Genomic DNA, 72,089 nt, shown 5'->3' on the forward strand with positions numbered 1-72,089 from the left:
CAGTGACTCACTGACGCCTGTTTGTCTATCAGTGATTCACTAACGCCTGTTTGTCTCTGGTAGTGATTCACTGTCATTTTTCTATCAGATAGTTATTCACTAACGCCTGTTTGTCTATCAGTGATTCATTAACGCCTGTTTGTCTATCAGTGATTCACTAACGCCTGTTTGTCTGTCAGTGATTCACTGACGCCTGTTTGTCTGTCAGTGATTTCACTGATGCCTGTTTGTCTATCAGTGATTCACTGACGCCTGTTTGTCTATCAGTGATTCACTAACGCCTGTTTGTCTATCAGTGATTCACTAACACCTGTTTGTCTGTCAGTGATTCACTAACGCCTGTGTGTCTGTCAGTGATTCACTAACGCCTGTTTGTCTATCAGTGATTCACTAACGCATGTTTGTCTCTGGCAGTGATTCACTGTCATTTTTCTATCAGATAGTTATTCACTAACGCCTGTTTTTCTCCGGTAGTGATTCACTGTCATTTTTCTATGAGTTATTCACTAACGGCTGTTTGTCTATCAGTGATTCACTGACGCCTGTTTGTATGTCAGTGATTCGCTGACGCCTGTTTGTCTATCAGTGATTCATTAACGCCTGTTTGTCTATCAGTGATTCACTAACGCCTGTTTGTCTGTCAGTGATTCACTGACGCCTGTTTGTCTACCACATAGTGATTCACTGACGCCTGTTTGGCTACCACATAGTGATTCACTGACGCATGTTTGTCTATCAGTGATTCACTAACGCCTGTTTGTCTACCACATAGCGATTCACTAACGCCTGTTTGTCTACCACATAGTGATTCACTAACTCCTGCTATCTATTACTTAGTTAGTTACCAACGCCTCTTTGTCTATCACTTAGTGATCCATTAATATCTGTGCTGATCCATAATAACTGAAATGGTATATCCCTTGGTGCTAATCAGAAGAAATATCTTATGTGACAGCAGTGTATTTATCCATCATTTTCTAGGAATAACAGCCACATAGGTTACATGTGTTGTTTATCTTTAGAGCACATTGATGTATTAATTGTTGAAAAATTACCAACTGTTTAACATCTAACAGCCGATGATAAAAATCAATGTGCTCTAGTGGTGTCATTAAACAAGCCAAACAAACGTTTTTCACTAAGTATAGTTGTATGTAGGCGGTATTTTGTGTGTGCGTGCGTATATGTGCGTGTGTGCGTGCGTATGTGTGCGTGTGTGCATGCGTACGTTTGTGTGTGTGTGTGTGTGTGGTCATTTTGTAATTGTTTATATGTGTATGTATTTGGGGGGTTTTGTTTGTGTATGTTTCAGTCCCTAACAGATCATCTTCACTCACTGGGCTATTTCTCGCTCCGGCCATTGCACCACGACTGGTACATCAAAGGCCGTGGTATGTGCTATCCTGTCAATAGGGTAGTGCATATAAAAGATCCCTTGCTGCCAATCGAAAAGAGCAGCCCATGAAGTGGCGTCAGCGGGTTTTCTCCCTCTATAGCTGTGTGGTCCATAACCATATGTCCGACGCCAAATTACCGTAAATAAAATGTGTTGAGTGCGTCGTTAAATAAAACATTTCCTTCCTTCCAGTTCATCTTCAGGGACTGGAACATCCACCCGTACCGACCCAAACCCATACTCACCTCACCCTTAAAACTATATGTTTGTTTACCGCTGCTGGTGTTCACTTTGGAGTTTGGGCACCGTTCCTCAATTTCTCTCAACTTACACCGGAGCTGAGCAAAACCTGTAAATAATATAATATCCTGTAAATTAATACTTTCATCGATTAATAATGTTGTAGATTAACACCCCAGTAGTTAAGTTAGTAGTAAAGTTACTTAAATGTGTCTTGTTTAACAACACCACCAGAGCACATTGATTTAGTAATCATCGGCTATAGGATTTCAAACATTTGATAATTTTGACAAATAGTCTTAGAGAGGAAACCCGATTAATGTTTCCATTAATAGCAAGGGATGCACCATCAGACAGACAAGACAACGCATACTATGGTATTTGATATACCAGTCGTGGTGCACAGGCTGAAACGAGAAACGGACGCATGGGTTCACCGACGGGGATCGATCTCAGACCGACCGTGCATCAGGCTAGCGCTTTATCACTGAACAACCCCTGTTAAAGTTACATTCATTTACTTATGCAAAATATAAACACATCTACAGCTTTTATAAACGTCTTTAATTTTATTATTTTTATTGCCTTTTTTTAATACATTTGTAATGATAGAATTAGGGATTCTTAATTCATTACCTCACAAAATAGCTGTTCATACTCTATAATAATTGGTGTCTTATAATTTTCTTCGCTATATAGAGGATATTAAATGAGTGGCCGTTCGATACCACGATTTAGCTTACAATGACTTGTTCTGAAACGTATCTAATGAGTTGTAACGTAAATGGCATTAAACGGCCACGATTGTAGCAGTTTATTTATAAATCACCAACATACAATTACCATGGCATGTCTTAGAATATAGTGAAAATGTAAATTGTCTATACAATATTTTCATAATGTATTTTCATTATTCTACCCACAATATTAGTTGTAATCCATGTGTTGAAGTCCAAAATGTCCCAACTGCACAAGATGTCCCAATTCTCAAATTATGTACCAAAGCTGCCCAAATGCCCCAACTGCTAACTAGTGAGTTGACGTTTGTTTTGTTTAACGATACCACTAGGGCACATTGATTTATTAATCATCGGCTATTGGATGTCAAACATTTGGTAATTTCTACATGTGTATGGTATGGTATAGAGATTAATGTGCACATTCAGAGCAAGCTGTTTCAGTGCACGCGTGTTATGGGTACAGGTGCCGACCTCGGCCGCCTCCTCCGTCCAGGGCAGGAAAGGGTTGGGGTGGGTGGGAGAAGGAACCTCCTGCACTAGCAGATGCAAGAGAGCACAAGCAGCCCGACCGGAGTCGGTAACAGACGGAGGGTTGGTTCGGGTGCTATGGAATATGGAAAGTCCTGTAGGATTAATGCCAAAGGGAAACAAGATGCGCTGTTTGAATGAAGGTATTTTGGCGCATTTTGTATTGATCCACCGAATGGAAAAGAGGAGCTATATATGTTTTGGAACTTAGTTTTCCGATAATAGCTCGTTACTAGGACCGACATTAATAGAAAGGGACTTTTATATGCACCAACCCATAGCCATGTTAGCACATACCAAGGCATTTGATATACCAGTCGTGATGTGTGTGTGTGTGTGTGTGTGTGTGTGTGTGCGTGTGCGTGTGTGTGTGTGTGTGTGTGTGTGTGTGTGTCTGCTTTCGCTCGTTCGATACGTTTTTAAACAACTCGTTGTAAGATAAACGGTATCTAACGGCCACTCATGTAGTATTCTCTATATAGTTTGTCTCGAGTTTTAAAAATAAAACACATCCAACTCGCGTTTGTTCGTTAAGTAAGTTTTCTTTTCTTTTCTTTTTTAAACCCATTCGTTGTAACTGCCCACTGATGTGGTATTGTCTATATCGGTTTGGTTCCTCAGACTATATATAGTCAGGGTTTCTGGCAGAGAGGAAAACGGGTATGGCGCCATAACCAAATTGTTTTGCAGATTTCATCTTTCGACAGAATTAATTACTCTTATTATTAAAGTATGATTTTCTTAACCCTAGCCATAAACTAAACCCATTATCTTTCTGTTGACTGTGGTTGCATTCAATTTCATAGTGCTATACCCAAAAATGTCTTGCTTCTACATTGCAAAGCACTAAGAGAACATTTCGTATTCGTAAAATAACCCACCATAAAATGTCTTGTTTTGTTATATACATCGTTCTGACTGAACCTTTGTATAACATTTACTTGAGTATGGATTTAAAAAAAAAGAAGAACAAAAGAAAAAATCATAATTAGCCTTTATTTAATTATTAAATTAATAATTATTGCAAAATACTGATGTCACAAAATATACCCGACAAAGCGATCGTCCAAAAATTAAAAGAAACAAAAAACAAACAACAAAACAGAACTTCTCCCAAACCCTCCAACCCCCCCCCCCCCAACAAAACAAGAACAAATTTTTTTTTTTTTTAAATGGAACAACAAAAAACCTCCAACAAAAACAACATAAAACACAACAATAACAAACAACAAACAAAACATGAATAGAACTGGAAGTTAAAATTTAGCTTACCATCAACGACGATATATTAATTATGTCAACTTTATCTGTCTTCGTACTCAATCAGTTTTAGATATTTTTCCGCCTATGCACTTCATGTCCATTTTTATATGTATAATTGTAAAATTACATTTTGTTTTTCAAATATTATCAGATGCATTGGTAATCATCAAAGTTTAAAACGATGAAGTGACACTGAACTCAGTGATTGGATCGTAATAAATTACAAGGGAGATAATTGTAGCATGAAACTGTTCACAAGAATATGAATATGACTTCAGTATTTTCACCGTAACTTAAATACAGTGAAAATATGACTTTTCACAAAATATCACTTTTATTTATTCTGTGATATATCTCATATTCTATATATCTCATGGCAATGTATATAATAAGATACTAGTAGTCAATTACTAACGACATTATTCTCAAGACTGCGGGATATTAAAACTATTAAACATATAGTTGTGTTTGTATTTTGCATTGTTAAATGATGTTATAATATGATGATGCGAGAATATTAGTTTATTAAAACTGTGTTCATGTTTGTATTTTATATTTATATTATTAGTTACGCGGTTTTTGCCAGGGCGTACGGGATTGTACGCCCCTTCAAATTCTGTATTTCCTGAGGCGAATTTGAAGGGGCGTACAATCCCGTACGCCCTGGCAAAAACCGCGTAACGAATTTATTACCTTTTAGATCTTTTTCAAACAATTTGAACACATCACACAAAGATTTTTAAGGTTTAAAATATTTTTATAAGATAAAATTTCAAATAAAACACAAAAATATTATGTTTTAAAGGAATGCAGCTTTATATGGATTCTGTATGGTTTCCGAATCGTTTAGCCATTGTAGCGAGCTGTCAAACGCAGACGATTTGTAAACAAAGGGGGGCAACTCTTATCACCTTAATGACACGGATCTTGTCAATTTATAAATAAAAATTATTACACGGAAAACTACCAAACAACTGATTACACTCGGGCACATAGATATTTATCAAACTATACTTACCCGTATAACATTCCAAAGAATGCATGTCATGCGTTTTTCAAAGAAATAGTTTTGTTATAGTTCGGTCGCCTACACAGTGATAGATCCCGCCATTAAATTTACAATGCAGTAGCATGAGTATGCGACAATCAACGATTTTCTATATTTTTTGGTTATAACATGTTCAAGAAAGTATGTATTTAAAAATAATAAAGTAATAAAAAAACACTTACCATAAATCGCAATCTCTTTCAAACAGAACTCAATACGTATTTCCTAGTTTAAGAGCTGAGGCGCGAGAGTGAAAAAACAAAACGATAACAATTCTGCCGAACTTACAAAGCTGAAGTCACGTGACAGTTTCGTACACCCTGACAAATTTTGTATTGGTGCCCAAATTCTGTATTGACCCGGAAAATTACACGGTGTACCTGTGGTATGGATTAGCTATTGACCAATCAAAACGCATGAAATTTATCTAAAAGGTAATAAATGGTGTTATAATTTGGTGAAGCGAAATCGTCAGTATATTAAAACTGTATTTATGTTTGTATTTCCCCTCAGCAAATGATGTTATAATATGTTGATGCAACAATATTAGTTTATTAAAATTGTAGGTGTGTTTGTGTTTTGCATTAGTAAATGATGTTATGGTATCGTGAGGCGCGTTTATTTAAACTGTAGTTATGTTTGTGTTTTGCATTAGTAAATAATGTTATGGTATCGTGAGGCGAGTTTATTTAAACTGTAGTTATGTTTGTGTTTTGCATTAGTAAATGATGTTATGGTATCGTGAGGCGAGTTTATTTAAACTGTAGTTATGTTTGTGTTTTGCATTAGTAAATGATGTTATGGTATCGTGAGGCGAGTTTATTTAAACTGTAGTTATGTTTGTGTTTTGCATTAGTAAATGATCTTATGGTATGGTGAGGCGAGTTTATTTAAACTGTAGTTATGTTTGTGTTTTGCATTAGTAAATGATGTTATGGTATCGTGAGGCGAATTTATTTAAACTGTAGTTATGTTTGTGTTTTGCATTAGTACACGATGTTATAGGTAGTACTAAACCAAATAACTTCCGGCTGGGTCAACGTTCGAGCTGCACCGAAGTTTTGATAGAGAAGTGTATAGGGCCAGCCTCCCCTCCCTCCCGACCCTCACCTGGTCACACCAATGTTTAAAATATGATTGGCAGCCCCTTTCCTCATAACCTCCCATGGGCTTAATGAATATTGTTTAAGAATTATTATTAATATTAGACCAGCCCATCTAAATTTGCGCCGAAATTATATTATTTTAATAATTTATATACGTTAGGAATGTTAATATTTTTCTTTAAGGGCGCAGCCAAAACTTATTAACCCCAATTTACCCCTTTTCTATACTTTTGGCGTTAATATTCAAAATGTCAAAATTGACCCTATTTGTTAGGTTATCCTATGGGAGGCCGGACTCGGGATAGGCGTGTTCGAAACCCTAGTGGTATATGGACACGTTAAACCAGTTACTAAGCTAAGATTGAGAAGTGAACACAACAAGTCCTTTGATTGGTGATAAATGTGTGTTGGTTGTAAAAAAAAAATAGTTTCATCTGGGTAAAAAAAATTTATGCAATTTTATTTCATCTAGTACCACTGTGTCAAGTAGCCTTGTGCTTGAAACATGTTTGGGGTACCTGTTAATAAGTACTCGAATTTTGTGCGGAACTAGGGTTAGTCATAGACGCTACCCGTTATCTCAGAAATGAGCAGTTTGACCCCCATTTGTTTTTACTGTAAGGCAGAGGGGGTGGTAGTATTTATATCCGTGGCGTTTATGTCGCTGCAGATAGGAGTTTTAATCACATACATGTATGTTACTATTGTCGTCTATGGGATTTCATTTGGTAGTATACACCCTATAATATCCTTAGGCTAGATTGTGAGTTTATTAAAACTGCAACTAATGTTTTTATTTCCCATTAGTAAATGATGTTAAATACGGTGAAGCGAGAGGTGAGTTAACATAATCTTACTCATCGTTTGGTCAAGGTACATATGTAGGGATCCTCTACATTTATCGGATAGTCGCAGAGGCGGATTCAGAGGGGTGCGGGGTGGGGGGTTGGGGGTGGGGGGGGTTGGGGGGGGGACAGGGGGACGCGTCCCCCCAAAACATTTGTTTTTAAGTGCCCTCAAATTGTTCAAGTGCCCTTTTTGTGTCTATAAAAATTGTTTTGCACGTAAGTATTTTCAGCTGCATGTAGTTAAGTTGTGCGTGTATGCGCAAGCTTGCAGATGTGTGTCTGTGTTATTGAGTCTCAATGGGTTCACCACATTGTCTAACGCGAGTAATGAGCTCCTTAAAGTTGCGTGATCAAAGTTGCATAATGATAGCCTAATAGTTTTTGTTTTGAAATTGTATAGATTTTCAAAATTACTAAAGAACAATAGGCTCAGTCATGTTTATGTTTATCTGCCCTGCGCACACAGCTGTCTCTAGAATAGTGCCCTTTACAGCTATAATTTACAAATGTCCCTTTGTATCGTTTTCACGTATAATTGCCCTACCTAGACAGAGCCACCCCTAGACAGGCCCGTAGCCAGCATTTCGAATGGGGTGGGGGGAGGGGGGGGGGGAGAGTGGGGGTCGAGTATGTATTTGCTGGGGCATTTTGGATATGAAGTTGCCTGAGGGCGCGAAGCGCTGGAGCTTTCTACGTGGATCCAGGGGCATGTCAAAATCTCAAAAGCCTAAAATGTGTTTTCCTAGCATCTGTAACTTATGTGTCAGAACGACCATATGTTTGACGTCCAATAGCCGATGATAAGATACAAAAATCAATGTGCTCTAGTGGCGTCGTTAAATAAAACAAACTTCTTTCTTTTTTCTGTAACTTATAAATTTATATTTTAAAGCAATGATTTTCGAATATTTTGTAGATTGTATTTTTGCTATTAAGTTTTTTTTTTAACATAATGAAATTCTAGCACACAACATGAGTTAAGGGTATTGACCCGAGCATAAGCGTATAGGTTCCCATTTTTGTAGGGCGGGGGAGTGGGGACAGGCTGATGTTTGTCTGAATTATACAAAAGTCACCCGAATCTGGATTACAACGTTTATTCATATCAAACAGCTATATAGTGTTGCAATCGAATCGCCACGCATTTTTACATGCATTATAACTAATATTTTGGGTAGAATAATACAAATACATTGTGAAAAGTGTTCATGCCAGCTCATTTTACTCGAAGTTTTCTATTGTTTTTGCACGATTTTGAGGATTTTCTCCAGGAATTGGGGAAGGGGCGGTTGCACCCCCCCCCCCCCCCGCCTCCTGTCTCGTACGCTTATAGGTTAAATATGTTCGGCAATTGTTATTATAACCTTAGTGACAGAAAAGGTACGTGTACATCAGAACTATGATCAGTTACTTTAATAATACTCGAAACACATTACTTTCTTTAAAAATTGGGGACTGGATGTAGCTCATTGGTACAGCGCTTGCCCGATGCACAATCGATCTATATCATCGATCCCCGTCGGTGGGCCCATTGATCTATTTCTCGTTCCAGCCAGTGCTCCACAACTGGTGTAACAAAGACCGTGATATGTACAATCCTGTCTGTGGGGTCTTGCATATAAAAGATCCCTTGCTGCTAATCGAAAAGAGTAGCCCATGAAGTGGCTACAGCGGGTTTCCTATCTCAATATCTGTGTGGTTCTTAACCATTTGTTTGACGCCATTTAACCATAAATAAAATGTGTTGAGTGCATTGTTAAATAACACATTTCCTTTCTTCTTAAACACTGTATCATCACGAATCACCGCCAACGCATGCAGCCCCTGTTAAGAGTACATGATTGTGTAGTCCTCAAACGTTTTCAGCAAACGGTGTTGCATCCCATTTCATTTTTGTCACTGATGCGTCATATCATCAACATGGCATCTACATATTGGCCGTAAAACGTATTCAAATGCTTGGAAATAACCGGCATGATAAAGAAACTTGTGTGTCAAAATGACAGAAGAACATTGCTTGACAAATAATTATGGAATCCAGTGTCGATTTGTATTTGTATATAAAGATCAAGGCAAGAACAGGATTACTTTCTGTTGTTATATCAGTGTAAGGCAAAATGCTGTCATTGTCATGTAACGTCATGTCAGGAAACCCACAAACAGGATAGCACATACCACGGCCTTTGAATAAACCAGTCGTGGCCCACCGACGGGGATCGATCCTAAACCGACCAAACATCAAGCGAACGCTTTACCACCGGGATACGTTCCGCCCCCGTATACACACGTTATGCAAATACACACATATATAGATACATATACATGAATACACAAACATACGCATAGTCTTATTTTTGTCTCTTTTTATCTGTTCGGGATTATCTAAGGACCAGGGACGGCTGAAGCAAGTAGACATTGGCGGGTGGAGTTGGAGTGGTGTGTGTGTATGCGGGGAAGTGGGCTGTTATCTGTGTAGTCCTTGATGCATATAACGACAGCGGGTTTCCTCTCTCGTTATCTGTGTAGTCCTTGATGCATATAACGACAGCGGGTTTCCTCTCTCGTTATCTGTGTAGTCCTTGATGCATATAACGACAGCGGGTTTCCTCTCTCGTTATCTGTGTAGTCCTTGATGCATATAACGACAGCGGGTTTCCTCTCTCATTATCTGTGTAGTCCTTGATGCATATAACGACAGCGGGTTTCCTCTCTCATTATCTGTGTAGTCCTTGATGCATATAACCATAAATAAAATTGTGTTGCGTGTGACAGGCCTCGGTGGAGTCGTCGTTAAACCAACGGACATAAGGCTGGTAGGTACTGAGTTCGCGTCCCGGTACCGACTCTCGTCCAGTGCGGGTTTTAACGACTCAACGGGTAGATATAAGGTCACTACACCTTCTTCTCTCTTACTAACCAGTCCTGGACAGACAACCCAGATAGCCGAGTTGTGTGCCCAGGACAGCGTACTTGAACGTTGATTCAATGTAAGCACGAAGATAAACATAAATAAATGAATGAATAAAACAATGGTGCCGATGATTGATAAATCAATGTGCTCTAGTGGCGTCGTTAAACAAAACAAACAAAACAAATCAATCTTGACCCGCATGCAGGAGGACTGCCATCTAAGTCTGTCTCGAACTTATTTTAATTTTACACAATAAATGAATGAATAAAACAATGGTGCCGATGATTGATAAATCAATGTGCTCTAGTGGCGTCGTTAAACAAAACAAACAAAACAAATCAATCTTGACCCGCATGCAGGAGGACTGCCATCTAAGTCTGTCTCGAACTTATTTTAATTTTACACAATACCCGGTTTTGTGTGCGCGCGCATGTGTGCGTGCGTGCGCGCCCGTGTGTGGGTTTGTGTGTGGTAAATGCAAACAAAGTGATGAATCCTGGGCACGAGTTCTGACACCTGCCAGCTCCCCTGGTCCCGTAATATACTGGTCACAAGACGTTAAGGGCCACATGAACAGTCGTGGATTCGCCTCCAGCCATGACAGTGTCTGCTAGCTACTTCGTCCAACACAAGCAGCTCTCCTGGTCCCGTAATATACTGGTCACAAGAAGTTAAGGGCCACATGAACACTCGTGGATTCGCCTCCAGCCATGACAGTGTCTGCTAGCTACTTCGTCCAACACAAGCAGATCCCCTGGTCCCGTAATATACTGGTCACAAGACGTTAAGGGCCACATGAACACTCGTGGATTCGCCTCCAGCCATGGCAGTGTCTGCTAGCTACTTCGTCCAACACAAGCAGCTCCCCTGGTCCCGTAATATACTGGTCACAAGACGTTAAGGGCCACATGAACACTCGTGGATTCGCCTCCAGCCATAACAGTGCTCGGCCACGGTCCAAAATGCCCAGTTTATGTGTTGGTGGTGGTTTGGTTATCCAAAACCAAATTGCAAAGACATTTATAAAAGGACGGAAGTGCTTCATTTAACGACGCACTCAACACATTTTATTTACGGTTATATGGCGTCGGACACATGGTTAAGGACAACACAAATATCGAGAGAGGAAACCCGCTGTCGCCACTTCATGGGCTACTCTTTTCGATTAACAGCAAAGGATCTTTTACATGCACCGTCCCATAGACAGGATAGAAAATACCACGGCCTTTGATGTACCAGTCGTAGTGCGCTGGCTGGAACGTTTTAATAAAGGGGAAATAAACCTATACTTGACATCACTTTAGTACACTTTTAAACTACGCCTGTTTGAGAGAGAGAGAGAGAGAGAGAGAGAGAGAGAGAGAGAGAGAGAGAGAGAGAGAGAGAGAGAGAGAGAGAGAGAGAGAGAGAGTAGATAATACATGTATTATATGAACAATGTGTATTTAACATTGGCTTAGTCGTTTGAGTTTGTGCGCTTTTGGGACATTTTTGTTCTATACCCTGTTTATCCTCCACTATCACCATCATCATCACCACCATCATCATCTTCACCATCCACCTCATCATCACCACTATCATCATGAACATCATCATCACCACTATCATCATCATCACCACTATTATCATCATCACCACCATCGTCATCATCACCACTATCATCATCATGATCTTCACCATCATCATCACCACCACCATCATCATGAACATCATCATCACCACCACCATCATCATCAACACTACCATCATCATCATGATCATCACCACCATCGTCATCATCACCACTATCTTCATCACCATCATCATCATCTTCACCACCACCATCATCATGAACATCATTATCACCACTATCACCATCATCATCATCACTACCATCATCATCACCACCATCGTCGTCATCACCACCATCATCATCTTTATCATCATCACCACTACCATCATCATCTTCACCATCATAATCATCATCACCACCACCACCATCATCATCTTCTTCTTCACCATAACTATCATCATCATCACTACTACCATCAATATGAACATCATCATCACAACTACCATCATCATCATCACTACCTTCATCATCACCACCATCGTCATCATCACCACTATCATCACCATCCTCACCACCATCATCATCATCTTCTTCACCATCATCATCATCACCACCACCATCATCATGAACATCATCATCACCACCACCATCATCATCATCACCACTATCATCATCACCACCACCATCATCATGAATATCATCATCATCACTACTATCATGATCACCACTATCATCATCATCATCATCATCATCACACTCGTCATCATCACCACTATCATCATCATCACCACTATCATCATCATGAACATCATCATCACCACTATCATCACCATGAACATCGTCATCACCACTATCATCATCATCATCATCATCACACTCGTCATCATCACCACTATCATCATCATCACCACTATCATCATCATGAACATCATCATCACCACTATCATCACCATGAACATCGTCATCACCACTATCATCATCATGAACATCATCATCACCACTATCATCACCATGAACATCGTCATCACCACTATCATCATCATGAACATCATCGTCACCCCCATCATCATGACCACCACCATCATCATGAACATCATCATGACCACCATCTTCACCATGAACATCATCATCACACTCGTTATCATCACCACTATCATCATCATCATCACCACTATCATCATCATGAACATCATCGTCACCACTATCATCACCATGAACATCATCACTATCATTATCATGAACATCATCATCACACTCGTCATCATCACCACTATCATCATCATCATCATCACCACTATCATCACCATGAACATCATCGTCACCACTATCATCACCATGAACATCATCACTATCATCATCATGACCATCATCATCACCCCATCATCATAATCACCACCATCATCAACTTTACCATCATCGCTATCATCATCATGACCACCACCATCATCATGAACATCATCATGACCACTATCATAATCATCATGACCACTACCATCATCATCATCACTACCATCATCATGACCACCACCATCATCATGAACATCATCATGACCACCATCATGACCACCACCATCATCATGAACATCATCATGACCACCATCATGACCACCACCATCATCATGAACATCATCATGACCACCATCATGACCATGAACATCATCATGACCACCATCATCATGAACATCATCATGACCACCATCTTCACCATGAACATCATCATGACCACCATCATGACCACCACCATCATCATGAACATCATCATGACCACCATCTTCACCATGAACATCATCATGACCACCATCTTCACCATGAACATCATCATGACCACCATCTTCACCATGAACATCATCATGACCACCATCATGACCACCACCATCATCATGAACATCATCATGACTACCATCTTCACCATGATCATCATCATGACCACCATCTTCATCATGAACATCATCATGACCACCATCTTCACCATGAACATCATCATGACCACCATCATGACCACCACCATCATCATGAACATCATCATGACCACCATCTTCACCATGAACATCATCATCATCATGAACATCATCAACTTCACCTCCATCATCATCAACAACATCATTATCATCATATGTTCTGGTACCCACTTCTAAATAGGGTACACTTACAAATTAGCAGTTATCTTTTTACACAGTTTTGTCACAACAAAACATTGTATTTGTAAATAAAATACACAGCAACACAAAGTGCTAAAACAAAATCAATTTTATTTTACCTGTTTACAACATGAAAATATATTAATACTTCTTTGTCTTAAAGGCGCAGACCCTAGTTTTAGCCTGTTAAAATGGACAGTAAGCTTAGATAATCTACACACCTGCAAAATACTTGGATACGGTTATAACAGAGAGAAGCTGAAGGTTGTGATGTTTAAACATGAAAATATCGTCTAAAATAAACTAGAGCCTGTCTCGATAACCATTACTTCTCAGACGAACGTGCGTTTTTAGAATTATGAAAAATGCATGTTGGGTTATTACAAAAACCTGGATGACCAGAACCACTTTATGTGTACGAAAATGAATATTCTAAATAATAAAATGCAAGTACTATTAATTTTAATTATTAAAAATGGCTTTAATAGTGAAAAATACGTCGTAGCATTTAAAAACTAGGGTATGTCCCTTTAATTGACACTATGCATGTTTTGAATGACTTAAATACCTTTATAAAATAACACCTACAATATTTAACCGAGTTCGAAAGCGAATACGTGTTCATTATTTAAAGTTGTATTATGCATATAAATGTTACAGATACCTAGGAATTTTGTTTTAATTGGAATAAGTCGTCAACAGAATATTAAACAAACAGACATTTTCGTTTACTAAATTCAAAACATTTTTAAATTAGTCTTGATGGATCTGACGGTCCTTTTTCTTGAATTGTGATGTTTGTTAATAATGCATTTAAACAATGTATCTTCTTCTTTTGTATTCAGTTTCTTTATGCTCGTCAGGTTTTGAACAACCGGACCAAGATCGGGTGTTTTACTGCCTATCTGAACTCCGCAGTGAGCAGCAGGTTTTGTCTTGAACTTCAACGTTTTTGTCACATTGTTCTGAGTTATGGCAAGATGTTCTGTCTTATATCTGAATCTAATATATGTTTAGGTTTATACTTAATATTATTTAACAAAATTGAAATGTTTTAATTGTTTTTAACACGATAATATTTTGTTAATTAAATATCTACTAGCTACTGTACATGCAGAGATTAATACAGGCATAACCTTGACGAAAAAAAAACAAAAATGCACAACCCTCCCCCCAAAAAACCCCACAAAAATAAACAACAAAAAAAACAACAACCCCCCCACCAAAAAAAAAACCCACCCCAAAAAAACAACAAAAACCCAACAACAAAACCCTACCTACACAACGATTAGTTCGTAATTAAAAAGAAAGAAAAAAAGATTTAGATTATGATTATAAATGTATTCGTACAGAACAAGATTATTTAGTTAATATATACCAATTGGAATGAAATAAATGGCTTAGATTATATAAATGTTATATAAAGTGAAAAACGATAAGGCAGTATGTGATGACATTGTCACAAACCAGTATTTACCATTATGTAATGGCCGCCATGTAAACGACCACATATTTTTTTTTTGTAACGGAAACAGGTCTCAAACGTCAATACATAACATAAGCTAATGCGTAACACACAGAAGTCAAGTAACATACATATTATGACACAAAGCTGCTATTATTAAAATTAGCACAGGGTTACACTTTAAAGCAATGTTCTCTTCGTGATCTTCTAACAGTACTGTGTATAGTAGATAACGTTTCAGGCAATCTTCATTAACTGCGTTTGCGCTGTTTTTTACACGAGTAAAATAACCAAAAGTAAGTCAAAATATCCCAAAATCGCAGTGAATTTCTCGGGAATGTCGCTCTAGTATGTTTAATCTTTCGACCTGAAAAAAAGAAAAGAAAGCAAAGGGAATTAGCACAGCCGAAGATGATGAGCTGCCTGAGAATGAGAACGAAGATGATGAGCTGCCTGAGAATGAGAACGATGTTTAACGTTTTATCTTTGTTTAACTCGACTGACGCGCGGTCGGTCTAGATTCATTGATCACCGACGGTGGGCCCATTGGGCTATTTCTCGTTCGAGCCAGTGCACCACGACTGGTATACCGATGGCCGTGATATCAACTTTGTTCAGTTTAACCACTAGATCACATTGATTAATAAATCATCGGCTACTGGATGTCAAACATTTGGTATTTCTGACTCGTAGTCATCAGAGGAACCTCGCTATATATTTCTTAATGCAGCAAAGGATCTTTGATATGCACTTTTCCATATAAAAGATCCCTTGCTAGTAATGGAAAAGCGTAGCGGGTTTTCTCTCTTAGGCTATATGTTACAATTTTTTTTTTTTTTTTTGTCGTGAAAATTATTTTGTCTTAATGTCAAGTGTCGAATGTTATATATTAATAATATAGAAAAAAGCCTTTAAAAGCCAGTATTACCGTGCTATATATATATGTATATCCCAATTATTTGAGATTTGGTTCTCGTTTGTTGTTTTGTCGTTAACAATCACTTACATTGTTTCCCGTCTACGTCGTGAAATGTAATCCAGCTATAACGGACACAAAAAGGCACACAAGACTGAGCATCACTTGTTGAGGCGCTGAAATAGAAATAGTAACCAATACAAGAGCTATAAATAACTGAGGGTAAACCAAGTTCTGTGGTTTACATTTCGACCGTAGGCCTTTATGAAAATAACAAACATCTTGCAACTAAATACTGATTGATTTGTGTTCAAAGCCTAACATTCGAAATTATTGTAGGAATTTCTATCCCTGTAGATGCATTTTACAGTGTCAAAACCTGAAACAAAATGCTCCTCCCCATCTCCTCTCTCTCTCTCTCTCTCTCTCTCTCTCTCTCTCTCTCTCTCTCTCTCTCTCTCTCTCTCTCTCTCTCTCTCTCTCTCTCTCACACACACACACACTGATGTCTGTTTATTTGCATTTGCATGCACATGTCCCAGTCTTTACATTTGTGTATGTATACGCGTGTCTGTATACGTGTGTGTGTGTGTATGTGTCTGTGCGTGTGTCTCTGTGTATATACGCGCGTGTGTGTGTGTGTGTGTGTGTCTGTGAACACGTGTGTGTGTATATGTGAGTGTACGCGTGTGTGTATGTTTGCGTGTGCATATGTCTGTGTATGGGCGTGTTTGTTAGCGTGTTTCTTGTACAGAACTTGTAATGATTTTGTTTATAGTGAATTAGGACGATTGGCAATGCAAATTATAAGAAAATTACGGACTTTTAAATACAATGTATTGGATAAAGCTGCGTAACACAAATAACAGTATATTAAGAGCTATATATGAGAAAATGGTTTAGTATGAAAGAAAGACATGTTTTATTTAACGACGCACTCAACACATTTTATTTACGGTTATATGGCGTCAGACATATGGTAAAAGACCACACAGATTTTGAGAGGAAACCCGCTGTCGCCACTACATGGGCTACTCTCTCCGATTAGCAGCAAGGGATCTTTTATTTGCGCTTCCCAAAGGCAGGATAGCACAAACCATGGCCTTTGTTGAACCAGTTATGGATCACTGGTCGGTGCAAGTGGTTTACACCTACCCATTGAGCCTTGCGGAGCACTCACTCAGTGTTTGGAGTCGGTATCTGGATTAAAAATCCATGCCTCGACTGGGATCCGAACCCAGTACCTATCAGCCTCTAGACCGGTGGTCTAACCACGACGCCACCGATGCCCATGGTTCAGTATGAAGATGACTGGTTAATGAAATGGAACTTAGCACATGTTGATAACAATGTTTACAATTTAATTAGAGAAAGGATAAATAGTATATTCAAGCAACAATGTTACAGTAGAATAATAACAACTTCAAAGGGAGGTTTATACAAACACTTGTTAAATAATTTCAAATTACAAGATCATATCAGAAAACCATTGGACGTTCGTCATTTAAAAGAAATAACTAAAATCTGAATATGTGCACATAAATTAAATATAGAATTTGGCTTAATGATCTCGGAACATATTTATATAGAGCAAATGCCGTTAGAGATCAACTACTGGAGCAAATTGGTTAATATTAACATTACCTTTAGTTATTCAGTATAGCACTATTCGTTTTCAGGTATATTAAACCAACAATGCATGTATATCTCAGTATACTTAATAATGTCTTGTGTGTATTAAATAATATAAGTCAATAGAACCTTAATTTATTTATTAATTATTATTATTATTATTATTATTATTAGTAGTAGTAGTAGTAGTAGTAGTTACTAAGTGACTTTCTACCATAATCCTATATATATCTTGTATATATTTAATATTTTCTTGTACATTGTATTATGCTGATAAGTAAAACTTAAAATAATATGGAACTTGAACGTTACCGCCGCCGGTGTTCACTTTGGCATTTGGGCACCGTTTCTCAATTCCACTCAACGTACACTTGAGATGAGCTGCAGCTGTAAATAATATAAAAAACTGTAGATTAATACTTTCATAGACTAAACATATAGTATAATCTGTTGCCGTAATTTCACTTATCGAAAATATAAACACATAGACACAGGTTTAATAAATAAATATATACACATAGATAGATAGACAGACAGACACACACACACACACACACACACACACACACACACACACACACACACACACACACACACATATATATATATATATCCCAGTTGATTCCCGTTGGCTTGAATCCCGTCGTTGGTCGAGAATGTGTCCGACCCATCTGATAGTTCGACCCAACCATTCAGTCAACATCGTGTAAGTGTAACTTGGGACTTTGTTTTGGTTCGAGCGATGCGGTGTATTCGACCTTCCGATTTCGACCCAACGAAATTCTAATAGATATATATATATATGTATATATATATATATATATATATATATATATATATATATATATATATAGAGAGAGAGAGAGAGAGAGAGAGAGAGAGAGAGAGAGAGAGAGAGAGAGAGAGAGAGAGAGAGAGAGAGAGAGAGAGAGAGAGAGGTTTTTTTTATTATAGAGAATATTAACCGAGTCTATATTAATTGGTATTTGTATACATACTGACCATGTATTATTATATATAAAATGTATGATTTATATTTTATATTTTGTTTCCTACTCTTAAAGGCATATACCCCCCGGGGGTTGTCACGTAACTATAGAAATAACACACCTTTTCTTCCATCTCAATAGTAATCAATGTTACTTTTATTTATAATCCTTGGTTGACCTTGGTTTGTGAACATATTTGTAAACTTGTCCGTGGGAATATGCCTTTAAGATTTGAAATCATGGAATTTACCATTGGTCTCTCATCTTGTGTAAACCTGAATTACATTTTCAAATTGTAGGAAGAGGCCTAGATATAGGCATTTTGCTTGTTGGCCGATCCCCAACCAGCATTATAATTGGGAATAAATATTGTTTAAGCCACATATATATTGATACTTTACATATATACTGATTTAAGAACTTAATTTAAAATTGTTTGACGTTCACCCACCGTATAAACGGCGTAGCGCGTTTTCACGCAACCGTTCATACCATAGTGTGGAAAGCGGTTTTGCGGGTTCATACTTCCATGAACGTTTCCTGTCACGAGAAATGTTTTTCTCTTACCCTGTTGCTGGTCAATGCAACTTGTAGAAAATGTACAAGGATGTATGGATTCTTGAAAACTAATTTACAGTTAGAAAAATAGCGTGACATCACATGCAGGAATTAGGTAATGTGCTCTCACGAGAAACGTCTTAATCTTACCCAGTTGTTGGTCAATGTAACTAGCGGAGAATGTACGAGAAAGTGTGGAATCTTTAACAATAATCTACGCCTACAACCTTATAGTGACGTCACAGGTAGGGACTAAATAATCTCAGGAGAAATGCTTTCAACTTACCAAGGTTGTTGTCAATGAAAGTAGGAAGGCTCGTTCTACATTTGTTTGCAAGTGAGGCATCGTTCACACATTTGGCTGATTTTGAAGCGACCCTGAAATAGGGAAGAAAAGGGATATGACTCAGCACATTTCACATTTCGACTATTAATGTCCAACATATAATTATTTAAAAAAAAAGAGTTAAAGTTTGTTTTGTTTAACGACACCACTGGAGTACATTCATTGATTAGTCAATCATCGGCTATTGGATGTCAAACATTTAGTAATTCTGACTTGTAGTCATCAGAGGAAACCCGCTACATTTTTCCCAATGCAGCAAGGGATCTTTTATATGCACTTTCCCACAGACAGGAAAGCACATACCACGACCTTTGTCCAGTTGTGGTGCACTGGTTGGAACGAGAAAAAAAACCCTACCAGCTGAATGGATGCGCCGATATAGTTCGATCCTGCGACGCAAGCACCTCAAGTGAGCACTCAACCGACTGAGCTAAATCTCGCTCCCTCATCGGCATTTGAAAGTCAAACATTTGGTAAATCTGGCATATAAAGGAAACCCGCTACATGTTCCATTAGTAGCAAAGGAATCACTTATATGCACCATCCCATAGACAGGATAGCACAAACCACGGCATTTCATATACCAGTCGTGGTAAACTGACTAGGTCAAATAACAGCCCAATGGGCCCACCGACGGGGATCGATCCTAGACCGACCGCGCATCAGGCAAGCGTTTTACCACTGGGCTACTTCCCGCCCCATATAATTATTTTGTCACTTTGTTTCATAAAAAGAGAGAGGAAACCGGACGTTAACGTCGCCGCATCGTCTGCTCCTACCAATAAAAAGTTTGTTTTTGTTTAACGACACCACTAGGGCGCATTGATTTATTAACCATAGGCTATTGGATGTCAAATATTTGGTAATTTTGACATATAGTCTCAGAGAGGAAATCCGCTACATTTTTCCATTAGTAGCACAGACAGGATATCCGCTACATTTTTCCATTAGTAGCACATGCCACAGCCTTTGATATACCAGTCTTGATGCACAGATTGGAAAGAGAAAAAACCAAATGGGCCCATCGACGGGGATCGATCTCAGACCAAGCGCGCATCAAGCGGGCGCTTTACCACTGGGCTACCCCCCCCCCCCCCCCCAATAAAGTAGCAAGGGATCTTTTATATGTATTTCCCAATAAAAAGGACAACACATACCATTGTTTAGGACGCAAAAAATCCCGACAACAACGCTGAACTCGAGTCAAACTTTGGGCTTGGTATGTTTTTTTTTTGATGTTGTTGTTGTTTTAATATTAAACAAATAATAATGAAAATGTGTAACAAATGTATAACATTTTCTTCTTCTTTTTTTCTTGATAAAAATAATATTTTGTGTATGTATGTATTGATGTATGAATATCTATATATTGTATGTATGTCGAGGTTGACTGTTACATACATATATATTAACGCACTGGCGCAGGGGATAATTAAATCCTTTCTGATCTCACAAACTGTCCAATGCCGTTGCTGGGACTCGAACCTGTGGCACCGAATCGCCCGCAAATTGCAGACTAACCACGATGTGCTCTGACCTATTGAGTCATGTATGTATGTATTTATGTATGAATATCTATATAGTGTATGTATGTCGAGGCCGACTGTTACATACATAGATATTAACGCACTGGCGCAGGGGATAATTAACTCGTTTCTGGCCTCACAAATTGTGCCATGCAGTTCCTGGGACTCGAACCTGTGGCACTGAATCGCCCGCAAATTGCAGACTAACCACGATGTGCTCTGAGCTATTGAGGCATCCAGAAAAAGAATGCTCTTTAACTCAACCACATGCATGGGGCCTACAATCTACGCGGTCGATCCCGCTCACGTGCATGAAACAGTGGGCAGACCTGGCACTGGCTAGTATGTATTTATATATAAATATCTATATATTGTATGTATGTCGAGGTTGACTGTTACATACATAGATATTAACGCACTGGCGCAGGGGATAATTAAATCCTTTCTGGCCTCACAAATTGTGCCATGCAGTTGCTGGGACTCGAACCTGTGGCACCGAATCGCCCGCAAATTGCAGACTAACCACGATGCGCTCTGAACTATTGAGGCATGTATGTATGTATGTATGTATGTATGTATGTATGTATGTGTTTATGCCTGTGTATGTATTGGCTGTGTATGTATTGATGATTGTATGAATGGGTGTATGGGTGAATGGGTAGATGTGCGTTTCACTGAGGCACTCACGTACAAACACGCACACGCACACAATCTGAGAAACGTAGGAACACTTACTCGCACATACTATCTGTCAGGATACACGATTTGTTCACCAAGCTGGCCGCGGCTGGTACAAATGGTTGTAGACAATCTCCGATTGTCTTTCTTTCTTTGTCGTTACATTCATTTTCTGTGTAAATAAAGCATAATAATACTTTAAAGGTACATTATTACATTTCCAAGTGACATATTTAGTTATTTTTACATTTAATTGTGATACATACTACAAATTGATCGATCCCACAAATATTCTTCGAAAAATTAACTCGGGAGTGTCGAAATTGTGATCTTCTTCTGAGGTCGAAACTGGCTGAAATGCATGCTGGTAATTTAAACTGGTAATCTACAAATTATGTCGGCCCGAATCAGTGCATATTGGACCATATTATGAAGTGATACCGAAAGTAACTTATTTATAACACGGTAAGTATAACCTCTTATAACTGTCTTAACATTAGGGACTAATCGTAGCTTTGTTATGTAATTTTTGTTTCAGGTGTTTATCAGTATACATTTTAAATTATGGTATTCGAGGCTAGTGATGGAATTAAATGTATTTAACACAAAACGTGGCAATATAGCATGTACACGTGACCAGTCACGCGACGGGGAGATCAAAGGCACCGACATCAAAGCATTTTCAGTGTTACTCTAGCCTGTGAAGTTGTTGAAAAATAATCAGAGTCGTATTTGAGTATTTGGCGCCACTAAGATACTAATAGTTTTGCCTCCCCACCCCCACCCCCGGCCATCAAAACCATAAGCGAAATACCATTGTAAACGTTAAAACTATCGCAGATTACAATAATAGAACCTAATCAGTTTTAGAGATAATCATATGAACACAGTGGGGAGGAGAGAGGAACCATAGCAAATAAAGAGTAGATTCTACCACGCAATGAGAAAGTTCAGATAGGTGGAACAACATGAGCCGGGGACGGGGTTGGGGGTGGATCTATCATAAAGAGTAGATTCTAGAAAGTAGTGGGAAAGTTGAGATAGTTAAGATGAGGTGGAAGGACATGAGTGGGGGACGGGGTGTGGGGGGGGGTATCTGTCATAAAGAGTAGATTCTACAACGCAATGGGCAAGTTCAGATAGGCGGAATAACATGAGCGGGGGACGGGGTTTGGGGGGGGGATCTGTGATAAACAGTAGATTCTACAACGTAGTGGGCTAGTTGAGATAGGCGGAATAACATGAGCGGGGGACGGGGGGGGGGGGGGCGATCTGTCGTAAAGAGTAGATTCTACAACGTAGTGAGCAATTTGAGATAGGCGGAATAACATGAGCGGGGACGGGTGGGAAGGGGGGGGGATATGTCATAAAGAGTAGATTCTACAAAGTAGTGGGAAAGTTGAGATAGGTGGAATAACATGAGCGGGGACGGGTGGGGGGGGGGGGGATCTGTCATAAAGAGTAGATTCTACAACGTAGTGGGCTAGTTGAGATAGGCGGAATAACATGAGCGGGGACGGGGGGGGGGGGGGCGATCTGTCGTAAAGAGTAGATTCTACAACGTAGTGAGCAATTTGAGATAGGCGGAATAACATGAGCGGGGACGGGTGGGAAGGGGGGAGATATGTCATAAAGAGTAGATTCTACAACGTAGTGGGAAAGTTGAGATAGGTGGAATAACATGAGCGGGGACGGGTGGGGGTGGGGGGGATCTGTCATAAAGAGTAGATTCTACAACGTAGTGGACAAGTTGAGATATGCGGAATAACATGAGCGGGGACGGGTGGGGTGGGGGGAGGGGGATCTTTGTTATAAAGAGTAGATTCATCTACGTAGTGGGAAAGTTTAGAGATAGGCGGAAGAACATGAGCGGGGGTAGGGGTGGATCTGTCATAAAGAGTAGATTCTACTACTTAGTGGGTAAGTTTAAGGGTAGGCAGATGAACATGAGGGCGTCGGGACGGATCGATCTGTCATAGACAGTAGATTCTACTACATAAGGGTAGGCAGATGAACACGAGGGGGAGGGGACGGATCGATCTGTCATAGACAGTAGATTATAGTACTTAAGGGTAGGCAGATGAACATGAGGGGGCGGGGACGGATCGATCTGTCATAGACAGTAGGTTATACTACTTAAGGGTAGGCAGATGAACACGAGGGGGCGGAGACGGATCGATCTGTCATAGACAGTTTAACACGAGGGGGCGGGGACGGATCGATCTGTCATAGACAGTAGATTCTACTACTTAAGGGTAGGCAGATGAACACCAGGGGGCGGGGACGGATCGATCTGTCATAGACAGTAGATTCTACAACTTAAGGTAGGCAGATGAACACGAGGGGGAGGGGACGGATCGATCTGTCATAGACGGTAGATTGTACAAGTTAGTGGAAAAGTTGGCAGCTACAAAAGGCCGTCTGACAGATGAGATGCAAAATGACACTGAACTTAACGACAATCTGCCAGGAGCAACGTTACGGACCTTTCGTTTCAACCGAATAATTCCATTAATTATCCTTTAAGGAATATCTAATAAAAACGAAATCAAGTAATATATTTAATTATTTGCTTGTAATTTCTATGGGCATACAGCTGAAGTAATAATGTCTGCATTCCAATGGCAAAAGCCAACATAGGCTTACGGGTAAAAAAAAAAAATGTAGGGGGTGGGGTGGATGGGGCAGGCTGATTATTTGTCCGAATTAAATGAAAATGCTAGAATCTGGATAACAAAATTCATATATATTAGCATTCCTGTCAAACTGTTGAATAATACGAATCACTACGCATTTTTACATGGGTTACAACTAATATTGTGCGTAGATGATGAAAATACATGGTGAAATGTTTTCAGGCCAGCTTATTTTGCCCGAATATCTCTGTATGCCATACGTTTTTCAGATGATTGTCAAAACAGCGCCTAAAATGTTTTGTTTTATTTTTTATCTAGCGTACATACCCCTTTTCACTTTGGCTTTTGGACACTGTTGCTCCGTTTTGCTTACTGTACACTGGAGTTGAGCTTGTGCTGCAAGGAAAATTGTAAATCATAAACTAATACGTCACAGATATACGGATCTCTATCAGAGAAATGCATGGTATTTGTGTGAAAAACATGGACCGAATTGTTGAAGCCTGTTTTCTTAAATGCAGGTGTTTAAAGGGACAGATCCTGGTTTTTAAACACTAAGGCATCTTTTTTACCTAGACCCTAGTTTCAACCCTTAAAAATGGACACTAAGTTTGGTTAATTTACAAACTGTCACGGGGATCCTATAATACCCGTAACTGAATGAAACACGATTATCCAAATATCTCTCCTAACTGTATATCTATTAGATCTCTCTGTAACAGGCGGTAGATACCCGCTTTGGCTCGTCTAGGTATGATCAGAGATAAGTTCTTATATAAAGTATATATTATTATAGCACGTTTAGTTCACTAGAAAACACAACAAAAACACAATACACTTTGGAATCTGTATTAACCTACGCTGACAAATGTACTGCCGCAGTAGTTAATTAACAACAACAAATAATAACAACCCAGAACTGATCACTTAATTAGTTAATCTCTAGGTATGTAGGTTACACAATATTGTAATCACTTCACCGTGACACAACACCCACACGTGTGATAATTGAGAAACGCTTCTAGGGGAACTTAATTAATAAAGGAATTACAACACTATTCGTAACTGGTTAATTTTTAATTAACCCTACTACTCGTTCAGTAACCTTGTAACACAGAATTAATACTGGTATCTATCACAATAAAGACAATAACCTACAGTTTACCTAGGTCTTCTAGGATGACTGGCTAAGCTTTATATTACCAAATACTCGTATACATATAGAACTGTAAGACTACGATTTACTTCGTCAGATGACCGAAGACACTGTCTAAAGAATATTGGTATAATACAGTATTAAAATATTTAAAGTCACATCAATCACACCAAGGTTATACAACAGAGCAGAAATAATATATTTACCAAAGTCCAAACGGACAACGTTCCCTCGAGATACCTTTCTATGGTTCTCCTCGATATCTCTAAACCCTAGCTATTTATTATAAAATCGAATATCGCCTGGGGGTACATCGTGGCACCGAATCTTATCATGTGAGTTCCCACCACGACCACGCCGGCATATTTTTCTCTGATCGTCAGACTGGCTGTCGCCATCCGCGAGCAATCCCCTGTCCATAACCAGCACTACCGGAGATATTACGTAATTACTAGCCACATGGCCTCCACACCTGCGATGGGTGTGTATTAGAAGTACAGCTCGATGACCGTCGCGCAGAAGTATTACGTAACAAGTTGCCCACCTGGCTAAGTGCATTTGGAACTGCACACGGCCTTCTAAAACAATTAATATCGCCACAGGCAAAAAGACACTAAGAGCATGTACCGTCACACAAACCTATAACAAACTTGGATACAACAGAGTGAAACAAGAGTCTGTGATGTTGAAATACCCTTAGACTAAATAGACTAAAACACGACTCCATAACAGTTACTTCTCAGACGCACGTGCGTTTTATAAAAAAATATGAAAAATGCATTTTCGAATGTACGGAAATGGATAATCTAAACAATAAAATATATAGGGCCTAATAAATAATGTTTGATTTCAGTGATCATTAACGGCTCTTAATAGTTTATGCCTCATTGACTGCCAGATGCGTGTAAAGACTGCATTAGGGATACGGCGCCATTGTTCCACTAATGAGGCACCAAGTTCCTGCAAAGTCTGTGGAGGGTTCCTGGGTTCCTGAGAGGGCGCAGGCGTCTTCCAAGCACATCCCAGACGTGATCGATGGGATTCAGTTTGGGCGATCCTGCATGCCAATTCATGACATTGATGCCTGCGTTCCTCAGGTAATCCCTTGTCAAGACGGCCGTGTGGGGTCTGGCGTTGTCATGCTGAAAGACCAGGCCTAGACCATGAGCTGCCATGATGGTCACAGGTTCCTGGGCCAGCACCTGGTCGCCGTATGCAGCAGGGTTGAGGTTGCCATGGATGCCAAGAAGTCGACAACGGCCATTTCCATAGAAAGCACCCCAAACCATTACACCTCCGCCTCCGAATCAGTCAACGCCACTGACACACCACTGAGTCTCCAAACCCTCTGCCTGCCATAGGCAAATCGCAGTGTGAATCTTGATTCATCGCTAAATACGACTCTATTCCATTCCCTCCGATTCATCGCAAGTGGCGTTGTGCCCACATTTGACGTTGACATAGATGAAACTGGGTCAAAATGGTTCCAACATATAGACGCCGTGCGTGGAGGTGAGCGGTTCGCAACCGATTTCGGATCGTTTGCGCGGCCACCCGACGTCTGGAAAGTTCATTACTGGTTGCTGTAGCTGTCATAAAACGGTTGCGGAGGTGACGTAATACAATATAACGGCCATCTGCCTGAGCCGTCACACGTGTCCTACCCGGTCGGGGGCAACCAGCTGTGGTGCCCGTTTGTTGTACTCGTGTCCGCAGATCATAAACTGCCCGTCGACTACAACCCAACACCCTTGCAATGTCAGCTACTGACGTTCTCGCTTGCAACATGCCGACAGCACGTTCACGCTGCACATTTGTGAGGCGTGGCATCGAAACAGATCGTAACAAATGTCTTTTTTCGTTATATCAGACTACTGTGAGCAAGTAACGATAAAAACACGTGTGCTGTTGTAGTCACGTGACCAGTGGCACGTGCAAAACCAGTTTTGCCTCAATGGTGCTGTGCAGTGCTATGGATCGGGTCACGTGTGCTGTGATGGACTTCAAATGGAGTGTCGACATTGCCATTACAATATTTATTCCTGAAAAATACCTGCTTTCAACACTCATTGACTTTATTCAAGTTTTATATCGTGAAGTTTTTAATTTGACTCTAAAACAGGGTTTGGAAATTCGGCCCATAATGTGTTAGTAGTAAATAAATAGAGATTATTACATGAGTTAAGGGCCTCTGAGAATTGAATATTTGCATAAATCATTAATCTGTTAAGCAAACAAATAAATTCAGGTAATCCATTTTCTTTTTACGTAACCGGTTATGTCCATGTAAATAATGTCCTAAATTTAAAGCACGAACGGAAAATAGGTTACGCTAAATTAGATTTGCGTGAACGACGTACGAACGAAATAATCGTTGTTGCAATGTTCACATGTCTGTGGGTCCACTGAGGTGCCTGGTGATTCGATCCTAGACTCTATCACCTCAAGTGATCGCTCTACGGAATGCTCCACATATGTTACTATTGTCATCTACGGGATTTGAGTTGGTGGTATACACCCTATTATTCGGGAAGGCACATTTGCTCTCTTATTGATCTTACCCAGTTGTCCGTTAATGTAGGTTGTAAGGTATCCTCTGCATTTATCTGGCACATATTTCTTATTCAGACAATCAGCAAATGTCACGGCTGCTCTGAAAGACCAGAAGACAAATTTGATTTATTAAATGTACACTGATATTCCTCAACAACCAACAACGATCCCTGACATCCCCCAATAAAAACAAATAAACAATCAAATAAACACAAAAAACCCACTCAAAAAAACATTGAATGCAGTGAGAAAATTCGTATATATGTGCGTGTGTGCGTATTGTATTTATATATGGAAACATGTATATACATACATAATATATACATGTATATGTATAAATGTTTAATGTACAGACGAACATAATGAAATACATACATACATACATATATACATACATACATACAATATATAGATATTCATACATCAATAGATACATACATGCATACACACATGTATTTATACATAATATATATATATATATATTGTATGTATGTCGAGGTTGACTGTTACATACATAGATATTAACGCACTGGCGCAGGGGATAATTAAATCCTTTCTGGCCTCACGAATTGTGCCATGCAGTTGCTGGGACTCGAACCTGTGGCACCGAATCGCCCGCAAATTGCAGACTAACCACGATGCGCTCTGAACTATTGAGGCATGTATGTATGTATGTATGTATGTATGTGTTTATGCCTGTGTATGTATTGGCTGTGTTTGTATTGATGATTGTATGAATGGGTGTATGGGTGAATGGGTAGATGTGCGTTTCACTGAGGCACTCACGTACAAACACGCACACGCACACAATCTGAGAAACGTAGGTACACTTACTCGCACATACTATCTGTCAGGATACACGATTTGTTCACCAAGCTGTCCGCAGCTGATACAAATGGTTGTAGACAATCTCCGGTTGTCTTTCTTTCTTTGTCGTTACATTCATTTTCTGTGTAAATAAAGCATAATAATACTTTAAAGGTACATTATTACATTTCCAAGTGACCTATTTAGTTATTTTTACATTTAATTGTGATACATACTACAAATTGATCGATCCCACAAATATTCTTCGAAAAATTAACTCGGGAGTGTCGAAATTGTGATCTTCTTCTCAGGTCGAAACTGGCTGAAATGCATGCTGGTAATTTAAACTGGTAATCTACAAATTATGTCGGCCCGAATCAGTGCATATTGGACCATATTATGAAGTGATACCGAAAGTAACTTATTTATAACACGGTAAGTATAACCTCTTATAACTGTCTTAACATTAGGGACTAATCGTAGCTTTGTTATGTAATTTTTGTTTCAGGTGTTTATCAGTATACATTTTAAATTATGGTATTCGAGGCTAGTGATGGAATTAAATTGTTTTTAACACAACACGTGGTAATATAGCATGTACACGTGACCAGTCACGCGACGGGAAGATCAAATGCACCGACATCAAAGCATTTTCAGTGTTACTCTAGCCTGTGAAGTTGTTGAAAAATAATCAGAGACCTGTTGGAGTATTTGACGCCACTAAGATACTAATAGTTTTGCCTCTCCACCCCCACCCCTGGCCACCAAAACCATAAGCGAAATACCATTGTAAACGGTAAAACTATCGCAGATTATAATAATAGAACCTAATCAGTTTTAGAGATAATCATATGAACACAGTGGGAAGGCGAGAGGAACCATAGAAAATAAAGAGTAGATTCTACCACGCAATGAGAAAGTTCAGATAGGTGGAAGAACATGAGCCGGGGACGGCGTTGGGGGTGGATCTATCATAAAGAGTAGATTCTAGAGCGTAGTGGGAAAGTTGAGATAGGCGGAATAACATGAGCGGGGATGGATGGAGGGGTGGGGTGGGGGTGGGGGTATCTGTCATAAAGAGTAGATTCTACAACGTAGTGGGCAAGTTGAGATAGGTGGAATAACATGAGCGGGGACGGGGGGGGGGGGGGGGGGGAACATCTGTCATAAAGGGTAGATTAAACAACGTAGTGAGCAAGTTGAGATAGGCGGAATAACATGAGCGGGGACGAATGGTGTGGGGGGGGGGGGGGGGCGATCTGTCGTAAAGAGTAGATTCTACAACGTAGTGGGCAATTTGAAATAGGCGGAATAACATGAGCGGGGACGGTTGGGGGGGGGGAGGAGATGGGGGGGGGGATCTGTCATAAAGAGTAGATTCTACAACGTAGTGGGCAAGTTGAGATATGCGGAATAACATGACCTGGGACGTGTGGGGTGGGGGCAGGGGATCTTTGTTATAAAGAGTAGATTCATCTATGTAGTGGGAAAGTTTAGATATAGGCGGAAGAACATGAGCGGGGGTAGGTGTGGATCTGTCATAAAGAGTAGATTCTACTACTTAGTGGGTAAGTTTAAGGGTAGGCAGATGAACATGAGGGGGCCGGGACGGATCGATCTGTCATAGACAGTAGATTATAGTACTTAAGGGTAGGCAGATGAACATGAGGGGGCGGGGACGGATCGATCTGTCATAGACAGTAGGTTATACTACTTAAGGGTAGGCAGATGAACACGAGGGGGCAGGTACGGATCGATCTGTCATAGACAGATTAACACGAGGGGGCAGGGACGGATCGATCTGTCATAGACAGTAGATTCTACTACTTAAGGTAGGCAGATGAACACGAGGGGGAGGGGACGGATCGATCTGTCATAGACAGTAGATTCTACTACATAAGGGCAGGCAGATGAACACGAGGGGGAGGGGACGGATCGATCTGTCATAGACAGTAGATTATAGTACTTAAGGGTAGGCAGATGAACATGAGGGGGCGGGGACGGATCGATTTGTCATAGACAGTAGGTTATACTACTTAAGGGTAGGCAGATGAACACGAGGGGGCAGAGACGGATCGATCTGTCATAGACAGTAGATTATAGTACTTAAGGGTAGGCAGATGAACATGAGGGGGCGGGGACGGATCGATCTGTCATAGACAGTAGGTTATACTACTTAAGGGTAGGCGGCAGATGAACACGAGGGGGCAGAGACGGATCGATCTGTCATAGACAGATTAACACGAGGGGGTAGGGACGGATCGATCTGTCATAGACAATAGATTCTACTACTTAAGGTAGGCAGATGAACACGAGGGGGAGGGGTCGGATCGATCTGTCATAGACAGTAGATTCTACTACTTAAGGTAGGCAGATGAACACGAGGGGGAGGGGACGGATCGATCTGTCATAGACAGTAGATTCTACTACTTAAGGTAGGCAGATGAACACGAGGGGGAGGGGACGGATCGATCTGTCATAGACAGTAGATTCTACTACTTAAGGGTAGGCGGATGAACACGAGGGGGAGGGGACGGATCGATCTGTCATAGACAGTAGATTCTACTACTTAAGGTAGGCAGATGAACACGAGGGGGAGGGGACGGATCGATCTGTCATAGACAGTAGATTCTACTACTTAAGGGTAGGCGGATGAACACGAGGGGGCGGGGACGGATCGATCTGTCATAGAGTAGATTATACTACTTAAGGGTAGGCAGATGAACATGAGGGGGAGGGGACGGATGGATCTGTCATAGACGGTCGATTCTACTAGTTAGTGGAAAAGTAAAGTAAAGTTTGTTTTATTTAACGACGCCACTAGAGCACATTGATATTTTATCTTATCATCGGCTATTGGACGTCAAACATATGGTCATTCTGACACTGTTTTTTTTCGAGGAAACCCGCTGTCGCCACATAGGCTACTCTTTTACGACAGGTAGCAAGGGATCTTTTATTTGCGCTTCCCACAGGGAGGTTAGCACAAACCATGGCCTTTGTTGAACCAGTTATGGATCACTGGTCGGTGCAAGTGGTTTACACCTACCCATTGAGCCTTGCGGAGCACTCACTCAGGGTTTGGAGTCGGTATCTGGATTAAAAATCCCATGCCTCGACTGGGATCCGAACCCAGTACCTACCAGCCTGTAGACCGATGGCCTAACCACGACGCCACCGAGGCCGGTAGTTAGTGGAAAGTGCAATTATGCACAGTATTTCAAGCACTGTGCTTTCATGCTGTTGACATAGTCGTATTTGTTATGACTAAATTATTGTCTCATCTCGTAGTAACATATCTTATGAAATGGACAAAAATATGGCAGTTGACTGTCGGCAGCTACAAAAGGCCGTCTGACAGATGAGATGCAAAATGACACTGAACTTATCGGCAATCTGCCAGGAGCAACGTTACGGAGTTTTCGTTTCAACCGAATAATTCCGTTAATTATCCTTTAAGGAATATCTAATAAAAACGAAATCAAGTAATATATTTAATTATTTGCTTGTAATTTCTATGGGCATACAGCTGAAGTAATAATGTCTGCATTCCAATGATAAAAGCCAACATAGGCTTACGGGTAAAAAAAAAATGTGTAGGGGGTGGGGTGGATGGGGCAGGCTGATTATTTGTCCGAATTAAATGAAAATTCTAGAATCTGGATAACAAAATTCATATATATATTAGCATTCCTGTCAAACTGTTGAATAATACGAATCACTACGCATTTTTACATGGATTACAACTAATATTGTGCGTAGATGATGGAAATACATGGTGAAATGTTTTCAGGCCAGCTTATTTTGCCCGAATATCTCTGTATGCCATACGTTTTTCAGATGATTGTCAAAACAGCACCCAAAATGTTGTGTTTTATTTTTTATCTAGCGTACATACCCCTTTTCACTTTGGCTTTTGGACACTGTTGCTCTGTTTTGCTTACTGTACACTGGAGTTGAGCTTGTGCTGCAAGGAAAATTGTAAATTATAAACTAATACGTCACAGATATACGGATCTCTATCAGAGAAATGCATGGTATTTGTGTGAAAAACATTGGACCGAATTGTTGAAGCCTGTTTTCTTAAATGCAGGTGTTTAAAGGGACAGACCCTGGTTTTTAAACACTAAGGCATCTTTTTTACCTAGACCCTAGTTTCAACCCGTAAAAATGGACACTAAGTTTGGTTAATTTACAAACCTGTAACAAATTTGGATACAACAGAGTGAAACAAGAGTCTGTGATGTTGAAATACCCTTAGACTAAATAGACTAAAACACGACTCCATAACAGTTACTTCTCAGACGCACGTGCGCTTTATAAAAAAATATGAAAAATGCATTTTCGAATGTACGGAAATGGATAATCTAAACAATAAAATATATAGGGCCTAATAAATAATGTTTGATTTCAGTGATCATTAACGGCTCTTAATAGTTTATGCCTCATTGACTGCCAGATGCGTGTAAAGACTGCATTAGGGATACGGCGCCATTGTTCCACTAATGAGGCACCAAGTTCCTGCAAAGTCTGTGGAGGGTTCATGGGTTCCTGAGAGGGCGCAGGCGTCTTCCCAGCACATCCCAGACGTGATCGATGGGATTCAGTTTGGGCGATCCTGAATGCCAATTCATGCCATTGATGCCTGCGTTCCTCAGGTAATCCCTTGTCAAGACGGCCGTGTGGGGTCTGGCGTTGTCATGCTGAAAGACCAGGCCAAGACCATGAGCTGCCATGATGGTCACAGGTTCCTGGGCCAGCACCTGGTCGCCGTATGCAGCAGGGTTGAGGTTGCCATGGATGCCAAGAAGTCGACAACGGCCATTTCCATAGAAAGCACCCCAAACCATTACACTTCCGCCTCCGAATCAGTCAACGCCACTGACACACCACTGAGTCTCCAAACCCTCTGCCTGCCATAGGCAAATCGCAGTGTGAATCTTGATTCATCGCTAAATACGACTCTATTCCATTCCCTCCGATTCATCGCAAGTGGCGTTGTGCCCACATTTGACGTTGACATAGATGAAACTGGGTCAAAATGGTTCCAACATATAGACGCCGTGCGTGGAGGTGAGCGGTTCGCAACCGATTTCGGATCGTTTGCGCGGCCACCCGACGTCTGGAAAGTTCATTACTGGTTGCTGTAGCTGTCATAAAACGGTTGCGGAGGTGACGTAATACAATATAACGGCCATCTGCCTGAGCCGTCACACGTGTCCTACCCGGTCGGGGGCAACCAGCTGTGGTGCCCGTTTGTTGTACTCGTGTCCGCAGATCATAAACTGCCCGTCGACTACAACCCAACACCCTTGCAATGTCAGCTACTGACGTTCTCGCTTGCAACATGCCGACGGCACGTTCACGCTGCACATTTGTGAGGCGTGGCATCGAAACAGATCGTAACAAATATCTTTTTTCGTTATATCAGACTACTGTGAGCAAGTAACGATAAAAACACGTGTGCTGTTGTAGTCACGTGACCAGTGGCACGTGCAAAACCAGTTTTGCCTCAATGGTGCTGTGCAGTGCTATGGATCGGGTCACGTGTGCTGTGATGGACTTCAAATGGAGTGTCGACATTGCCATTACAATATTTATTCCTGAAAAATACCTGCTTTCAACACTCATTGACTTTATTCAAGTTTTATATCGTGAAGTTTTTAATTTGACTCTAAAACAGGGTTTGGAAATTCGGCCCATAATGTTTTAGTAGTAAATAAATAGAGATTATTACACGAGTTTACGAAACGAGTGTCAAGGGCCTCTGAGAATTGAATATTTGCGTAAACCATTAATCTGTTAAGCAAAAAAAAAACGTAAATTCAGGTAATCCATTTTCTTTTTACGTAACCGGTTATGTCCATGTACATGGTGCACTGGCTGGAACGAAAAATAGCCCAATGTGCACGTGTCCTAAATTTAAAGCGAGAACGGAAAATAGGTTACGCTAAATTAGATCTGCGTGAACGACGTACGAACGAAATAATCGTTCTCGCAATGTTCACATGTCTGTGGGCCCACTGAGGTGCCTGGTGATTCGATCCTAGACTCTATCGCCTCAGGTGATCGCTCTACGGAATGCTCCACATATGTTACTATTGTCATCTACGGGATTTGATTTGGTGGTATACACCCTATTATTCGGGCAGGCACATTTGCTCTCTTATTGATCTTACCCAGTTGTCCGTCAATGTAGGTTGTAAGGTATCCTCTGCATTTATCTGACATATATTCCTTATTCAGACAATCAGCAACTGTCACGGCTGCTCTGAAAGACCAGACGACAAATTTGATTTATTAAACGTACACTGATATTCCTCAACAACCATCCCCCAATAAAAACAAATAAACAATCAAATAAACAAACAAAAAAACAAAAAAACATTGAATGCAGTGAGAAAATTCGCATATATGTGCGTATGTGCGTATTGTATTTATATATGGAAACATGTATATACATACATAATATATACATGTATACGTATAAATGTTTAATATACAGACGAACATAATTACATACATACATACATACATACATACATACATACATACATGCATACATACATGCATACATACACACATGTATACATACATCCATCAACATATACATACATACAAAAATCAATACATACACACACAATATATAGATAGTTATACATCAATACATACATCAATACATACATCAACACATACATCAATACATGCAGGCATACATATATACATACATACATCAATACATACATACATACATATATACATACATACGAATGAATGAATGAATGTTTAACGACACCCTAGCACAAAAATACATATCGGCTATTGGGTGTCACAAATGGTAAGTATATGAAAATATTATTTATATATAGTTATGTAAAACCACAGTGGAAGGAGCTGTGGGTCAAAAGTATAATACAACATATAAAATCAAGGTAAGTATATTTTAAAACTTTGCATAGAAGTCAAAGTGTTTTTAAAACTTTATAATTAATTCTGGATGGAATTTAAAAGATTCCAAGACATTTCTGTTACCAAATATATCATTTCTCGTCGGCTTGAGATGATCACACTCCACCAAAATGTGGCGCACAGTCAGTGTATACTGACAATGTTCACACTGAGGGGGAGGGTCCTTCTTTAAAATAAATGAATGCGTCAAATATGTATGACCGATGCGGGCACGGCACAAGAATACTTCATCCTTCCTGCATCGCCTGTAAGATGACTGCCACACTCCCAGGACTGCCTTGACAGAATGAAGCTTGTTTGCAACCGCACCGTCCCAATCGTCTTGCCAAGTCGAAAAAGATATATTAGTTAATATGAAATTTAAAATCACTGTAAGGGACACCAACATGGACACGGGGCAAGTTCAAAGCAGACTTGACAGCAACATCTGCCTTTTCGTTACCCTTAATGCCAACATGGCTGGGTACCCAACAAAATATAACATCTTTATTGGCAATTGATAAAAAGACACACTTTCGTATTACCATTCCAACTAACGGGTGCTCCAAGTTCATGTACTTTTAGAGCTTGGAGACACGAAAGTGAGTCTGTAAAAATAATATATTTGGATGTACATGAATCCTTAATCTGTTCCAGGGCTTTATTGATTGCCCAGGTTTCAGCAGTAAAGATTGATGCTGAATCGGCAATCTCATGGAAATTATTGCGTCTGATGGAAAAACTGTAGCACAAGCCACAGCATTCCCATCCCGTGATCCGTCTGTGTAAACAGGAATGTAGTCCCAGTACCTCTCTTGGATTTCCATGAAATGTTGTTTATAAATAACTGCATCTGTGCCATCCTTTTTTAGATGCACAAGATCGAATACAATTTTTGGTGGTTTGATACACCAAGGTGGCAACATAAAATATGAAGGCGTTTCCAAAATGGCTGTTAAATCAATGTTGGAAACTGATAAAAACTGCTTAATGCGAAGACCAAATGATCGAATCGCATTCAGTTTCGCATCAAATAACTTCATATATTTGTTATCAAACACCGCATTGTGTGCAGGATGTTTTGGCATTGATTTAATCTTACATACATACATACATACATACGTACGTACATTGTTTTTAAATCTGTAAATGGATATACAAAATAGACATTACAGCACGTCCGGCATATATAAAACAAAGCCAAGGCTGAACCCAGTCCATTTCTCAGCGGTTGGTTTGTTTGTTATCCATTTTCCTAACAATCTTCTAAACAAACCCAACAAATAGCCAAAGAAATTAAAAACAAGAATGACCGAAAAACAGTTATATTATGAATATCACAAAGGTCATTTGAATTTAAAATCAATTTCGAATCCCTGGAGAAAAATTAGAAGAAAACAAAAGAAGAGAAAATTAGCTTGAACAGGAGGGATGGTGGTTTCTTGACCCTAAAAACTAACACCCATCCCCAGCACACACGCCCAACAAACGTGTACACACACACACACACACACACGCACAAGCAGACACACACGCCCGCCCCCCCCCCCCCCCCCCCCAACACGCGCACACACGTAAGCGAACCCATACTTGCACATATCGGCGTCTAAGGTGCACGTCTTGTTTACGATCGAGGTAGTAGCTGGAGGAAAAGGTGCTAGGCAACTGCCAATTTGTCCTATTTCGTAGGTGTTACATTCATTTGCTGCTTGAAGAAAACCTGGAAAATAACATCAAAATAATATTTATATTTTATTCTAAACTGATGGCGAGTGTGTTCTGTGTTGTGATTGGTTAATTACATACGTTTTCTGGGATCAACTGAAAATAACACCCGGACAGCTAATGACGTCACTAGAAAGGAACAGGCCAAGTTGATGGTTCAGTAGTCTACAGTGGACCCATTGGGCTATTTCTCGTTCCAGCCAGTGTACCACGACTGGTATATCTAAGGCCGTGGTATGTACTACCCTCTCTGTGGGATGGTGCATATAAAAGATCCCTTGCTGCTAATGGGGAAATGTAGCGGGTTTCCTCTATAAGACGATATGTAAAAATTACCAAATGTTTGACATCCAATAGCCGATGATTAATAAATCAATGTGCTCTAGTGGTGTCGTTAAAAAAAAATCTAGCACGCTGTCATTGGCATTAACCAATTCCCACCCCCACCCAAAAAACCACAACAAATAAACAACCCCCCCACCCCCCAAAAAAAAACAAAAAACAAAAAAACACAAAAACAAACAAACAAACCCACACACAACCAATGGAGTGGCAGTCCTCAGTGAGAGAGAAGAAAGTGTAGTGGTCTTACACCTACCCACTGAGTAGTCGAAGTCGCTGTGTCTGTGTGTGTGCTGGAATCAGGAGACGAACCCAGTATGTACCAGCCTTATGGCCGATGGTTTAACCACTAAACCACCGGTTCAAGTTTTATATCCATAGTGATTACCTAGTCGTTAAAGGGTAGGGCGTTTAAACGGTATCGTTTCGTTTAATAGGTTCCGTTTAGCTGTTTACAAAATGTCGCCGTGGTATGTGTTATCCTGTCTGTGGGATGATGCATATAAAAGATCCCTTGCTGCTAATCGAAAAGAGTAGCCCATTAAGTGGCGACAGCGGGTTTCGTCTCTCAATATCTGTGTGGTGCTTATGGTCCGACGCCATATAACCGTAAATAAAATGTGTTGAGTGCGTCGTTAAATAAAACATTTTAATTTTCCTATGGTGATCAGAATCTAGACAAACTATGTGATGTATCTGAGACAGATGGTCAGTTATCCACGGAAGACCGCCTTGGTGACACAGTAATATCAGAACCAGGAAACGAAGGTCATAGTGACTTGGTAATGGTACACGACAAACCACCATCCCACGCAATGTTTGATGATCCCAGTTTATGAACTGATAAGGAAGATGTATTGTGCAGTAGTCCGTGCAAAGCATGCCGCGGTGTCCCATAGTCCTTCTTAGCCTCCATGAATGTTTTTTTTTCTTTTCTAAATAAGTTCCCTGATGGCAAGGACTATAGGTATGGCAATTGACACACTGTCATCCTACGTTTTACTTGCATTCAAGGTTTGATGATTCTGTATGAATTGACAAGAAAGTTATGGCCCGGACAAGGATTTCCTTTAAAGTACAGCTAATACATGAAACATTGGTCGCGGTGACCTAGATACGGTACGCGACACACTGCAAGCTCTAGTTGCACGCAAGGTTTGATGATCCTATATGCACTGAAAAGAAAGATATACCCCGGGCAAGAAAAGTTAAAAACGTCATATCATATTACAACCCGTCAAAGACGGACCAATTAATATTAGGAACTACATGCCAGTTGTTTTTCCATCTTGTTTATTGCTAGAGTTTATATATACCACAAGTACATTATACCATGGGACCGTGTAGCACATACCACGGCCTTTCATATACCAGTCGTGGTGCACTTGCTGTAAAGAGAAATAGCCCAATGGACCCACAGACGGGGATCGATCTTAGACCACGCATCAAATGAGCGCTTTAACATTGGGTCACGTCCCGTCCCAGCGGCGGCACAGTGTAAAAAATAGTGGTACAGCTCGAGGTTGCCGGACTCTTCTTTGAAATGCATCTGTGAAGGACATTTTCACAGATACAACAAATATAACCCATAAACAAAACAGAAAAGTGGTATTGCCATGTCGTACTTCTTTGAAAAGTCCGCCCCTGCACCCCTTGCGCCTAAATGTGCAGGGCCCCGTTTTACAAAGCAATCTTAGCGCTAGTCACCTTAAGTGTATTAGACAGTTATGAACTTAAAGGGACACTTCTGAGTTCGCTGCAATTTTAAAGATGTTATCGACTAACAGAGACTTTTTAACTATTGTAATTGCATATCAAATATATTTGTCTGCATCAAATATTAGTGGCTGTATAGTAAACGTGTTTCTGATCGTTTTAATATCTGTATTAGGTTAAATGTCATTTTATTTCCTAAAAAATAAATTCCGTACGTACGAAATTATTTGAAGTCAAAATCCACTTTGGGCTTCTTACAAATATTAAGACGACCAGAAACACATTGAATATACAGACACTGATATTCTAAACCAGAAAATATATTTAATATGTAAGTTTAATCGTAGAAATGTTTTATTAGTCGGAAACATCTTACAATGCAGCAAACTTAGGAATGTCCCTTTAAGGTGACCTTATTGCTAAGAGACCGGCCTTGGTGGCGTCGTGGTTAGGTCATCGGTCTACAGGCTGGTAGGTGCTGGGTTCGGATCCCAGTCGATGCATTGGATTTTTAATCCAGATACCGACTCCAAACCCTGAGTGAGCGCTCCGCAAGGCTCAATGGGTAGGTGTAAACCACATGCACCGACCAGTGATCCATAACAGGTTTAACAAAGCCATGGTTTGTGCTATCCTGCCTGTGGGAAGCGCAAATAAAAGATCCCTTGCTGTCTGTCGTGAAATACTATCCTATGTGTCGACAGCGGGTTTCCTCTAAAAAACAGTGTCAGAATGACCGTGTGTTTGACGTCCAATAGCCGATGATAAGATACAAAATCAATGTGCTCTAGTGGCGTCGTTAAATAAAACAAACTTTACTCTTTTTTATTGCTAATATCGCTTTGTATAGGGCCCTGGCGGCAATTTCACAAAACATCGTAAGTTTACGTCTGCAAGTAGCAATTATACCGGATATACATGTACATTTACACGTGTTTTAAGAACAAATGAAAATGAAAAATGTATATTTCTAACTATATGTGTTGCACTATAATGATAATAAATTAGCCTTACGGTGTTTTGTAAAATTGGGCCAAGAAAATTAAGCGCTGTTTCTACTATATTATGTGATTTTATTTGGAGAGTAACAATTTCTAAAATTCCTCATACCTATTGCCAAGGCAAGAGAGAAGCCCAGCAAAAATAAAGAAGAAAAAGACAAAAAGAAGACAAAAAGCCGTGTAATTATGATTTGAAAATTAATATTTAAAAAGTGTACATACTATATTTGTTCTGTATTTGATATAATTAATATTTAAAAATAATGCATGCCAAACTGCCAATACTAAAATAAGTCCAGAACAAAAAAATGCTATAATGTTTTGAAAATTAATATTAACAAAACAATACACACCGTTACATACTCCAAAGACTAAAATACGTTTAAAAAATAAACTAATTCTACGATATCTTTTGAAAATTTCAAAATTAAACATACATATTTCCACACTAAAATAAGTCCAGAAAAAAGTTATATTATGTGATACGATTTGAAAAATAATATAAAAAACCAACAACAAAACAAAAAAACCAACCAATAAACAAACAAACAACTAAAACAAAACAAAATATAAATGGTACATACCAATTGACAGGACAAAAACTAATGCAGGAAAAAATAGCTTTTCGTAGGCCATCTTGCGCTCTATCCGTGATTTTGCTGTCCATAAAACGGGTCACAGGATGAACTGATTCGGCGTCGGGCCGACTTGATACCTCGTCTTTATGTAGCCTGAGAAAAGTACACTTCGTGGTTCTCGTCCAATCAAATTGCATTCCACTGAAATACTGAAATCACCTAAATGTCCACGAAATAATCCTATTGAAAAGACTTTCGCAATACATCTGAACCTTGTCGTTCGTTACCAGAAAATTATAGACCAATAACATTGCTCTGTTGCATCTCTAAACTGTTCACCACAATTTTAAATAACCGATTAAATGCTTTTATTGAAGAAAATAATATACTGAATGAATCTCAGACTGCTTTCCGAAAAGGCTACTCTACTACCGACCATCTATTTAATATACATTCTCTGATAGAAATTTTAAAGACAAGAAAAAGGAAATTATTTTGTGCTTTTGTAGATTTCCAAAAAGCTTTTGATCTTATTTCTAGAACTTGCCTATGGCAGAAACTGTTAGAAAATAATATTAATGGAAAATTCTTTAAAATAATTTATCAAATGTATCAAGGAATAAAGTCATGTATTTGTACAAAAACCGAAACCTCTGAGCTATTTCCATGCAACATCGGTGTCCGACAAGGAGAAAATTTGTCGCCTGTCCTGTTTTCCCTGTATTTAAATGATCTAGATAATTACTTAAAAAGCCAAAATTGTATTGGGGTATCCCTGGATAGAGATGAAACGTTCGATAAAAGAGCTCTTTACTTTTTATGTTTATTATATGCTGACGATACTGCGCTTCTCGCATCAAACGCCTCTGACTTACAACAATCCCTAAATGTCTTTTCACAATATTGCAATAAATGGAAACTCAAAGTAAATGCAAGTAAAACTAAAATAATCATTTTCAATGGCACCAGTAATGATTACAAGAAAGTTTTTATACTTGGACATGATGTGCTTGAAAACGTAAAAGAATATAAATACTTAGGTCTTACTTTTACCAAACTAAATAAATTTAATACAAGCAAAAAACTACTACTAAAAAGGCAACAAAAGCAATGTACTTTGTTCTGTCTAAATCCAAAGACAATAACTTTTCAATAGAATGCAAATTAAAAATTATGATTCCATTGTACTCCCGATTCTCTTATACGGGTGCGAAATATGGGGTTATGAAAACATCGATATCATTGAAACTATTCATATAAAATTCCTAAGACACATCTTACCAGTTAAAAAAGGCACCCCGCTATTCATGTTATATGGAGAACTAGGAAGAAGACCCCTTAAACTAATTATTCAACAAAGAATTATAAGTTTTTGGGCCCGTATCGTATCTGGTAAACAAACAAAATCATCGTTTTTACTGCATGAATTAATGTTACACGACTCTTCTGTTAATGGATATAGTTATAAATGGATAAAAATGGTCGAAGATATATTTAACCAGCTAGGCATGACAAATGTTTGTATGTCACGGAACTTTTCATCCGTAAAAATACTTCTTAATCAAGTAAAATTAAGACAAAACGACCAGTATTTACAACAATGGAATACAAACATAACTTTATCATCAAAAGGTAAAACGTACACTATATTTAAGGAAAACCTTAGATTAGAAAAATATCTTATTATATTACCACAAACATGTTGGACTATATTACTCAAATTTAGAACATCTAATCACTACTTACCAATCGAAACAGGACGCTGGAACAACACCCCAGTGGAAGATCGAACGTGCACATTATGTAACAATAATGATATTGGAGACGAATTTCACTATTTATTCACATGTACTTATTTCACTAACTACCGTAAAAATTTGCTTAAGCCATATTATTATAATAAACCAAGTACGCTGAAATTTAAACAACTAATGACGAATAGCAAAATAAGTGTTCTCAAGAAATTATGTAAATTAATAAAAGAAATTATTAATAAATGCAGTAAACCCTAAAATATATGTATATGAATTATGTACAATGTCTTATTACTACCCAAGTATACATGTATATATGTGTGCGCATGTCTGATTAGCACATTTGGTAGGAATTACAATAATGTGACATTACATTACTTTATTCTAATTGTATTATATTATTCCTTATTATTCTATTGCATTTGTATTATACTATTGTCTCTATTACTTTATTGCATTTGTATTAATACTATTGTACTATTGTCTCCTGTAAACCCTATCTTGTCACTACAGTTTATATATCATGTTCCTCATATGCCGTTGTGTAACGGCCTGAGTGTAATAAAGTTCTGTTCTGTTCTGTTCTGTTCTGTCCTAGTTATCCGTCACAGTGTTACGTGCAATCACTAGGCCTGCCAGTTTATTCATATCAATTTAGTTTCGTGCTTATATACAATTAAGGTTCAAACGCAATACCCTGGGGACACACCTCAGTTATTTCGGCTGTTGAGTGCGTCGTTAACTAAAACATTTCCTTCCTTCCTTCACAGGGCATGTACGGCCTCGGAGGCGTCGTGGTTAGGCCATCGGTCTACAGGCTGGTAGGTACTGGGTTCGGATCCACGTCGAGGCATAGGATTTTTAATCCAGATACCGACTCCAAACCCTGAGTGAGTGTTCCGCAAGGCTCAATGGGTAGGTGTAAACCACTTGCACCGACCAGTGATCCATAACTGGTTCGACAAAGGCCATGTTTTGTGCTATCCTGCCTGTGGGAAGTGCACATAAAAGATCCCTTGCTGCCTGTCGTAAAAGAGTAGCCTATGTAGCGACAGCAGGTTTCCTCTTCAAAACAGTGTCAGAGTGACCATATGTTTAACGTCCAATAGCCGATGATAAGATAAAATATCAATGTGCTCTAGTGGCGTCGTTAAATAAAACATTTAATTTTTTTCCTTCACAGGGCAAAACATTTGCTCAGGCTGGTTTGACACAGATATGTTTGAATGAACTACCCTGTTTGCCGATGGTAGCCCACACAAACAAAACTGCTCCTTTTGCTGAAATACTCATCGTCATCTTAATCTGTTTCCCGAGAGTCACAGGTGAACGAGTTTTGTAAATGCCGTCATATCAGGTGATTGTTACGAAAACCACAAAACTGACATATAACACGCACTGGTATGGGATATTTGTTGGAGCGTTTCCATTAAAGGGACATTCCCGAGTTTGCAGCAATTTTTAAGATGTTATCGACTAACAGACTTTTTAACGATTGTAATTACATATCAAACATATTTTTCTGCATACAATATTAGTGTCTGTATTTTAAACGTGTTTCTGATCGTTCTAATATTTGTACTAGGTTAAATTTCATTTTATTTCCTAAAATAAATGTTTTCGTACGTACGAAATTATTTGAAGACAAAATTCAGTTTGGGCTTCTTACAAATATTAAGACGACCAGAAACACATTGAATATACAGACACTGATATTCTAAACAAGAAAATATATTTAATATGTAAGTTTAATCGTAGAAATATTTTATTGGTCGGAAACATCTTACAATGCAGCAAAGTCGGGAATGTCCCTTTAAAAGACAACGGTTCGTGTGTGGACGATATTAGCACGCGGCTGTGACTGTAACAGCGGCTGTGACTAACCGACAAACTATATATACTGAACAAAATAAGAAACTTCCGCTAACTTTGCTTGAACATAACTTGATGAAAACAAACCGGGGGAATAATTGTTATATATGCGTTTAAAGAGTGTTCCACGATGCATCGTTTGGTGCAAAAATCATGGCCATAGGTTAACAGAAACTGGGAGAAATTTTGACCAAGTGTGGTAGGGGTTAAAAAAAAAAACCACTCACTTAATAACGGGTATGGCCACCTCTTGAATTGACCACTGCAGTGTATCGCAGGCGCATAGAATTGACTAAAGTGTTGATTTCTGCCTGTGGAATAATTGTTCCATTCCTGAATGAGCGCTTGACGAAGTTCGTTGACGTTAGCGGGAGAGTTGGGACGACGCCTCAATCGTCTGTCCAGACTATCCCAGACATGCTCGATGGGGTTGAGATCAGGACTTGTAGCGGGCCGGTCATCAATGAAATCAATGTTATTTGTCCTAAGAAAATTTACAGTGTCTCTAGCTGTATGAGAGGTGGCATTATGATGCTGAAAAAATCGAGATGTTGGCGTTGTTATGGAACAGAGGAATGACGTGATGAGTGAGAATGTCATCACGGTAAAGTTGAGCATTTAAATTGCAACCAATGACGACTAGTGGTGAACGATAACCATGGGCAATGGCTGCCCAGACCATGACAGAACCCCCACCCCCGAAACGATCTCGTTCAAGAACACAACAGTCAGCATAGCGTTCATTTCTCCTACGGTAGACGCGCACCCTGCCATCACCACGTTGTAAAGAAAATCTGGATTCATCCGAAAAAAGAACGGTATTCCAGCGTCGCCGTATCCAACGAGTGTGTACACGTGCCCAATTAAGACGATTTAGACGATGACGTTGCGTTAAAACGCATCCGACGTAAGGACGTCGTGCATGTAAACCGTTCTCCCGCAGACGATTACGAACAGTTTGCCCACTGGTTCGGTTATTATGAAGCCCAGGTGTGTTAGCAGCAGTAGCTGTGGCAGTTTGGAATCGATTGCGCAAATGCGTGTTCATGATATAGCGGTCTTGACCACGCGTTGTAACACGCGGACGTCCACGACGTGGCAAGTCGTTGGTGCTTCCTGTGGTTTGAAATCTTACGCGAAGATTTCGTATCGCTCGACTAGAACTCCCAACATGCCTTGCAACGTCTTATGTCGACATGCCAGCATCAAGCATGCCAATCGGCCGTTCGCGTAAATTATTGGGTATTCTTGGCATACTAAAAATGCTACAATGTAAAAAAACGTTAATATTTTTACAAATTTTGAAGCGTTTTCGTTCACTTGACAACAATGTCAGTAAGACAAGTAAAACAAATTGACCGAATACTACACGGGACATGTCGGACCATGCATGCACGTGCAAATTGAATTTCACGTTGTCGACGATTAACAGTGCAAAAATAATCGATAAAATTCATGAATCCTGATAATACAGCTCAAGGCTAATACTACCTATATAATTTCATTACACAATGAATTCTTTAACACAACAAATACTATATGTACAAATCGGAAGTTTATTTTTTTTGTTCAGTAATATGTCTATCTGCCTGTCTGTACAACTGCCTGTATGTAGATGTTGATGTGTATGTATATGTATATGTAAATGTATCGTATATATATATATATATATATATATATGTGTGTGTGTGTGTATGTGTGTGTGTCTGTGTGTGTGTGTGTGTGTGTAGATATTGATGTAGATGTAGATTTAGATGTATATGGAGATTTATCGTAGATGTATATGTATATGGAGATTTATCGTATATGTAGATGTATCGTATATGTATATGTTGATGTAGATGTAGATGTATCGTAGATGTAGACATAGATGTAGATGTATCGTAGATGTAGATGTATCTGTATGTGTATCTGTGTCTGTATATGTAGATGTAGATGTATCATATGTGTAGATGTAGATGCATATGCATATGTATATGCATATGTGGGTGTATATGTATATATCAAAAATAACAATACAAAATATTATTTGCTTGTTTATTGGCTGAATTGGCCACGGCTTAATTTAAAGTTACAACCACAAAAAAGGGCATTGGGCAATCCGAATACAAGTAAATTGACACACAAATGTAAATGAACTAATACATTGAAAATTGAAAATATGCGAACACTAGAAACAGATGTTGACATGTCGCAAATATGCAAATAAATCATCAGTGAAAATATAGCATAATCCAATTAAAATAAAATCCAGATCAATAAATAAACGGTACTGTTGTTGAGCGAGAAACTGCCACATGGCTAGGTATATTATGTGTACACCCAAACGAGTTAATTCTGCTGCTACATGGCTATTTACACTAATTGTGGCTTTCTCGAGTACACCAAACTTCAATTTAATAATACTATCAATGTTCTGTGTATTTTGTGACCACCAAATAAATAACCATCCAAATTATGGATCACAGTTTCCATTTGTGAGTGAAATTTAAATTTAAATTCTAAATATGAAGAAACAAGTCACATAATGAATAGCCCATTGGCAAACATTTATCAATCTTAACTTGAAACAATTCCAAATCCAGACGGAAATATCGAAAGTTTTAAGTGCAGATTTGATATCCATCATACTCAGAGGTGGAAACCATCACACAGAACAACTTTAACACCATCTGGAAGGCAATAATAGAAGTGGAAAAAGAGATGGATTACCTTGAATTCCTGGACAGGACACGGCGAGTAATCATCTTTAGAGTGAGAACTGGGCATTGCCGCCTACTCTCCCACCTCTATAGATTCAAACGTGCCCAATCTGATGAATGTCCATGTAGCACAGGTTCCCTAACACCGGGAAATATCCTTCAGTCCAGCCCATACCTCTATAGACTCAAATGTGCCCACTCTGATGAATGGCCATGTGGCACAGGTGCCCAAACACCGGAACACATCCTTCAGTCCTGCCAAGCATACAACACTCTGAGACAAAAAACCTGGCGGTATCCTGTGAACATCAAACAGAAACTTTAGGGCCGGCGACGTCCCTTCGACGGACAGAAGACTTCCTGATGAGAACAGGACTGGAAGTCTCAGCATGGCTTTGGGATCGCAGAAGAAGAAGTTATCCATCTTGCCTATCAAAGCACCATGTCCTAAACTATTTACCGTTTTGGATGCTTTATCTAAACAGTGGTCTTGGCAAATGAAATCATTCAGGCTAGACCACCATTGTATGGGCACGTCCATCCCAAACACGACATTAACATATTATATACAGACTATAATAATATTCACAAACAGGGGATGATATACAATAAGAAACATACATAAATTAATGTAATGTATTGTACACTAATAGCAAATGTGTAGCATTTCGATGACTTTTAAATGGTGTGTGTTTTGTAACTTATTTATATAACTGCATTAATATGATCATTATTTCTAGTTTTAAAGAAAACAAAAATGTTCTATGTGATTCACCGAACAAAATTCTAGTTCTCCGCTGTTTTTGCATTTATTTTAAATGTGGTGGACAGTGTATTTTGATTTACTTCCCTGCTATCTTTAGTCTGCCATTGCGCTATTTTGTTTATCTTCCATTATAGTGAATTAATCCACGATTAACAACACTCCAGCATGAAAAACGTGTGTGTGTGTGTGTGTAAATTTTGGCATGCTTCCATCATAGAACTGTTCAAGCACGCCTCTCGTGGGCACAACCTGACTTCTCTAGAGAGTTTTGTCCAGGGCAGGACATCGGCTATTCCGTGTCAGACTAAGGTAACACACTCAAAGCAGTTGTCAGGAATGCACTATTTACTGTTTTAAAAATTTGTTTCGCATAAGAGACGAGACGTAGCCCAGTGGTAAAGCGCTCGCTTGATGCGCGGTCGGTTTGGGATCGACTCCCGTCAGTGGGCCCATTGGGCTATTTCTCGCTCCAGCCAGTGCACCACTACTGGTACAACAAAGGCCGTGGTATGAGTCATCCTGTCTATGGGGTGGTGCATATAAAAGATCTCTTGCTGCTAATCGAAAAGTGTAGCCCATGAATGAATTGGCGACAGCGGGTTTCCTCCCTCAATATCTGTGTGGTCCGTAACCATATGTCCGACGCCATATAATCGAAAATTTAAAAATGTGTTGAGTGTGTCGTTAAATAAACCATTTCCTTCCTTACTTGTGTCGCTTAACGACACTTCTAGAGCTCTTTAATTAATCATAGCCTGCATAAGGGGTCGGTATTTAGGTCAGTTAGCGGAGTGCTCGCTTGAGGTGCTTGCGTTGCAGGATCCAACCACCTCCTTGGATCCATTCAGCTGATTGTTTTGTTTTCTCGTTAAAACCAGTGCACACAACTGGAAAAAGGCCGTGGTATGTGCTTTCCTGTCTGTGGGAAAGTACATATAAAAGATCCCTTGCTGCATTAGAAAAAATTTAGCGGGTGTCCTCTGTTGACTACGAGTCAGAATTACCAAATGTTTGACATCCAATTGCCGATTATTAATTAATCGATGTGCTCCAGTGGTGTCGTTAAACAAACATTCATAGCCTGCATAATGTCAGACATTTGATACATTTGACCCGTAGGAAACCCGCTACATTTTGCTTGTAGCAGAAAGGGATCTTTTATATGCACTTTCCTACAGACAGAACAACACATACCACGGCCTTTTGATATATCAGCCATGGGGAACTGATCGTAGTTTTTTTGCAAAATGCTGAAATGACATAAAAATTCTTCTTTTGTTTTCTTTTACCACGTGAATATTCCTGATTTGGTTTGAGATAACCGCAAGATAAGATACCATTCTTGATTTAATTCGAGATAAACGCAAAATGACACGCCATTCCAAGTACAGTAATAGAAACGTCCGCGATGTAATCAATACATTAAGAAAAGTAAATGTCCCGCAGAGAGAGAGTTACACCCTAGATAACGAAGCTGAACAATACGTAAAACATAGAACTAAAACATGACTAACAGAGCACAATCAGAAATATGTATATTTTACGTGTTATGATGTCGTTAAACATTCATTCATTCATTCATTCATTCATTCATTCATTCATTCACGCACTCACTCACTCACTCACTCACTCATTCATTCATTCATTCATCCATCCATCCATCCATCCATCCATTCATTCGTTCTTTCATTCATTTCTCCATCCATACATTCATGCATTCGTTCATCCATTGATTTATTCATCCATTCATCCATCCATTCTTTCTTTCATTCATTCATTAATGCATTCTTTCGTCCGTTCGTTCATTTATTCATTCATTCACCCATCCATCCATTCATCCATTATGGATTAATTCATCATTTATTCATCCATTCGCCTATCAATACATTCATTCATCTATCCATCCACCCATCCATCCATCCATCTTTATGTCAATCCATCCATCCACCCATTCATTCATTCATTCATTCACTCTTGTATTAATTCAGATATTATAATCATTTAGTCTTTGATTAACTTTAAAGGGACATTCCTGAGTTTGCTGCAATTGTTAAGATGTTATCGACTAACAGAGACTTTTTGACGACTGTAATTACATATCAAATATATTTTTCTGCATAAAATATTAGTGGCTGTATATTAAACGTGTTTCTGATCGTTCTAATATTTGTACTAGGTTAAATTTAATTTAATTTCCTAAGCAAGATTTTTTCATACGTACGAAATTATTTGAAGACAAAATTCAGTTTGGGTTTCTTACAAATATTAAGACGACCAGAAACACATTGAATATACAGACACTGATTTTCTAAACAAGAAAATATATTTAATATGTAAGTTTAATCGTAGAAATATTTTATTAGTCGGAAACATTTTACAATGCAGCAAACTCAGGAATGTTCCTTTAAAGGCATGCATTCCTCAATGCATCACTTGTATTTTTAAAGTGTTTCTCTCTCATACGGATTATTAAACATTCGGCAGAAATTACTTTAGCAAAGGAGAGACGTCACCACCGACAGTGTTTGGAACGATTTGCAGAACAAGGACGCAGGGCATTAATTTCAATTTCGAACGTATTGCAGGAACAATTTATTCAATATCGAAACAATGCTTGCTGTTTTTGATACATATATTAACTCTATCCTTAGATATGGTGCCGACGTTTGCGGCTTTTACTCGGGTCATGATGTTTAAAAAGTATATATACAATTTTGTAAAAGATTATTGGGTGTAAGAAAAGGAACGTGTAACGAATTTGTTTACAGCGAGCTGGGGCGGTTTCCACTTGAAATAAAAAGAAACTGAGAATTTTAAAAAATTGGATAAAATTACGTAACTCTTGGATTAAACTATATTTGGAATTTATCGTATGTTGACGACAGTATCTGCATTATAATCAAAGCGAGGATATTAGATACTTTTAAGCAATTATGTTACAGCAAAAGAATGACAACGCCTAATTTTATATCAACATTTATTAAATGAATGTAGATTACAAACATATTTCAGGTTGCCAATGGAAACGCGTTATATAAAAGAAATATGTAAGATTAGAATATTCGCTCATAACCTAAATGTAGAATCTGGCAGGTATCGAAACATCGAACGATCAGAAAGAATATTTACTCAATTTACTTAATGTCCACAATAAAATGATTTGCGTTGTAAATATATACTCTCAAAATTAAAAAAAAAAATTATGTTAATATCAGCTATTAGACCGAACATACGTTTTGACCACAGACATCCTAATAAAGAACGTTCAGGTATATTTATCAACACACCGAAACACATTTCATAGTTTGCACGTGCATCACACAGTTGCCCCCGTACACGTGCGCGGTGTGTCATTTTCGATTTTGACAATTTCCAGGAAGGTCGATTAATCACTGTGGAACATTATTTCTGTCTATCCTTTTCAGTCTCTTGATCATACAGTTGTTATTGTTTTGTTTTTAGTCATTTTTATTGTGTGAATTTGAGATTTACTGATAAAAAACCGTTAACTTTCAAATTTCACTTTTAACCCCAATCGTCCTTCAAGATCTTTGGTGGTCATAAAACCTACTGTAAAACTGAACTACCGGTTGTAATGTTTGCCCAATTAATTCACTATTATCATATAACCATTCCCCACAGCTAATATACCTTACAATTTTATCAATTGTAAATTCTTATTAGAGTTCCCCTACATTTTTTGAAGAGTATATAAACATGTATTATTATAAGCGACCAAGTCTGTATCGTTTTATACAGTTATTAACCACCGGTAACAATAAGGAATTGAATAACCTAGGCAAATATTTAGTGCAAGCGAATACAATCAGTTAATGCAGGATGATAGTTAATGTAATACCTGTAACTTATATCACTTCATTTGTCCATGATTATATATAAACCACACCCACCATTGTTGGGCGGGACGTAGCCCAGTGGTCAAGCGCTCGCTCGATGTGCGGTCGGTCTGGGATCGATCCCCGTTGGTGGACCCATTAGGCTATTTCTCGTTCCAGCCAGTGCACCACGACTGGTATATCAAAGGCCGTGGTATGTACTGACCTGTCTGTGGGATGGTGCATATAAAAGATCCCTTGCTGCTAATCGAAAAGAGTAGCCCATGAAGTGGCGACAGCGGGTTTCCTCTCTCAATATCTGTGTGGTCCGTAACCATATGTCCGACGCCATATAACTGTAAATAAAATGTGTTGAGTGCGTCGTTAAATAAAACATTTCTCTCTCACCCCCCCCCCCCCCCCCCACCCCCCACCATTGTTTTGCACGTGTGTATTTTGTATTATTTATGTTATGTATTCAGCTGATGAGTTGTAAAACTCAAAGCAAATAAAGAACTTGAACTTGGAAAGACTGTGTACCTTTTAATAACCACAGCCAAATCTGCTTCCCGCGAACCTTGGTCCCACCCGGTAGAATGAAATGTGATACTGACGTGATATTGTCACGTGCCACTGAATGTCAAACCATCGCTAGTGTTTGCATTACCAGAGATAGGCTTCGCACCTGCAGTAGGAATGTAGATGACGTCACAGAAACATGAGAACAACGAGTGGCGAAGCCGCTAATATTCGGGGGGGGGGGGGGGGGGGGGGTGTATTTATTTATTTGTTTCTTTCTTTCTTTATATTATTTTTATTAATTGACTAAATAATTAACTTATTTATACTATTTATTTATACTATTTTTATTTCTTTAATTTTATTATTTATTTTTACTATTTATTAAGTGGTGGAAACGTAGCTCAGATGGAGAGAGATGACAGCGGGTTTCCTCTTTAATGATCTCAGTGGTCCTTAGAGGCTGAAACCAGCACGTACCTTAGAAGTTGAAACCAGCACGTACCTTAGAGGTTGAAACCAGCACGTACCTTAGAGGTTGAAACCAGCACGTACATTAGAAGTTGAAACCAGTACGTACGTTAGAGGTTGAAATTTGTACGTACGTTAGAGGTTGAAACCTGTACGTACGTTAGAGGTTGAATCCAGTACGTACGTTAGACGTTGAAACCTGTACGTACATTAGAGGTTGAAACCAGCACATACACTAGAGGTTGAAATCAGCACGTACATTAGAGGCTGAAACCAGTACGTACATTAGAGGTAAAAACCTGTACGTACGTTAGAGGTTGAAACCAGTACGTACGTTAGAGGTTGAAACCTGTAAGTTCTTTAGAGGTTGAAATCAGCACGTACATTTGTAATTTAGAGGTTGAAATCAGTACGTACGTTAGAGGTAAAAACCAGTACGTACGTTAGAGGTTGGAACCTGCACGTACATTAGAGGTTGAAACCAGCATGAACATTAGAGGTTGAAACCAGTACGTACATTAGAGGTTGAAACCAGTACGTGCATTAGAGGTTGAAACCAGTACGTGCATTAGAGGTTGAAACCAGCACGTACATTAGAGGCTGAAACCAGCACGTACATTAGAAGTTGAAACCAGTACGTACATTAGAGGTTGAAACCTGTACGTACGTTAGACGTTGAAACAAGTACGTACGTTAGAGGTTGAAACCTGTACGTTCTTTAGAGGTTGAAATCAGCACGTACATTTGTACGTTAGAGGTTGAAATCAGTACGTACGTTAGAGGTTAAAACAAGTACGTACGTTAGAGGTTGAAACCAGCATGAACATTAGAGGTTGAAACCAGTACGTGCCTTAGAGGTTGAAACCAGTACGTACATTAGAGGTTGAAACCAGTACGTACATTAGAGGCTGAAACCAGCACGTACATTAGAGGTTGAAACCAGCATGTACAATAGAAGTTGAAAGGAGCACGTACGTTAGAGGTTGAAATCAGTAGGTACAATAGAGGTTGAAATGAGCAAGTACAACAGAGGTTGAAACCAGCACGTACGTTAGAGGTTGAAACCAGTACGTACATTAGAGGTTGAAACCAGCACGTACGTTAGAGGTTGAAATCAGCACGTACAATATAGGTTGAAATTAGCACGTACAATAGAGATTGAAACCAGCACGTACATTAGAGCCTGAAACCAGCACGTACATTAGAAGTTGAAACCAGTACGTACGTTAGAGGTTAATATCTGTACGTACGTTAGAGGTTGAAACCTGTACGTACGTTAGAGGTTGAAACCGGTACGTACGTTAGAGGTTGAAACCTGTACGTTCTTTAGAGGTTGAAATCAGCACGTACTATAGAGGTTGAAACCAGCACGTACATTAGTGGCTGAAACCAGCACGTACATAGAAGTTGAAACCAGTACGTACGTTAGATGTTGAAACCAGTACGTACGTTAGAAGTTGAAACCTGTACGTTCTTTAGAGGTTGAAATCAGCACGTACATTTGTACCTTAGAGGTTTAAATCAGTACGTACGTTAGAGGTTAAAACAAGTACGTACGTTAGAGGTTGAAACAAGTACGTACGTTAGAGGTTGAAACCAGTACGTACATTAGAGGTTGAAACCAGTACGTACATTAGAGGTTGAAACCAGCACGTACATTAGAGGTTTAAACCAGCATGTACAATAGAGGTTGAAATCAGCACGTACATTAGAGGCTGAAACCAGCACGTACATTAGAGGTTGAAACCAGTACGTACATTAGAGGTTGAAACCAGCACGTACGTTACAGGTTGAAATCAGTACGTACATTAGAGGTTGAAACCAGCACGTACAATAGAGGTTGAAATCAGCACGTACAATAGAGGTTGAAACCAGTACGTACATTAGAGGTTGAAGCCAGCACGTACGTTAGAGGTTGAAACCAGTACGTACATTAGAGGTTGAGACCAGCACGTACGTTAGAGGTTGAAATCAGTACGTACATTAGAGGTTGAAAGGCATATTAGAGGTTGAAACCAGCACCTACATTACAGGTTGAAACCTGTACGTACGTTAGAGGTTGAAACCAGTACGTTTATAGGTGCATGGTCCTTATTATTCAAATCCTTATTACGTTTATAATAATTCTAACCGTTTGTGTAATCGAACGTTGATCGGTTGGTGTTATCCGATTATAACCGATTGTCACGGGGATCCTATAATACCCGTAACTGAATAAAACATGATTATCCAAATATCTCTAGGTATAATCAGAGATAAGATCTTATATAAATGTATATATATATAGCACGTTTAGTTCACTAGAAAACACAACAAAACACAATACACTTTGGAATCTGTATTAACACTACGCTGACAAATGTACTTGCCGCAGTAGTTAATTAACAACAACAAATAATAACAACCCAGAACTAATCACTTAATTAGTTAATCACTAGGTGTCTAGTTTACACAATATTCTAATCACTTCACCGTGATACCACACACACACGTGTGATAATTGAGAAACGCTGCCAGGGGAACTTAATTAATAAAGGAATTACAACTCTATTCCTAACTGGTTAATTTTTAATTAACCCTTAACTACTCATACAGTAACCTTGTAATACAGAATTAATACTGGTACCTATCACAATAAAGACAATAACATACAGGTTACCTAGGTCCTCTAGGATGACTGGTTAAGCTTTAATAATTTTAGAACAGTGAAGCCTACAATTTACTTCGTCAGATTACCGGAAACACTGTCTAAATATTATTGGTATAATACAGTATTAAAATATTTAAAGTCACATCAATCACATCAAGGTTATACAACAGAGCAGAAATATATATTTACCAAGTCCTGTTGGACTACGTTCCCCGGGAGCCTTCCAATGATTCTCCCTCATATATCTAAAATCCTAGATATTTATTATAAAACCCCAGACTGGTCCGGAGACAGTACGCGGGACCGAATCTTATGATGTGTATATTTCCACAGCGACCAAGACGGGATATTTCCTTACAAGCCTAGACTGATCGTCGCATAGTTCGCTAGAGATTCCATGGTCGCGCGGAGGTATTACGTAACCACTCTCCACATGGCCTCCACAGCTGGTCTGGGTGTGTATTAGGGTGCACGGTCGCGCGGAGGTATTACGTAACTACTGGCCACATGGCCTCCACACCTGGTCTAAGTGCATATTGAGAACAGCTCGACCACCGTCGCGCGGGGGTATTACGCAACCAAGCTGCACACAGCCCTCTAAAACAATTAACATCGCCACAGGCAAAAAGGATAAGAGCATGTTCCGTCACACCGATCATCAATGATAAAATTCCAACCGATTCTCTACAGTATAATAAATATTTTAAATGCCAAACGACACAGATAAATGCTAGGAGCTACATTTTTAATTGGTGTACCGTTTAGATGTGTTGATTCAGTTTTTATTAGAAAATGGTAACATTGTCGGTAATGAAATTTGGTTTGGTCCTGTGTACACGTGAGTGTGGGTAGGAGAGTTAGTGGCGAACCCTGTATCTACCAGCCTGTATTCCGATGGCTTAACCACGACACCACCGAGGCTGTCTGTCCAGGACAGTGGGTTAGTTGTTCAAGCACGCTGTCCTGGTGTACACGTCTCAAAGCTATCTGGGCTGTGGTCTTACACCTCCAGGATAGTCTCTAGAAACTGTTAGTTGTTAGTGGTTAGTCAGAACCCTGTATCTACCAGCCTGTATTCCGATGGCTTAACCACGACACCACCGAGGCTGTCTGTCCAGGAGCAGTACTATAATAATAATAATAATAATAATAATAATAATATTATTATTATTATTATGTGTTATTATTTTATTATTATTATATATGAATGAATGAATACATATCAATAAATAAAATTATCAGCTTCTGAGATTATTTGAAAAAGAAAATAAAAACACACCAACTACGAACAGTACACAAACTAACAGCGGGGGCTTGTAACTGGAAACAGTCGGAAGGAAACGTGTTATCTGTTCGCTGCTTGAGAATTATACTGTTCTATCGACGAAATTGGGTTAAATGGAGTTATAGGTATCATTGGAAATCTGACATTATAATCTTGAAGATGAAACCGGTTTCAGTTGCAAACTGTTACTTGTAATAAAGATATTAACGGAGTCATATGTTATCAAACATGACATGTGACACCAAAATCCTTTGATGATGGTAAGTTCAGAACCGGTCTATTGAAATCAGGTACAAATATATGTCCAAGAACAAGTTTATTGTGTTTGTAACCAAAATGGAATGTCAAAGTAAACACATGCAAAGTTTCATTACAATGTATTCAGAATAAAATTTGTCATTCGCACCCCTTGGATCCTCTGCTGAAATGTCATTGACTTGTTCCCGCGTCATGACGAGTTTATTGTTGTTGTAGGCAAGTGCACTGATTGCAATCGTAGATAGGTTTGTAACAGATTTCCCCGAAATACCAAAAACCCCCCCCCCCCCCCATTATTTTGTTGTCCGATTCATGTGTCACGCAAAACAGAAAATCTATCACGCTCACAGCACTGACATAGTTTATTGCTAGATCTAGAATCCAAATTATTCAGCAAAACATTTGTGAACCAGGGCTCTCTTCAATTCAGGAAGTAGATAATCTCCACAGCAAAATTGAAGGAAAAGACATTAAAGGTCAAAGAGCACTATAGCCCATCGAGTTTTGTTCGTTCATTGAAACAAGTCGGTAAACAGCCTATGGTCATCATTCAAATGAAAGACAACATGTTCTTAGATTATCAGTCTATATCAAAATGCCTAAAGTTTCATGATACACCCTTCACAAAATTGAAAATGATCAGTATTTCATCTCAGAAACCCAAAGTAGCACATTTTAAATTATCATTTTCAGGTGAGGAAGATGAAGGTAATCTTCGACAAAAAGCAAGAAACCAAAATACTAAGTTCCAACTCCCTACCCCGTCTGTGTTAAAACCGATTCCACAATTAAGAAAAGACAAAATCATAAATCCATGCTTAAATTCATGTCTTTAGATAACAAGGCATACATGCAGTCCACCCTACATGTATAGTTACAGACACAATTATAGGTACAGTTAGTTAAAGTTCCAGTTGCAGTTTCAGTTGCAGATGAAGCTATAGTTAAAGTTTGCAGTTACATTTACGTTTACAGTTATAGTTACAGTTGTACCTACCACCGTCTAAATCATGATTCTCTTATTTACTACAGTCGAGATTACATGTACATGTTGTAATTGTTACCATCGGATCCCTTTTCTTCTGCAGTGTGTTTAAGGATTGTTTTATGGGTTTTTTCTTCTTTTTTGTTGTGGTTTTCTAAATGTAGTAATGTTCCTTTATATTTAAGATTCGAATGTTATTTTGTTGACGTCAAACGTTATAGACTGATGGACACCAGAACCATTCAAAAGAAAATTAAACTTAACTAAATTACAAAATGGAATTACTGTTTTCTCTATTAACGTTAAACAGTTTCCAGAAGTTGGCCTTTTGTTTTTGTTTTACAAGTTATTAAAAGCACGTGTTTTAATATAACACTAATTTTATTTAATGCTTTTCAGAGTTATAACTAAGTGTTGTAGTTCGTTGCCAAAAACAAAACGAAAACAAATATTTTTCTATTTGTTACATAGATATAATTTATTAAAGTATATTTGATCTTTACGAAATATGTTTTCACTTACTGGAAGCTGCAGGATAAAGAAAATGTGAAATTTTCTTTGACTATTCCACTTTTTAAGAAACCTATGGGCAAATCTATTGTAAAACAGATAGAACAGTATAATTTACTGCGTAAGTTTCATTTGTTGTAATTATTATGTTCTATCTCAAAGTCTTATTTTGTTGTTTTGGAGTATTTACTAATATTTTGTCGAGTTTTATATGCCCAATTGACAGTGTTCAAGTTAAAAATACATATGATATACCTGGTGCCTTGTAATAAAAGCTTATTTAGCAATACCAACACCTCAAACTTTCAAACTCAATTTCCCAACATTTCGAAAAAGTGCAGATAGAACAAAATAATTCTTAAGCAGCGTGTTTTCCAACCGTCAATGTACCATTATTGTTACAGATAATCATAATTAATAACTATGATTCGGGAACAGTACTAACAGTTTAGCTAGTTTCGCAGATCAGTACGGTTAGAGGACATTATGTTGTGTATTAAGCAAAAATGATTGTGCCACAATGTTTTTTGTCTGTGCAGGCACATACCCATCTCCTTATACAAGCAATTTTTTTTTGTGTTACATTTTTCGGGGAACATGTCTCGACCCCTCACCGTGAACTTCGCTCGCTTCCATGTAGACCCCCTCACCATGCTAAAATCCCTGCACACGCGTCTGCAGTGGTACAGTGTACGGAGCTCCGTAAAAAAAACTAAAACAAAAATAAACAAACAAACAAAAAACAAACAACAAACAAATTAAACAACAAAATAACCCTCGCTCCCCCTCATCCTCCCAAAATAAATAAAATAAAAATAAATAATAATAATAATTGCTTACTCAATCCCCTGCTTAAGCAAATTCAAGAAATAATATATTTTAAATAATTTTGAAGTCTCTACGGCGGCCGTGCACTGTATATACAATTCAAAGGTACTTTACACGGCTGTCGTATATATAGCCTCATCAGTACTCGGTTTTGTCGTACGTTTCAGACTCCTAATAAAAGAGTTCCAATTTTTAAAAATGAAGCTGCTCACAGGTTGTCATGGGATTCCTTCAATCACGGTTCAATTAAAATGTTTTGGGTGATACAATAGCAAGGTGTGGTATTCCAAATTAAGGTAATTGTCATTTATAATCCATATTTAGAGAAATAAGGCACACTAAATCTGTAATTGAGCGCCTTTAAAGCTGGGCGGAGTTCACAAAAAGCACCACATCTGCATGTGCTGGAATTACCACAAAGACGTTTTCTATCATGACAAGTTACTCATGTTTGCTAACTGCATACTCTCCCCTTTCAACGTCACTATAATAATTGCCACTCCAAGCCTGCCTGTCATACAATAATCACAGTCAAACAGCAGGCTACTTTCGCGGATATATTTCAGGATTTGTGGCCAACTGAAAAACATAACAAGCATTCAGAGAGTACTGCTAAAGCAATACATGTCCCCTACAGGGCCCGAAACATTTTCGTATCTTCTAAGTTCAAGGGCCACAACTCTGTCAAAATGGATATCTCGTCATGAAAGTCAAACTTGGTCTGTAATAGTATCGTAGAGCAAGCAATAGTCGCGCATGTCACATTTTTTTCTAAAGCTCGCGAGCACGAGCGAACCAGCGACGTCACATGTATCAACAAATGATAAAATAACACTTCTGGACGGTTAACAGAATATGACTAAAATGAAAATCATTTTAACAAATGATTTACATCATTGGTTTTTCATCAGTGAAAAGTCAGTTTTCTCCAATACCAAATATAAGGGTCCAGAGAATGCAGTAAATATTAATAACAAATAGTATGTTGTATACAGCAAAGGACAAACTATTGAAGTAACTAATATTTGTTTTATTTCTTTTCGGTTACACGTGTTTACTTTACTGTTTGTTCTTGGGTGCGCGACTATTGATTACTTCAGGATATATGATAAAGTTATTCACAAAATTTCTGCTCAAGGCATTGTGAAAAGAAAACATAAACAAACCTATATGTATAAGTGGGACAGACGAACTTACAGCCAGTCAGACGGACAGACAGAAGGACGGGGGTGAAACCTATAGTCCGTACCGGTTGGACAGAGAGGGGACTAAAAAGGTACGCTATTCCTTATCAATATAAAGGTATTTGCGGTCTTCGTTGTTGATTGCTATTTGTTCGTTAAATCGTGCCGCAGTGAGGCTTTTTTATGAAAAGGGCGGAACGTAGCCTAGTGGTAAAGCGCTCGTTTGATTCGCAATCGGTGTGGGATCGATCCCTGTCGGTGGGCCCATAAGGCTATTTCTCGTGTCACCAGTGCACCACGACTGGTATATCAAAGGTCGTGGTATGTGCTATCCTGTCTGTTGGATGGTGCATATAAAATATCCCTTGCTGCTAATCGAAAAGAGTAACCTATGAAGTGGCGACAGTGGGTTTCTATTCTCCATATCTGTGTGGTTCTTAATGGTATGTGCGACGCCATATAACCGAAAATAAAATGTGTTGAGTGCGTCGTTAAATCCTGTGAATGATATTTGTAATAAAAATAGTTATGGAATGTTGATGACATGTTTTCGGCATCCAATTGCTGATGCTTAATAAATCAACGTCATTTAGTTGTATCACTAAATAATACAAATCTATATGTCAAATTACCAAGTGTTTTTGGTACCAAGTGTTTTTGTATCGCTAAATAATACTCTATATGTCAAATTACTAAGCCGATGATTAATAAATCAATGTCATTTAGTTGTATCGCTAAATAATACAAATCTATATGTCAAATTACCAAGTGTTTTTGGTATCTAATAGCCGATGATTAATAAATCAATGTCATTTAGTTGTATCGCTAAATAATACAAATCTATATGTCAAATTACTAAGTGTTTTTGGTATCTAATAGCCGATGATTAATAAATCAATGTCATTTAGTTGTATCGCTAAATAATACAAATCTATATGTCAAATTACCAAGTGGTTTTGGTATTCAATAGCCGATGATTGAAGGGACATTCCTGAGTTTACTGCATTGTAAGATGTTTCCTACTAATAAAATATTTCTACTATTAAACTTACATATTAAATATATTTTCTTGTTTAGATTATCAGTGCCTGTATGTTCAATGTGTTTCTGGTCGTTTTAATATTTGTAAGAAGCCCAAACTGGATTTTGTCTTTCAATAATTTCGTACGTACGACAAAAAAATTATATTTTAGGAAATAAAATGAAATTTAACCTAGTACATATATTAGAACGACCAGAAACACGTTTAATATACAGCCACTAATATTTTATGCGGAAAAATATATTTGATATTTAATTACAATCGTTAAGAAGTCTCTGTTAGTCGATCACATCCTAAATATTGCAGCAAACTCAGGAATGTCCCTTTAATAAATCAATGTTATTTAGTTGTTTCGTTAAATAACACAAATAGTCCATAAACCAGGACCCAAAATTTGGCCAATTGGTACCACCTGGGGGGACGAATACTCATAGTGATTTTTGCCAAGCACTACATCCCTAGGAATGGAAAATGTATGATAGCACTGCAGGACTCACAACGTTCTGTGTGTATCCACCCGTTTTGTGATCCTACCCCATTTCCACGACAGTTATATATGTTTTTTTAATATAGAATTGCTTAAAGGTGACTAGTTTAAAAGCATTGTAAAATATTTGTTAGAGCATTTAGGAATGCAAAACTTGGAGGATTGGGAGGTAATGGATTGGTGAATTCAGATATGTTACCAATATTGAAATCCTTTGAGGATTAGGGTCTCATATAACACTTTTTTCTGTAACGTTACAAAATATAATTCACAGTTTTATTTTTTTTCAATAGCAATTTAACATAAAGTTTAGGCTCAGCACCTCAAATATTCTTATTGCAACAGAAGCTTGTTTTAACATCTAGTTAATATTTACATCCTGTATACAAAGTTTTCTTGGAAGTGTTTTGTGTAACAACCCTTTTGATAACCTTACCCCCTTTCCCCAAAAGCAGTATTTCAAAGGAATTGTTAACAGGATAACTAAATAAAAACATAATATAATATAATTTTATTAAAATATACATAGCAAACCTAAAGGTAGACAAAGTTGATGGGATATAAATCTGAGAAATAGAAATAATAGTGACATCACTTGAAGGTTAGGGTCTCACATAACACCTTTTGTTTGATTATTAGGAAATACAATTTTCACCATTTTACAACTGTAATTCCAGTTGAAGTTTAGGTTTACACTTTTCAGGGCTTCAATGTACCTGAATGTTTGTTGGACTCCCACGAATTATTTAGATATTCCATATATAAAGAATTTGTGAGCAAGGCTTTTAAAAAACCCATTGTTAATACAAATTGTATTATTTTCTAATATAAACCCATTAAAGGTTCCTGTCAACTTAAAATGTACTTTGATCATATATTTATTGTTACATGCACGTGATAATAAATATTATTGTTTAAAATCATATTGCTGTACAAGAGTAAGTCGAAACAATCAATCAGTTGGAAATGCATGCATTGCCTTGATATATTAAAAATACCATGATAAAGATGGATGCATAGTTTGCAAAAATCAAATTCCTATGCTACATTTCCATCACTGTCTTTAACCTGGTTGTCAAAATCTTCAATTATGAACATTATAGCAGCCTATATAGATGCTGTATACTATAGTAGTCTTCTTCTGGTTCTATTTTCCAGCCTGTATCAACGGCATTTGGTGTCACTGGGTCATACTCTACATTACAATCTTGTTGATTAAATGTTGTGTTAATACTATGTTTTATCAAACAATCCCTACATAATTACGCTTGGTGTATCTCGAGGTTGATTGCATGCTGTGTATGTTTTATCAAACAATCCCTGCGTAGTTACACTTTCGATTCTACCCCTCTTTACGCAGAACAGAAACATGCCCTAGCAGGCTCTAATCTAGAATTGAAAAGTAGGAGAAGTGAATTTCTCCATTTCAAGAAGAAAGGAAAGAAGTGTGATACGAATAGGCGAAGTGAACATTTATTGGTACATTTTGTAATGTTTCGGAAAGGTTACAAATTAGACACACAGTTCTGATTCCTAGGTACACTGGCAGCGTAACCCTCAGTGTATACAAACATTTTGATAGTCAATACAGATTTAACGCAACTTGCACCAGTTTCAGGACCACATTTGTGAGAGCAATGAACCTCCAGGGATCTCTTAGAATGCCAAGCACAAAATATAGTTTCTGTCTTCTGAGATAAAGGCAACTTACTTATATCCCTCAACTGCAGCATTAGCTGCATGAAATAGCAAGCATCAGTCAACTTGAAAACACTGCATGGTACACAACCTTGGATATTGTTTTAATATTTGTTATCAAAATAATTTCCCTTGGAGTGTATTTGTGTATACTGCCTTCCTTCATTCTTTGACTAGGAAATTATTTAAATTGGTGATATTGGTAACCTGATTCCGAAAGGTTCTCAACTATTTTACAAAATATGTTGTTCTTAGTAAAAGTCCCATGATATATACCAACCACAATATTAACATGTGTTATGTGGCTTCCACCTCATAATTCTATATGCAACATCGATTTACCACCTATAAACACTTAACATAATCACTGTTTACTAGCTGGGCCAAGTCAATACTATCAACAATAGTTTAAAAAATTCTATCTGCTCATATCAAATTCATCTGCAACAAGACCCATTATAGAGGTACCAATGAAAGTTAAAGGATATCTGGAAAATATGCCTTGTGCCAGCTCAGTGATGCATACAAATAGTGATTGGTTTTCAATTCATTTTTTATCACAAATGGCTAATGTTTCATCTTTTCATGTTCTGATTTTGTTATATAGTCGCTCACCCTTGAAGCTAGGCTGCATAACATTGTTCTTCATCAAGTCAAAGGCAGTGTGTATCCACAGAAACTGCCTATGCAGTACAGATAATACAGCTTCGCAAACAGAGCACTGTGGAATCACTAACTTAATGGCCCTAAAGTGCAATTTCCACATGAGATGCTCGTAGAAGGCTAAGCAATGCATCTATGTGAGACATCAAAAATGCTGAAAACTCTTCATTTCTGTGTGACAGACATTTGAATAAATCTTTCTAGATATTGTTTAACTCTGCTAAAACTTGGCAAACTGCTAGGCTGTTAAATTTCATGTTGGGTGTTTTTTTTTGGTTGGCTTTTTGCCCAAAGAGTACACTGACCAAGCTAGTCTCATATACTTGTATATGGTTGTACATCTTTACTTCAAGGACTACATCCAAAGCAATCATACACCCGTATACATATGTACAAGCCTTGAAATCACCATCATATGATGCCTATAGCATTAAGAATGATTCCATTCTTAAGATAATAATGGCATAGACGTCGTTATGCTTTTGCAAACTGTTTGATTCGTCAGTACGGTAATGGTTTGTAAAGGTAGTTTTATTCTGAGATGCTTTGGTTCTGGTTCATAATTTGAAACACAATCATCGGCTCGGAACAAGATGTATTGATAGTAGGCAGGTATCTTTGAGATGGTTCATATTGAAATATCTGGTACTCATACCGAATTCAGGCCAACTTTGGATTTTCCATTCATCTTTGTTTGTCTGCTGTGATAGCCTCCAAATTACGTTATTTGTTTTCAAGCAACTTTAGCTAAATGTTTGAGGTTTTGTTTTATCCTTGGTACGATCCATTACCAGTGACTCTGGTCCAACGCATGCACCAGAAACATAAAATTTCAAACATTTGCTCCACCAGTGAGAGCCACCTCCAGTCTATCAATGTTGTCCCAAGATAGATTCGTATGTATTAGGCTAAATGGTGGTTGAAAAATATTGAAGTGCTAACTCGTGGTAGCCTCTAGCTTTAGGAGACATAAATCTCTATCATTTGTCTTCAGCAGGGAGTATGACACACCATGTTATGTTATTTTCAATGACTGGATTAGTTCAACATAATTATGAAGATAGTTATGCATTAATATTAAATTTTAGGAAACGTGTATAACTGAATCACTTACCAGTGTATTAATGCAATTAATAAATAGGTAAACTTGAATATAATAAAAATGTGTTGTTTTAATCTTTTAAGTTGTGGATTCAACAGTATGGCTATTGTGTGTGGCCATGTTATGATATGTTAGTATCTTCCATGGACTCTGTACAAAGATATATTTAAAACAATAATACCTTTGTAGTCATAGTTATATTACAACGATAACAATAAATACATGATCAATATGGGGTTTAAATCAATACCGTAGACTTTTAATCATTTTAATGACATCTCATCAACATATAACGTCAAATTCACTTTACATGCAGGACCTAAGTAGTATTTAGCAGCCTAATATAGATTTGTGTAATTAATAGTAATTGAGTAATTAATAGTCTAAAACTCCTTAACCGGTTAAGAAGAGAATTTTCTTCAAGTTTTTATAATTTTTTTCCGGATTTGTTTCTTGTCCCCCACCCCCGCTAGCTACGGCCCTGATCGCTATAGCTATATAGAAATAAATATAGATATAGATAAATAAAAAAAATTAATAAAAAACATTTAGAAATGATTAACATTCGAATAGGCTCAGTCATTTGGACATTTTTCTATGGTGCACTTACTATGTTTCCCCCTGGTCGTCTTTATACGCATCGAAATATTGTATAGCACGTCTATTTCATTTTGAATTTTCCTAGCTCAAATGCCATCTAGTCCAACCCCACTTTTATATGAGGACAAGAGTAGAGAGAACATGAGTTTAAAAACGGTCAATCTCCCATCTCCTCCCCCCTCAAAAAAAAAAACAAAAAAAAAAAAAAAAAACAAAAAGAAAAAGAAGTAGCATATAATGAAACTTTATAAATTTTACTACGCTTGTATACAATTATAGATTAAATCAATAACTTATAGAATTCTACGTCATATTTAATTCTATATGAAGTGCTGGGCCCTTTGTTTGTCAGCAAATCTATACGTCATGGTCTAGGGGCATTTTGATTGGTTGTTTGTTAAGACACTTATAAACTTGTTTCTATCTCCTCAACATTATAAATTTTAGAAAACCCGATCAAAAAACTGTGTCTACTAAATTTTTACATATACCAATAGCATATATATCTCTTTTCGACAGACACATCTACAATCATAAAGCCCCCTAATCATTTGGTCATAAAGTCAAAATTACCTCACCTTTAACCTTCTCCCCCTGGTCGAATCGCTGGCTATGCCAGGGGTAAGACCGGGGGGGGGGGGGGGGGCATGCCTGAACCCTAGTGGATAGAGGCATGTAAAACATGGTCTGAAGTCCTCAACATTTTCAAACATGCACCGACAAGCAACTAAAAACGTTCTTGTATATCCACTGTGGGGTAGTGGGGCGTTCCTGGGGCATTCCGTAATGCGTTGGTGGGCTATCCTGTTTGTGGATGGCGCATATAATCTAAATGATAAATCCGTAATACATGATCAAGGCCGTATCTCTGCAGAGTCCAATGGGCATTTAGCAAAATAGTGCTCGATTCCATGAATCTCCATCTAGTACCTCGTCTATTAGAAGATAGCCACTCCCGATGACATCATGTACTTGACATTGCACTCCTCTTGCGCCTCCAAAGAGGACTGCCATTCCCAGACTAGTTGACTAAATCAAAACTAGCACCGGACAGAGCTCATTAGAATAAATACAGACATGCCAGAATGCCAGAATGACCACATTTTTGACATCCAATAGCCGAATAAATCAATGTGCTCCAGTGATGTCATTTTATAGTAAATAGTTTAAAAATTGGTTTACTATAAATACAAGTTTAAAAATGTTTTTCTGTTTAACGACACATCCTCTGTATGTATAGCATTAGTAGCAAGAGATATTTTATATGCAGACAGAATAGCACATACCGCGGTCTCTGATATACCAGTCGTGCTGCTCTGCCTGGAACGAGAATAAACTAAATAATGATGGCCGTATGAATGTGCCATGTGCCATGACGATAACACATTTTAGAGTGAAATAGTGAACTTTTAAGATGTTTCTTTAAATGTTATATAATAAATGGTTATATTGCCATGAAGGTCGAACGTTATATGGAAAAAGAACACGATAAAGCTATACACAAAATTAGAGCTAAATATCTTAAGGCAATTCAAACAAAGAAGTGAACACCCCATGTTAGTATCTGACCGAATGATAGTGAGTTCAGACGGGAAGTTCACGAATTTCGTGAAAAAGAAGAGAAGATATCTAGCAAAAACGAGTATGGTATTTTATTTATTGCCCACCATGAACTAATGTAACATTTGACAAATACTTCCAACATGACGAGGCATACGAATACATTGAGATAAGTGTAGGCCATGAAGTGGCGACAGCGGGTTTCCTCCCTCATTATCTGTATGGTCCTTCACCATATGTTTGACGCTATATAACCGTAAATAAAATGTGTTGAGTGCGTCGTTAAATAAAACATTTCTTTCTTTCTTTCTTTCTTGTCTCCAAGAGGTTGCATCGCGGTCGCATTGTTTGTGTGACTGGGGCTTAAGGGACCACACCGCTATTTCAGCACATCAGCGTGACGAATTTAGTTCTATGAAAAAGAGTACCTCTTTTCTTTATTTTATTATGTTGGTGTCTGAATACACTTCACAGTATGATTATGGAATATCGGAAGGGTAACATTGCCTCTTGATTGTGGCATATCAAACTAACAGATGCATATCTGCTTAGCTACAGGCAAGACAATTGTTTACACTGCCAGTTACATATTTTAACGAGAGTTGCCTCCCCTCAATTACTCCATGTGTTAAGGAGGATCGTAAGTAATTTTTTTATTTATTGTTTTCAGCTGGTTTCCTCTTAACATCTGCGCAACCAAACCTATATAGGACATAAAAGCGGCCACTTCCCCATTATATCGAACAGTCTAAAACCATTCGGAATGCCTCGGCCGGTTTTGATTTTGTATTCAGAAAACCTCGGCCACGTAAATGTATTCGTAGGTTCAATCGGAACACCTCAGCCATGTCCATCTTTACTTTCCATTTAGTTACAATCGGAACAACTCATCACATTCCGCTTCGGTATGTTTCGCAAACAGATTTTGTTTACGAGCCTGAGGTTTTCCGAAGTTACATTGTGTTGGAACGTTTTCGTTTCTTACGGAATATACCGAGTCTACTATACCAAACACCCAATCGTCACTGCCAACGATGTCAACAACAGCTATAGGAATGCTGGTCAACTCGCCCCAAAACCAACTCGCCTGAGTGTTTGGACAACTCGCCCCAAACTTTACTGTCCATAAATAATTGTGACAAAATTAAAAGTCGACGTCTACAACTTATAATAATCTATTACAATGAACTGTCAAGCCTAATTTAACAACGTTTATGAGTTTGCCCCTTATGTCCCTAAAGGAATGATCAGGCAAGGCTTTTGGACTCAGACTAATGTGCATATTCAACAATAGTTAATGCACATTAGCTTAAAATGTTGGTATATTAATTTTCAAAGTGGTAACGATATGAGCTGACTAAACAGTGTGGAGTGAGTTGACCAACTTGGGGGCGATTTGGTTTCGGGCGAGTTGACCTGCTCGTGTTAAATAGTGATAATTATGCCTTTAACTTGTGTTGTATGTTTATTTCTGTAGTGGATGTGATTATTGTTTGTATAGATTGCTGTCAGCTTAGTAAAAAAAAAAAATCTAATTCCTCGTCATAAAAGCACCTTATTCATTCCAAGACCGGACTTTGGTAAAACATTCCAGATGTTTGATGGTGTGGGTCCCGTGACAACATAATAATTAGAATTTAATTACAACAGTCTGTAATAAAACAAAAACAAGTTCTGTTTCCTTCTTTTGTGTTATTATTATTGTTTGTATGATATGATAACATGTTTTTAAAGTGCAATTTAATTAAGTTCTTTTTTAAAACGAAATTCGGTCACGGGCCATTATATATATATATATATATATATATATATATATATATATATATATATATATATATATATATATATATATATATATATATATATATATATAACAATAATAATAATAATAATAATATATTTTTTATTTTAGATCAGTGATCCATAGAACATATTTAAACATTACATACAAAACTGATTACATAATATATAGTAGCTTGTTCCAGTGATTTACACATACAGATTTGACGTACACAGTTGTACACGGCAGGTGGGTAAGTAGGTCGTTTAAGGTTTTTTCGATTCTGCTCTTCAGCGAATATGCTGTTTTACTCGATGACTTGACAAACATCTTGCTGGCACTGTGTGGTCGTCATTGTCCGATCATCCATCGGTATGCATTATTATAACATGTTAAGATCCTTCATGGTATCCTGTGTAAATTTCACCCATAATGCACCTGCGTACAAATTACTACAATAACTCACAAATAATTGTGTTTCAACAGATTCGTAACATTTTGCCAATCGCCGCAAAAACATGTTTGCACGTACACAAAGGGCTCTATACTGTCTTTTAATGTTTGTATCGTTTTCAGAGTTTCTGGCTCAATACACATACAAACCGTTTTCATTGTATTATATATAATATCATAATCTTCTGCAAATTTCTAGCAAATCGTATATATATATATATATATATATGTTACAGTCAATCTGTGAAATCAATCATTACGCGTAATGCCTAAAAAAATCAGTCACTTCGCGAAGTTCCTGTGACCACCAGGCAATACGCGAAATGACTGAAAATCCCAGGCATTACACGAAATGACTGAAAATCATGACCAGACATTACACAGAATGACTAAAGTGATTCACGTCTTATTACTGACACTTGTATACAGGCTTTTGGTCTTAAAAGTTGATAAAATCACATTTTAAGAACAAACAAAGAAATGACTGAAAATAATACCACACCACACAAGTCTTAATGTAACACTTTATTTAAACTCAAATCAAATCATTTCAGAAGTTGTAGTAAAATAGATGAAGATGAAGTTGAATATTAACCAAGTAGTCAGTGTCAAATTATGAAAGTTATTGGTATAGAAAGATCACTTGTTTTTGCACACAAGGCTACCACGACAACGGCTAGAACACTGAATTTTGTTTTTGAAACATTTGCATCGATTGGACTCGCATCTCTTAGAACCAGCACAGTTACACCTAACATATCCCTGTCCACCACAGTTGGATTCATGATTAACAGCTTGGCGCACGGTCACTGACTTCGTCTGGTTTACATCAGCATCAGTAAGTAAACGCTGGGGGCACAAATCAAACTGATTCATTGGATATGGCAAATATAAGATCATCCTCACTTTGCATCCGTACAACTACTTCTGTTGGCAAAGACGACGATGTTAAGCCAACTTTGGCTTCACATCCAAACATGGCAGCATATGGCGATCTCTGTATTCCTGAATGATAACTCGAATTCTTTTGGAATTGAACAAATTTTATGCCTACTGACCAATCATTTGTGCCATTATCTCCCATCCATGCAACAAGCATATCCTTGATATCACCATTTGCCCTTTCCACAGACCCCTGACTTTGAGGGTGTCGAGGTTTATCATGGACCATAACCAGCCTGGGCCACACAATTTTCAGTTCACTGATAACCTCTGCTGTGAATTCACTTCCATTGTCGCTCTGGAGAATAGATGGGGCACCAATGAGAAGGAATATATCAAGCAGGTGATGAGCGACCTCAGCAGCACGCTTTGAAGTTAGGGCTCGAAGAATGACAAACTTGGTTAGGTGGTCTTGATAGACAAAAATCCACTTAAATGATTTTTGGGCCATGGACTGCATATCAATAAGATCAATTTGTGCACGAGAAGCGAACTCATTTGTGAGAATGGGGCGCACTACAACACCCTTAATCCTTGGGCGCTTACGTTTCTTCTGACATTCATGACAATAAGACTTGAAAAGATTGAGAACATCGCAAGTGATGTTTGCATACTTTTTGTTGATTTCTTTGTTCATGCGATCTCGACCACCATGTCCTGTGGCTATATGTGCACGCCTAACCACATCATATGTTTCTTCTATGCTAACATAATAAATAGGATTCTCCCTTGGGTTAAAGCGCTTTTTGATGAGTTTTTCAACATCGCCACACTGCAGTATCTCAAACCTGAAAAAAACA

At 38.4% G+C, this 72,089-nt stretch overlaps 1 protein-coding gene across 2 annotated transcripts; it reads right to left on the reverse strand.

Annotated features, from left to right (window-relative positions):
• Positions 1-13,861: 13,861 nt before the first annotated feature.
• LOC121387690 lies at positions 13,862-41,544 on the reverse strand. Of its 2 annotated transcripts, XM_041518879.1 has the most exons (12): positions 41,349-41,544; positions 37,571-37,700; positions 35,212-35,303; positions 32,931-32,999; positions 29,060-29,174; positions 28,234-28,325; positions 24,844-24,912; positions 21,938-22,052; positions 19,617-19,708; positions 18,096-18,170; positions 16,242-16,327; positions 13,862-15,602 (listed from the first exon to the last, which is right to left on the reverse strand). In XM_041518879.1, the coding sequence occupies exons 1-11, from the start codon at positions 41,398-41,400 to the stop codon at positions 16,254-16,256; spliced, it is 975 nt and encodes a 324-aa protein (XP_041374813.1). In that variant the 5' UTR covers positions 41,401-41,544; the 3' UTR covers positions 13,862-15,602; positions 16,242-16,253. The 2 variants fall into 2 exon arrangements, with proteins under 2 accessions (XP_041374813.1, XP_041374814.1); XM_041518880.1 differs by lacking the exon at positions 41,349-41,544 and having other exon boundaries at positions 37,575-37,700.
• Positions 41,545-72,089: the final 30,545 nt, after the last annotated feature.

This window comes from Gigantopelta aegis, chromosome 13 (genome assembly GCF_016097555.1).
Source record: "Gigantopelta aegis isolate Gae_Host chromosome 13, Gae_host_genome, whole genome shotgun sequence".
In the NCBI taxonomy this organism is placed as follows: Eukaryota; Metazoa; Mollusca; class Gastropoda; order Neomphalida; family Peltospiridae; genus Gigantopelta; species Gigantopelta aegis.

Bases quoted from the DNA above. Each gene is read 5' to 3' on its own strand.
- LOC121387690 (XM_041518879.1), bottom strand. From the start codon at position 41,400: ATGGCCTACGAAAAGCTATTTTTTCCTGCATTAGTTTTTGTCCTGTCA. The intron at 35,304-37,570 runs GTATGGGTTCGC...CTGGTCTTTCAG, and splicing joins TTAGACGCCGATATGTGCAA to AGCAGCCGTGACAGTTGCTG. The intron at 33,000-35,211 runs GTAAGATCAATA...TTTTCCTTGCAG, and splicing joins CTACATTGACGGACAACTGG to CACAAGCTCAACTCCAGTGT.